Source organism: Camellia sinensis, chromosome 13 (assembly GCF_055761805.1).
Source record: "Camellia sinensis isolate YWXY chromosome 13, ASM5576180v1, whole genome shotgun sequence".
In the NCBI taxonomy this organism is placed as follows: Eukaryota; Viridiplantae; Streptophyta; class Magnoliopsida; order Ericales; family Theaceae; genus Camellia; species Camellia sinensis.
The window spans coordinates 11,334,964-11,407,052 of record NC_138973.1 but is presented as its reverse complement, the minus strand read 5'-3'; the positions used below and the strand labels follow the sequence as shown (position 1 = coordinate 11,407,052).

At 39.9% G+C, this 72,089-nt stretch overlaps 3 protein-coding genes and 1 long non-coding RNA gene across 4 annotated transcripts; 1 reads left to right on the top strand and 3 right to left on the bottom strand.

The window, feature by feature from the left end:
- Window positions 1-37,322: 37,322 nt before the first annotated feature.
- Window positions 37,323-37,838, top strand: LOC114263783 (uncharacterized). The gene has a single exon (XM_082900276.1). It carries the CDS (start codon window positions 37,323-37,325, stop codon window positions 37,836-37,838), a length of 516 nt encoding a protein of 171 aa, XP_082756402.1.
- Window positions 37,839-38,383: 545 nt separating this feature from the next.
- LOC145806519 (uncharacterized) lies at window positions 38,384-39,332 on the bottom strand. The gene is made up of 3 exons (XR_014349833.1): window positions 39,236-39,332; window positions 39,004-39,129; window positions 38,384-38,918 (listed from the first exon to the last, which is right to left on the bottom strand). It is a non-coding gene; the product is annotated as an uncharacterized LOC145806519 (long non-coding RNA).
- An 11-nt stretch (window positions 39,333-39,343) lies between these two features.
- Window positions 39,344-41,489, bottom strand: LOC145805210 (uncharacterized). The gene is made up of 4 exons (XM_082900275.1): window positions 40,582-41,489; window positions 40,360-40,450; window positions 40,153-40,248; window positions 39,344-39,453 (listed from the first exon to the last, which is right to left on the bottom strand). Exons 1-4 carry the CDS (start codon window positions 41,487-41,489, stop codon window positions 39,412-39,414), a joined length of 1,137 nt encoding a protein of 378 aa, XP_082756401.1. The 3' UTR covers window positions 39,344-39,411.
- A 21,538-nt stretch (window positions 41,490-63,027) lies between these two features.
- LOC114305382 (uncharacterized) lies at window positions 63,028-63,626 on the bottom strand. The gene is made up of 2 exons (XM_082900274.1): window positions 63,336-63,626; window positions 63,028-63,195 (listed from the first exon to the last, which is right to left on the bottom strand). Exons 1-2 carry the CDS (start codon window positions 63,624-63,626, stop codon window positions 63,028-63,030), a joined length of 459 nt encoding a protein of 152 aa, XP_082756400.1.
- Window positions 63,627-72,089: the final 8,463 nt, after the last annotated feature.

The window sequence follows — 72,089 nt, the reverse complement described above, 5'->3', positions numbered from 1 at the left end:
GCCCGCCAACAATAACTCTGATCTCTTCAATAGGGGGCGGGGTTAACTTGTGCCCGGGGTTGTTGTGGAGGGCGATCATGACCTTGGTTAGGTTGTGCGGGTTGTCGAGGAGGGGTGCGGCAGCAGTTGTTTCTGATGGGTTCAGTCCTTTGCCTCTGCTGAGGACGGGTTTCCGTGAACCGACTGAGACGTCCTTGACGTATCAAGCCCTCAACCTGGTCTTTGAGGTTAACACACTCCTCTGTATTATGGCCGTGGTCCTGATGAAAACGACAGTATTTGGACTGGTCTCGTCGATTGGAAGGAGACCGTAACGGTTGGGGCCATTTTAGGGGATAATCTCGTTGAATCTGGTTCAAGACTTGTTCCATGGGGGAGTTGAGGGGGGTGTATCATTCGAACCGGCCGGGCGGTCGGGTTGACACCGACCGGTCGGCTCGGGGTGGTCGGTCGGTATATTGAGGTGTTTGGTGAGTGTACTGGGTGTTTCTGGTTTCTGAGTCATTTCTCTTCTCTCTAGGGGTTGGGTTTTTGACCGTAGGATCTTGTCGGGCGCTAGAGAATCTTCGGCGTTCATGTATTTTTGGGCTTTGGAAAGTAGGGTTGCCATGGAGGTCGGGGGGTTTTTGGAGAGGGAGAAAAGGAAATCAGATGATCGTAGACCGGCCATGAAAACCGTGAGAATGACCTTGTCATCATTTTCTGCCACCTGCAAGGCCTCGGTGTTGAAGCGGGTGACGAAGCTGCGCAGCGACTCTCCCTCCATCTGACGGATGTTAAGGAGTTGAGTTGTCAAACGCCGTTGATGCTAGGCACCAATGAAGTGGCTGAGGAAGGAGTCACTCAGGTGCTGAAATGTAGAGACAGAGTCCGTCGGTAGCTGACTAAACCATAGTCGGGTTGACCCCTTAAGTGTCACAGGGAAAGCCCGACACATGATTTCATCAGGGAATGCATGGAGAATCATGAGGGTCTTGTAGGTCTCCAAGTGATCGACTGGGTCCGTTGTACCGTCGAAAGAGTCAATTGAGAGCATTTTAAACTTAGGAGGTAGAGGTTTGTCCTTGATGGAGGCAACGAATGGTGAGTTGGCTGTGGTAGATGGTTTATGCTGTATGTTCTGCATGACTCCTTAGAGCTGGAGCTTCATGGCTCGGAGTTCCATGTCTCAGAGTGGAACGTGGTCACCACCGGAATGCAGCAGGGGTTGGACACTACTGGCCTCTCCCTTGGGTGTGGGTGCCTGGACCGATGGAGGTGGGACCCGGGGTGGCTGGTTTATATCTGGGGGAGGGGGTCGCAAGCCTTCCAAGTTAGGTGGATGGGGCTTCTGGATAGTATGGCTCGGGGCTCGTTCTTGGTTGGGTGGGATATCTGGAGGTGGTAGAGGGGGCACAGGAAGGTTTCTTTGGAGTAGAGCATTAATCAGGGCTTGGTTTTGCTCGGCCAGGTGGTTAATGCTGTTGGTGAGCTCGGTAAAATACTGCGGTGGGTTGTTTGGATTGGGAGGGTCAGCTTGGTGGTCGGCAACATTGTGGTGAGAAGCCATGGATCTAGTCGTGACCACCCACCTTGGTGGGTGGCAGGAAAGGGTTATTGGGGAAGGGTTTCCGGCGACAATGAGCACAATTGGCGCGCGGAGGAAAAAATTGTTCCCACAGACGGCGCCAATTGATAATATAGCGTGTTCCAGATGGAATGGGTCAGACTGATCCACGCTTTCCAAACTGGAGCCTAAGGTACCAAGCCCACGGAGAGACCTGCACAAGAGTTCAACGGGGAACTAGGAGTCCCCCAGCGAACCCTCTGACGAGTAAGTTAGAAAGAGAGATGGAGTGTAGAGATAGATTAGTGATAGAAAGCTTAACATTCTTCTTGTCTTCGACGTCTGCTTATATCCTCTGGTAATCATTTTGTTGTCCCTTCGACCTGTCATCTTGGCCGAAAGTCTATGCTCTAACTTGCCTTGTTCATGGTGAGGCCGTTCTGTCTCAACGGGGAGAGGTTATCGCAATAAATGCTATAAAGGGACTTCATTAATGGCTGATGTGTAGTGCAATAACTTTGCAGGATCTTTGTCTGCTTATGTGGCTTGTCCTTCTCTTGCCACGTGTTTAGATGTCATTGGTCCTTAATGCCATGTTGAGCTCCAGCACGTTGGGCTTTAGTATTTGAACTATGTATTGGGCTCTAAGTGGGGGGCTATATCCTTTGTGGGCTTACCCGTGTCAACATCTATCAATTATCATCCAAATCCATTATCAATAATATTCATTTCATTATCAATTGTCTAAAAACTTTAACTTGTAACATCATATTCCAAATATCATATAAATCCACACCAATCAAGTATAATCCATCTAAATTAAATATTATACACAAAAACATTGAATTTCCAAAATAGAGGGTTGTAGAAAAATAAATGTCTTCCATATACAGAACAAATGCTTTTTGTGCACAAAAAATAAATATCCACAATAGCCCACACAAAAGCAATCTGTAAAAAATAAATAAATAAAATAACCATTAGCACTTTTTCAATAAAATTGACATTTCAAATTGTAACAATTATAAAAAGAAAACTAAATATAATCCATCCTCATTATTGAAGTCGTCAGTATCATGATCATCAAAATTGTGATCGCTCTGCTCATTATCAATCTGCAAGCACGTAGAGCAAACTTCAACAAGCAAACACCCAAAGATATAGGTGTTACATAAAACAAGCAACTTTAGCCTGAAGATTTGGAGTTGTCAGGCGACGGTGACCAACAAGGAGGTGAATCGATGCTCCGGTTGTCGACGAACGCGAGGAGGAGCGACGGTGAGAGATAGAGGGGAGAGGAGTAGCAGAGAGGGAAAGGGAGAGGGACGCCAAAGAGAGAGAGAGAGAGAGAGAGAGAGAGGCGTGCCGGTTTTGTTTAGGGTTTGGTTTGGAAACAAAATATATATATATATATGGTACAATTGGCGACCAAAACTCTTTTAGTCGCTAATTAATTTTACAAATCCCTCCAAAATTTAAAATGTCTCCCTCCAAATATTTTAGTTCTTTGGTGACTAAAAAATTTATTAGTCGCTGAAAATAAATTTTTGGCGACCACCAAAATTTTGGTTGCCAAAAATAAAAAGTAAATTTTTATTTTTCATTTGGCGACTAAATGGTTTTAGTAGCCAAAACTCAATATACGGCGACTAAAATTCTTTTTTGTCACTGAAAATAAACTTTTGGCGACCAAAGGTAAAAAATAATATTTTATTTTTCATTCGGCGACTAAATGGTTTTAGTAGCCAAAACTCAATATACAGCAACTAAATTTCTTTTTTATCGCCAATTCTGGCATTTTTTGGCAACTAATTTTTTTTAGTCGCCAATAACCAATATACTCCAACTAAAAAAATTAGTAGCTAAATATTTTATTTTTGTCGCCTAAAAAAATTTTTGATCGCCAATTCCATAACTTTTAGTGATTAAATGTTTTTTAATTGTCAATTTTGATCGCCGAAGGTGCATTTTGTTGTAGTGAAAGGATGTATTTATTTTCAATTGAGTCGCATAGGTTGTTGCCAGCAATACAAATTTGGAGAGAGTACTTTTATTTTGTTGATATGTTATCACTTCAATGAGAAACCATAGACGAAAAATATTATCTATGCATAATTTTTCACCAAAATGATATGATAATGATATAACTTTGTAATTAAATTCTATTTAATGGAAGTATTGTTTTAAAATAATAAATCTTAACATAGCCATATCATTATGTATATATAAGCATCAGGTAGAGTGTTTAGTGCTTAGAATCAAAAAATGATTTAAATAAAGTAACAAATATTTTTGATTATTTACAAGTTTGGAGAGGGATGGTAAACTTTTGTATTTAGATTATTTACATTAACTAGTGGAAACCCGTGTTATGCACAAGGTGTGAAAATTTTAATGAAATATGTTTATATAATATAATATAATAAGTTAGATTTTTGTATGTAAATTATGAAGAAAAAAAATTGAAACCTATAATTTAAGTTTCATAGTTTTATCACAATTATGTATCAATTTTTAATTTGTCACAATTTCAATCATGTAACTTTCAATCTCCTTGCTAGAATTGTAAATTTGGGCGAGTTAAAACCAATCAACTCAAATCAAGCCCGTAAATTTTTAAAGATTGGACAACATAATTTTTAATCCGGTGAGAACCTATGTAAAATTTAAAAATTTGAATAAACTTAAATAGACTTGGGCAGAAACACCAAATAACCTAAGCAATCGAAACAAAATTGTATATATAAATATATAAAGTTATTTGCTAATTTATTTTTTAATGATAAATAAGATTAATTAAAATGTTAATATTAATGAACAAAAGCAAATATTTTTTAGAAAGGGATCATCGAATAAGTTGATATTAAAAAAAATTACATTTTATAATGACATAAAATAATTTAAATATGATTCTTCAAAATTTATTTTTAATTTAAAAATTACAATAAAATATTTTAATATAATAAAATTAAATTTCCTACAAAATAAAAGTATCTGAATAAATATATATATATATATAAAGGTAAGAAGAAAATTTAGAATAGTATTCTCATTTGATTTGAAAATAATTCTAGGTGATCAACAAATTATCACCTATAATCCTCATTTTTTTTAAATAAAAAAATATATTTCATGAACCATCACTTTTATTGGAAAAATAACATTTATTTCTATTTGTTTTAGAAAAAGTCACTTTTTAGCAATTTGAGCCAATTTTTTTTTAATTTTTAATTTTAGTTTTTTTAATTGACAATTGAGATTAAAAAAAAAATTTAACATGATCCACCATATTTTACAAGTGCTAAAAAAGCTTAGATAAACAATAAGGAAAATGTTTGAAACCTATAAAAAGAAAAAGAAAAATATCCACAATTGTACTCACAATAATGGCGGCGTTTGAGAAGCTTTAAGGTAGGCTATTTTAGCCTCAAGTTTGAAAAAAGCCTTTTAGCCTCTACTGTAACTGACCTATTGATTTACATTATAAAAATAAAATTAAAAAAAATGTAGCTCGGCAGCCTACAAACAGTGGCACTAACAGCCTACCACTGTACTTGGCAGGTTGTCCCATCGGTAGTAAATTACACTCTTGCCCCTTTACATCAATTTTGAAAAAAGTGAGATTAGGGACAATTTGTCATTTCAACCTCAAATATCATTTTAAACACATTTTTCAATACGACAACTTGAATAAAAATTCATCACATCTTCCCAAACACAAAAACTAAAATAGCCTAATAAAATAGCCAATTCCCAAACACCCACAATGTGATATTATATGTGTTAACTCTTACTTTACTATATACTCAATGACATGGGGCCCAACTCCCTTGCCACATCATTGTAGGTGAAAGTGTGGGTTTGTAGCATTGCTAGAACAACAAATTACCACGTCTAACTCTCATTTTTTTTTATTATATAAAAAAATAAGTTTCACCAACTATAACTTTTAATATAAAAAAAAATTAATAGAATCCATTATGTTTGGCAATTGTTAAAAATATCATTCATTTGTTGAATCCATGGCTCGTATAGTAATCTTTTTATTTGCAACGAAGGTATTGTCGTCGCCGATAACCTGTATTTGCGACGGGGGAAGGTTGTAGTAGCAAAAAAAAAAAAACTCATTTTTTTGCCAAAAACCTCTATGTCCATTTTGCTATGCAATGAAAGCTAGGAAGAAAGAGAAATAGAAAATGAGAGAGAAACAAGAGATGATCAGCGAGAGAAAGAGAGAGAGAAAAAGAGAAGAACGAGAGAGATATAAAAAAAAGAGAAGAGAGATAAGCAAGAGAGACAGAGAGAGATGAGAGAGAGATAGAGAAGAAAGATAAACGAGAGACACAGAGAGAAAGAGACAAAGAGAGAGATACCCATTTCATTTTTTTACTTTTTCCTCTTTTAACAACAATGGGCTCAGAGAAAGAGATAAGTGTGATTGAGAGAAATGAACGATTGAGAGAGAAGAGAGATGAGTGAGAGAGAGAGAGAGAAAGAGAGATAGAAAGAAGAAAAAAAGAGAGAAACAAGATGAGCGAGAGATAGACAGAGAGAGAAAGACAGCAAAAAGAGATGAACAAGAGATATAGAGAGAGGAGGAGAGAGAAGAAAGATTAGTAAGAGAGATAGAGAGCAAATAGAGATGAGAGAGCCAGAGAGAAGAGTGATGAGTGAAAGAGAGAGACACAGAGAGAGGAAAAAAAAGAGAGAAACAAGATGAGAGAGAGAGAGAGAGCAAAAAGAGATGAACAAGAGATAGAGAAAGAGAGACATAGAGAGAGAGGGAGAGATGAGAGATAAAGAGAGAGAAAAGAGAGATGAGCAAGAGACAGAGACAGAGAGAGGCCCATTTTATTTTTTGACTTTTTTCTCGTTCGACAAGTAATTAAGAGAAATGAGAGATGAGTGATTGAAAGAAGAGAGAGAGAGAGAGAAAAAAAAAGAGATCAACAAATCGAGAGGGAGATCGGTAAATCGAGAAGAGGGGGGAAGAGAGTGAGCAACGTGAGCACAGTATGGGGGAGAGAGAGAAGAGAAACATACAGACAGAAAAATAAAGAGTGATGAGTAAGAGAGAGAAAGAGAAAAGAGATGAGCGAGAGCGAGAGAGAGAGAGAGAGATAGATAGAGAGAGACAGAGAGACAAGAAGATGAAAAAATGGGTGAAACACTACAAAATTTTCAGTTTTTTGCGATGGCAAAATGCCGTTGCTAATACTTCTAATGTCATCTCATTAAAACAGTCTTGTTTTTTCTTTTTTTTTACTGCAGTTCATGCTGTCGCAAAAAACAACTTTATTTGTGACAGCATAGGTTACCGTCGCAAAAAATGCACACTATTTGCGACGGCAATTGTTACCGTCGTGAAAAGTTGTTTTTTTGTGACAAGAAGGGGTATCGTCGCTAAAAATCCATTTATTGGCGACGGCAAGTGGTGCCGTCACAAAAAAATCACTTTTTGCAACGGTAAGTGATACCGTCGCAAATGCTTCCGTGTTATAAAGCCCATTTTCTTGTAGTGACTATTGGTTTGTAATATGTGATAGCGTTCTTAATTCTCAGCTTTTGTTATTGTTGCAATTTTCTATTTTTACTGAATTATGTTGAATTTATTATTACCTTGTTAGGTAAAAAAAATTGAAGTTTTGTGTTTCATTGTGTTTTGAGTTGAAGTTTTCAATGGGTTTGATCCTTGATTATGTTTGTCTCAATGGAACAATTTTGAAGATTAAATTTGCCTTGGTCAATATGTGTTATCTGTAATCACTAATGATGTTGAGAATGCAATGATGGTGGAGTACATTTTCCATTTCTTGTTCAGGAGTTAAATATATCTCACTTCCAACATGCCTGAAAAATAGTGGCCAGTTGAAACAATGTGGCCTTGAAGTTCATTTGTGAGTTTGGGGTTGCTCATGTTTTCTGCTACCAAACGCAACAAATTCATCGCAACACCTCTTTAACTAAAATTATGAACGATAAAGTTTTTAAGAAAACAATTAGGACTTGAGTTCTTATTGGTGTTGCCTATTGAAAATGCAGGAGCCCTGATTGGTGATGCACTGTGTGTTTGTGTGTGTGAAACAAGCCCAATGACTTGTCGTCTGATCTGATGTCTTTTATGTGGGAATTGACCGGAAAGGGTTTGTTATAAGTTGCTAGCTGGTTGTTGCATGACAACCATGGATGGTTATATAATTAGGGCAAGTTACAAGTTTTGTTTATATCTATATATATGTTCAATTTTGGGCTGTTGTCATTTCAATTTCCACATTTTGTTTGGAAAATTGTGGAAAATGACTTTTGAGTTGTGGACACACATATTTCATGTTGCTTTTGTCTTTTCATAACAAAATGGTAGCAGAAAGTTTAGATTGAAACAAATCAAAAGATTAATAATATAAAATTTAGCAATTTTTGATTGGAGAGAGGAAGTAACAATGGTTCATAGTTGATGGTGGTATGTGTAGTTTGCACTTATAATTACATCCATACTATTTAAAAAAAGGGCAAATTACCTACACCTCCGTTGAGATTTAACAAAATTACAGATTTCTCTTGAGATTTCAAAAATTACATCCCGTCTTGTCGCAATTAACGTTGTTAACGGATATCATAAATTGACTAAAATGTCTTTTTGACAAATAAGGGCAAATTACCTATACCCCCTTGAGGTTTAGCTAAATTACAGATTTTCCCTTAAGGTTTAGCTAAATTGCAGATTTCCTCCTAAGGTTTAACTAAATTATCATTTTTAAATAAGTTATGAAATGCAAAATTAAAATGGAAAAACATTTGTCACACTACAAAACATTAAGGTTTTAGAGACCAAAATCTAGGGACAAAATTATTTTTAGGGGACCAAATATTTTTGTTGCGAAAAGTGTCATTATATTTTTAGCAACGAAAATTGAACATTAGTGATTAATTATTATCTTTTTGGTATCAAATTTTTTGTCTCAAAAAATAAACCATTTTGAGACCAATTTGAGACCAAATTATTTTCTCCCTAAAAGTCTACTTATTATTGACAATTTCAAAATTTTATCGCTAAAAGCCTTATTTTTGACTTTTTAGGGCGACGTTTTAGTGACTATTCTCACGACGATAGAAATTAGTCCATAAATGTCTTTTACAACAAAATTTTCACTTTTAGAGATCAAAAAAATTAGTCTCTAAAACTCGTGTCAGATGGTGAAAATATCATAAAATTAACAAATAATTAAATAAGTTAAAAATATAAGAAATGACTTGTCAAAAATTCGTAGAATATGTTTGGTTTGATTTTTAGAAATTTATTTTTTAAAAAATTAAAAATTAATTTAGTTAAGAAATAAAAAATAAAAAATAAAAAAGAATAATTATTTTTATATAATTTTATCTTTTGAGTGGTTAGAAATAATTTTTACAAATTAAATATATTTTTTCATATTTATTTTTATTAAATTATTTTTTATTTTTTATTTTTATTTTTTTGAAATTTTTTTCCAAACAACAAATCAAACATGATTTCAATTTTTTTTTTCCCCATCTAACGTAATTCTTTTGTAAATTTTGTTGATTTATCAAAGGGATTTCAGCAGGGGCAATATCGTCCATCAATTTATTTTTTGGTGATGTGAGCTAACCATTCTTAATGTTTAGTTAACGGTAGGGGTTAAATTGTTATGCGAATATAAACCTCGGGGGGTGGGGTGTAATTTTTGAAACCTTGGAGGAATTTGTAATTTAGTAAAATCTCAAGGGAGGTGTAGGTAATTTGCCTTTCAAAAAAAAAAAAAGTGAATATTTGAAGTTTCTTGCTAGTAGGGACTTGAAGACCTAAATACAAGCATTGTTACAACCAGCGTTTTAAAAGGCACACTTAGGCACGACCCTCACTAAGGCACACATGAGACCCTTCAGACAGTTTGAGGTGAGGCGCAGTAGAAAAGGCACTTGAGGCGTGCGCCTTAAGCTTGGATACGAGGCGCATGTCTCATGCGCTTCATTTAAATTTTGCTCTATCCTTATTCTTTGTGTGTGTAACCATATAAAATTACTGCCCCTTTAATATAAAATGTAAACACATGCTTTGAGCATCAATTTTTATATGAAAAAAAGCTCTAGGCATTAAGCAAAAGCTCTGGGATTGCAAGATGGGTATATTGGCTTTGGGATTCCTTTCAATGTAGTAAATTACAACAGTTTTGGGCCAATGATTGAAGGTATCATGCAATTTGATCCCGATTTAAAATTAAAACTACTAAGATATTACATGATGTGAGTTCTTTATCTAGAAATGGTTGAAGCCATTTGGCAATTTGGTCCCGATTTAAAATTCAAATCACTAAGGTATTACATAATGTGAGTTCTTTATCTAAAAAAAAAAAATCATGTTAATAAATTGATAAAGAAAGATTAATAGTATAGGGCAAAGTAAGATTGAATGTTATTTTTAAGAAATTTTTGAAACGTTGAATATTATCTTTCATGATTTTTGGAATATTGAATGTTGTTCTAATTTTTTTTTTTTTGAAATTTTAAGAATATTTGTTTTATGTTAAAAATTTTGCCTATATTAATATTTTGGTTATCTTCAACAACTTGTGCCCCACTTTGGTGAGGGGCGCGCCTTGCCTTGCGCCTCACGCTTAAGCTCCAAGAGACATTAGTGCCTCAATGCGCTTAAAACTTTTTAAAACACTAGTCACGACATCTGATTGCTTGAGAAAAAAATTATGGCTTGAGAGCTTGTATTGATAGTGATTATGTACTTGGTGTTGCAGTCATTGGACATGCTCTAGATTGTCTAATTTAATAGGAGCCATTGTGTGAATGATTACTTTCTTTGTTTCCATTTCTTGTTCATGTTTGTGGATTATAAATTAGAAAATGCCAATATTGACTTGTCTATCTGGAAGAATCTCAATCAACACAACACTAACGGGAAGTGGAAATAGCAAAATGATTTTGTTTTGCAGAGTGAAGCCTCTGCATATTTGTGTGCATATATATAAATATATTTGAGGGTTTTAAGAGCAGTGTCCTCTCTTCCTCCTCAATTATATGTGCACAAATCAGAGAAATTTCAACTTATAGAAATTTTTTAACACAAAGAAAATTAGAGAAATTGAATTTGTCTGTGTTTTGAAATTTTTTTGGATCGAAATTTCTCTAAAACAATATTGAGGGATCCCAACTACTATGAAAATATTATATGTCTTGTACGGGAAAGAAATATACTTTCTCGTATAATCCTGTTGACCAAGTCTGCGCTCCTCCGTACGACGTCGCCTTATCTCTTGAAAACACAAACGTGAGCTAGCCGGCGGGTGTGTGCCGGAAACCTTTCCGATGCCTAAGTCAGCAAACTTGACAAATAGACAAAGCTCTGTGAATTCAAAAAACAAAGTTGTGTATTACCTCCTCCAAGGTGATGTTTGTGATCTTTTTATAAGTTTCGTGTGGCACAATCCTAGTAGGACTTCTACTTCTCCATGCAGAGTCCTCCTAGGATTCATACTCCTGAAAGATAATGCTTATCCTTCAACACCCCCCTCACTGCTTAAACCAAGTGAAATGGTTTTTACCATGGCCGAACTACCACATGATCGAAATAACACTGGCTATGTTGAGCCGCAGAGTAGGCCGAACTATCCTTAGTTCGGTTCTTTCTTTTCTACTCCCTATCTCGGTTCTTTCATGTACAAACCATGGTATGTTTAGACCGAGCTACCGAGTAGCAAGGTTTTGACCGTTCTAACCACAATACGGCATGACCGGACTAACTTTGAGACCGGCCTAACTCCAAGTTGCTTCCGGACCGGAGTAACTTTACAATTCTTGGGCCGGAGTAACTTTATCTCTCTTGGGCTGGAGTAACTTTATCTCTCTTGGGCCGGAGCAACTTTTCGGCCTTTTTACCCAGTTCTTCGTACTTTGGGCCATAAAGTCAGTCTCATAGCTTGGCCCTATTTTCACCAAAATTACCCTCTCAATTGCCCCTTAATTCCATCTGCACAGCATGATTGGGATTACCTGTCTACCAGCCGAGCTGAAGTTTTCAAGCCTTTCCAGCCGAGCTAAAAAAAAAACCCTTTAGCCTCTCCAGCCGAGCTAAAAACTCTTTAGCCTTCCGGCCGAGCTTATTTCACTCCGGGCTCTACTTGTCTGGTCAAAACGTCTCTTCAATCACAGCGACTGTAACGCTTCCCTTTCCAATGACACGTGGCAGGCTCTGATAGGCTGGGGGCAGCTGTCACGCCGCCCTCGTACTACGAAAAATTTGAACAGTTCCCGCTTTTTCTCTTTTGTTCCTTCTTTTACACAAAACACCTTCTATATTTTGGATTAACCACTTCTACTATTACATCTCTTCTCTCTCCACCCTGTGTTCTTGCTGTTCTTCTGTTGCACTTGAAGAGACTGTGACTTTGCTGCCATTTTTCCATCTTTAGTGTTTTTTCGTCTTCGTTTGGTAAGCAACTGGAATCCATCTATCTTTCTTTGCTTTTATTTACTTCCATGTAGTTTGTTTCGTGTGTTTTTGCAAAACATATTCTTTCCATTTGCTTTGCCCTGTACTTTACTGGAAAAGCTTTACAGAACTTATGCGTGTATGCAATATCCTGTAGAAGACTAGTCTTTGATCCAAAATCATGATGCAACCGAACTAGGATACTGTTATGCTATATCTGTAGATCAATTCAGACAATAACCGAACTAGAACTCGTAGAAATAACAGTAGTTTCAACAAGTTACCAACTCCTGATTCACTTTAGCCGAGATAAACTCACCGAACGAAGTTTGAACTTAGTAAACTAGGAACCTCGGCCTTCAACCGAGCTAAGCCTTTGGGGCTAAGCCAGCTTCCTTAGTTTCTAAACCAAACTCAGAAAGCTGCCCCTAGAGGCTCAACCGAAGTAACAAAGCCCATAGTTCAAACCGAGATAACCAACCTTATACAAAAACCGATCTTGCGAACCCTATGCTCAATCCGAGCTACCAAGCATTTTGCTGAACCGAGATAGAACCTGTCCACAAAGCCGAAGTATGGCTCTTTTTCCTTGCTTTTAATTTGTAGCACGGTCCAATGATATGTGCTTAACCCCTTTGTTTTCTACTTTGCAGACTTAGGTTGCCCAGGCACTCCTCCGTGCGCTCAACCGAGCTACTGAGCACAACTTTTGCACCGATCTAATTTATTCACAATTTATACAATAAATGGGGAAGTATAGGTATCTAGTAGACACTCCGGGCAGCCTAGCTGAATTCAGAAAAGACTACAATATACTTGATGACGTCCAACTGATTTTAGCCGAAAAGGATGTCATTCCTTGGGACAATGAAGGCTTTGTTCCTTTCACCCTTTTGTCCATAATCGAGACCGGACTACGATTTCCAGTTCAACCTTTAATTTGCGAGTTTCTTAGACAAACCAGACTATGCCCAACCCAACTATCCACCAATTCCTACCGCATCATAATGGGAATAGCTGAACTGAACCACCAAGCCGGACTCAACCTTGGCCTCGCCGAAATCTTCCACCAATACTCCATTGGTTCAAAAGAAGATGGGTGGGTATATTATTTAAGAATACGCCGTCGCCGAGAGAAGATAATAAAACATACACCGGATAAAGACTTAAACGACGACGACTTTTTCTGGGTGTCTGGGAATTTTGAGGATCATTAAGCCCAAATTCCTGGCCGACGTATAAACTAGAAAAAAGGAGAGCCCGGTATACTTACTTCGGTTTTCTTGCTTGATTTATTATATTTCGATTTTTCAATCTTTCAGCCGAACTAACAGTTGTCTTCTTTCGCAGATTCTGCCCATCTCCATTCATTATACAGCTACCCAAACCTAGCTACTTTGCGCGCCGCACTACGGTATCCAGAACGTAGTTGGGCCAAATTGCTAAAGTTCGAGCCGACCTACAGATACAATGGTCGCCGAAAAGCCAGAGTGACTGATTTTCTTCTTGAAGACGCACCAGAGCCGGACCCAACCTCACCACAAATCAGACTAATTCCACTAACTGTCGAAGAAGAAATGGCTAAAAGAAACAGGGTCAGGGCCCTCTTGACCGAGACCAACAGGGCCGAAATACCACCATCAAGTCAAACCCAAGAAGCGGTGGTGGCCCTTCCTACGCAACAACCGTCCTCATCCCACCGAACCAAGTGCGCCCAGACTACCGAAACTGAACAACGCTTGGTTGATGAAGACGAAACTGCTCTTCCAACGAGCCCGCCACCGAGCCCCCAACCGGAGCCTTCTGACCGAACTACTACTAGCTGGGTACCAAAACTTACCTTCAACAACCGAGATATCCAAGACTCTGACTCGGTTGTTGCTGAGAAGGATCACCAGTTGGCCTTCAACCTGGCCAAGAGTGTGTGCCTCCCCAAAGATATGGAGCACCACCAAAAGCAATTGAACACCGAACTGAAGGCCATCCGGTCTTTAACAAAATCCATGATCTTGGAAAGTAGCTATGTCCGTTTTTCTGTCTAATTTTTCCAACTTTCACTTCAGCTCAAGGGAAGTCTATGTTTTGTCAGGCCATTCAGAAAAACAACATCACTCACAGAAAAGTGTTAGAGCTCAGGAAAATAACCAGGCAAGCCGTGGCAGAAGCCGAAGCGAAGACGGCCGAGCTAGAGGAGGCCAGAAAGCAAATGGCAGAGCTACGAGCTGAGAACGGCCGACTGGCCAGACTGGTTAGTTCGGCCGAAGCAGAGAAGCAGAAGGCAGCCATTGTGCTAAAGGATAAGTATCTGCCCGAGCTAGTGAAGCTTGAAAAGAAGAAAGATACCGAGATAACCCAGCTGAAGGAGAGCGCAAAAGGAGCCGAAAAGCAAGGCTTTAAGAAGGCAGAGGATGCTTATATCAAGCAGTGCGAAGCCGCCAAGGAATTATTCTTTAAGTGCGGCTGGAGGGCAGCTGTTGAGAAGCTTGGTCATGATCCACAGACCGAGGTTTTCAACCCTCCAGCCTACTTCATACCGAACTCCCTAGTGGAGTATGCTGATGCCATTCAGCAGCAATTTCTTGAAGGCTCAGACTCTGACGAAGACTTTGCCTCTGAGGATACTCCGGTTGTCAATGCGGATCATTCAGTTCGGCTGGAGCCCACGGTGGAAGACCTGACTATTGAACTACCAGGTGAAACCGTGGTTCTGACCGAAACCACCCTTGTGACCGAGAGAGAGCTCCCGCCTGAAACCGGTCTTCGTGTTGATGCCGATGCTGCGTTTGATGCCGAAATTGAAGACCTTTTCTCTTGATTTTGTACTTTTTCTTTTTTTTTGTTACTTCTTTACTCTTGTAACCGGGCTACGGCCCCTCCTTTGTGTTTGTTTTCTGATGAATGAAAAATTTTCATTGACTCTTACTTCGGTTGATGTGTATGTTAACACTTCCAACTTTTATCTCGGTTTTTGCTGCTCAAACTAGCTATGCTTACCAGCCAACCACTCCTTAGCCGACATAATTACTTCGGCTGAGGAGTACTCAGAGTTGGTTTAATCCAGCCAACCACTCTTCAGCCATACCCTTACTTCGGCTGAAGAGTACAAAGAGTTGGTGTAATCCAGCCAACCACTCTTCAGCCATGCCCATACTTCGGCTGAAGAGTACAAAGAGTTGGTTTAATCTAGCCAACCAATCTTCAGCCATGCCCATACTTCGGCTGAAGAGTACAAAGAGTTGGTTTAATCCAGCCAACCACACTTCAGCCATACCCTTACTTCGGCTGAAGAGTACAAAGAGTTGGGTCAATCCAGCCAACCACTCTTCAGCCATACCCATACTTCGGTTGAAGAGAACAAAGAGTTGGTTTAATCCAGCCAACCACGCTTCAGCCATACCCATACTTCGGCTGAAGAGTCCAAAGAGTTGGTTTAATCCAGCAAACCTCTAAGTTAGTTTTTCTAGCCAACTTAGAATAATGTTTGGTTATTCTGACCAAACGTCCTGCAGCCTGGATCCTTATCTTGGGCTTAGGAAGGGTGTTGGTTTAATCCAGCCAACCTCTAAGTTAGTTTTTTCAGCCAACTTAGAATAATGTTTGGTTATTCCGACCAAACGTCCTGCAGTCTGGATCCTTATCCTGGGCTTAGGAAGGGTGTTGGTTTAATCCAGCCAACCTCTAAGTTAGTTTTTCCAGCCAACTTAGAACAAAAATGTTTGCAATATTCCTAACTTCACTAAAGCTAACTTTTACAGAGAACAACTCATGCTGAAAAGAATCGATTGTTTTATTGAAGAAAGAAAAAATTACATATGTTTGAAAGAGAAAAGCTAAAAGTAAAATAACTTGAGATTGGACGTGTTCCATGGCCTAGGGATTGCTTTGCCGTCCTTGTCTTCTAGGTGGTATGCCCCTTTGCCTGCTAACCCAACCACTTTGTAAGGACCTTCCCAGTTTGGCCCTAACTTGCCATCTTCTGGTATCAAGGTGTTTCCCATCACTTTGTGCAGTACCCAATCTCCGATCTTGAATTGTCTTGGATGCACTGTTTTGTTGTATTTTCTGATCAACTCTCGTTGGTATGAGGCAATGTGAACCAGTGCTCTTTCTCTTCTTTCTTCCGTAAGGTCGAGTTCCAATGCTATGGCTTCTCCATTCAAGTCTGGATCAAAATTTTCGCTTCGAATTGTGGGGAGGCCAACTTCCAGTGGGATTACTGCTTCCATTCCGTAGGCTAAGGAGAATGGTGTCTTTCCTGTTGATCGTTGCAGTGTGGTGCGGTAAGCCCATAAAACATGAGGAAGTTCGTCCGCCCACTTGCCTTTTGCCTTCTCTAACCTTTTCTTCAATCCATCCAAGACGATTTTATTTGATACTTCTGCTTGGCCATTTGCTTGAGGATATGCCGGTGTAGAATTGTAGAACTCTATCTTATACTCTTCACAAAAGCCTCTGAAGATTCTGCCGTCGAACTGAGTGCCATTGTCTGAGATTAGGGCTTTTGGTATGCCAAACCGAGTGATGATATTCTGCCAAACGAACTTCTTCACATCTTTTTCTTTGATTGATGCCAATGCTTCTGCTTCCACCCACTTTGTGAAGTAGTCTGTTGCTACGAGAAAGAACTTCCTGTTGCCGGGTGCTGTTGGAAGTGGTCCTACTATGTCCAAGCCCCACATTGCGAAAGGCCATGGGCTGGTTAATGGTAGGAGTTCTCTTGCTGGTTGATGTATTTGGTGTGCGAATTTTTGGCATTTCTCACACTTCTTCACATATTTCTCTGAGTCTGCCTGCATGTATGGCCACCAGTATCCTTGTGAAATGGCCCTGTAAGCTAGCGATCTTCCTCCTTGATAGCTTCCGCACACCCCTTCGTGTATCTCGTACAAGAATGCTTCCACTTTGCTGGGGTGGACACACTTTAGATAGGGTCCTAAGAACGAATTTTTGTATAATGCAAAAGATGGGGAGAGCCAAAATCGCTGTGATTTTGCTCTAATTTTGTTGGCTTCTTTCTTTTCTTCCGGTAGGACGCCATCTTTTAAGAATAGTATGATGGGATCCATCCATGACGGGCCTAGTTCTGCGCAGCATACTTCTTCTGCTTCTGGGTCTTCGATGCTTGGTCTTGGTAAGTAGTCGATGAGTAATGGATGAGGGATGGATGTATCTGCCATTGAGGCAAAGCCTGCTAGTTCGTCTGCTCTGCTGTTTTCCTCCCTGCCGATTTGCTCTATCCTTACTACTTCAAACTTCTTGATCTCTGTTCTGACCAATTCTTGGTACTTGGCCATTCTACCATCCTTTGCTTCACAGTCGCCAAAAATTTGATTTACCACCAGCTGTGAGTCGCTGTAAACCATTAATTCGGTAGCCTTCATGTAGTATGCTGATTTGAGTCCTGCGAGAAGCGCTTCGTACTCCGCTTCATTATTTGATGCTGAGAAGCCAAGGTTGATTGCTTGCTCTACAACCAGGCCGTCTGGTGAGATGAGGACTATGTCGAGTCCTGCACCATGCCGGTTGGATGCTCCATCCACAAAGAGCTTCCACATCTCACTAACGAACAACTTCCAGCAAGTGGAGGGGTCAGATGATGTCATGGGGTCAAAAATGTTGTTGGTGCTTTCTTCAAGGTCCATGCTTGCTGTCTGCCCCTCGCTATCTGATTGTACCAAGTCTTTTTTTGTTGGAGAGCCTTGGTTTGGTGTAGCTTCTGCCTTGCTGTCTTTAGTCTGGTCTGCCTTGGAGTCTGACTGAGTACCTTCTACTAGGGGTTGCGCTATTCCGGCGTCAACTTCCATCCCTAATTCGGTGGTGTTAGTTAGGTCGACTGGGCAGATATGATGACTTCCAGGAGTAAATTCTACGACGAAGTCTGCCAAAGATTAGGCTTTTATTGCGGTCCTGGGTTGGAACTTAATGTCGAATTGTCCCAACTCTACTGCCCACTTCAAAATTCGCCCAGAAAAGTTCGCCCTCTCAAACAAAGCTTTTAGTGGGAAAGCTGTGAGGACGACTATGGTGTGGGCGTGAAACTAGTGTGCCAATTTCCTGGAGGCCATCATCAAGGCTAATGCCAGTTTTTCCAGTGGCAAATACCTTGTTTCGGTTCCCAGCAATGTCTTGCTGACATAATAGATGGGCAAGTGTTGGATTCCTTCTGCACGAACCAACACTGCGCTAACTGCGTGCTGAGAGACTGCCAGGTACAAGAAGAGTTCTTCACCAGGTACTGGGGTAACAAGCAGTGGTAGGGAAGACATATATTCCTTCAAGCTTTCCAGAGCTTGGTCGCATTCTTCATCCCACTCAAACTTGGCCTTTAAGGCATGAAAAAATGGTCGTAGTCTGTCTGACGACCGGCTGATAAATCGGTTGAGTGCAGCCGCCATGCCGGTGAGATGCTGTACTTCTTTTACTGAGTTTGGTCTCTCCAAATCTTGGATTGCTTTGATCTGAGAGGGGTCTGCTTCTATACCTCGGTTGGTCACAAGGAAGCCTAGGAATTTGCCAGATCCTACTTCGAATGCACATTTGGACGCATTGAGGCGCAATTTGTGCTTCTTTAGGATCTCAAATATCTCGCCTAGGTCCTTAAGATGGTCATTCTCATCCTTGCTCTTGACCACCATGTCGTCGATGTAAGCCTCCATTGTTCTGCCTAACGATGGTTTAAACATTTTGGTGACCATCCGTTGGAATGTTGCCCCTGCGTTCTTCAGGCCAAAGGGCATGACCTTGTAACAGTATAGTCCTCTTGGAGTTGTAAAAGATGTGACCTCCTGATCTGGTTCATGCATGGCGATTTGTTGGTAGCCTCTGTATGTATCCAGAAAGCTAAGTCGGTTGTGCCCCGCCGTTAGGTCCACCAGTTGGTCTATCCGTGGTAGAGGAAAGCTGTTTTTTGGGCATGCCTTGTTGACTGTTTTGTAGTCAATGCAGACACATCATTTGCCATTCTTCTTTGGCACTACGACCGTGTTGGAGATCCATTTCGGGTAGTGCACCTCTCTAATTGCTCCTGCCTCCAGCAGGTTACCTACTTCTTCCGCCACTATTTCGGCATGGTGGAGTGATGATCTGCGTGTTCGTTGGATGATTGGTCTGGCGGATGGGTGGATATTAAGTTAGTGACTGATGAAGTTTGGATTAATGCCTAGCATGTCGTAGGGTGTCCAGGCGAACACTTCGATGTTAGAGGTCAAGAATTCCAAGACCTCTAATCTCTCAGTGCTGGACAACGACGAACCGAGCAAGAAGAACTTATCCAGGTTCTTTTCATCTATTTTTACCTCCACCAAGTCCTCCACTGCTTTTTGATCAGCCTCTTTGCCGACATCTGCGAATAATTCATTGCTTTCAGGTTCTTCCACCGAATGAACGTATCATTTGGCAGCGTGACTACCATTCACCGTGGCGAAACATTGCTTTGACATGATCTGATCTCCATAGACTTATTCAATTATACCGGTGTCGTTGGGGAACCGCATTACTTGGTGGTAGGATGACGCCACCGAACGCATGGCATGCAGCCATGTTCTACCCAAGATGATGTTGTAAGTGGAGGGGACTTTCAATACCCAGAACTCCACTTGTTTCGTCACGCTTCCTACTTTAACTGGAAGAATTATCTTACCGACGGGCCATTCTGGCATGGAGTTGAATCTAATTAGGGGAGATACAGCAAGCGCCAAGTCTTTGTCTTGTAGCTTCAGTTGTTTAAATGTTTCGTAGTACATGATTTCACATGAACTACCCTGGTCAATCAGAATCCGCTTGACGTCAAAATCCTTGACTCGGAGAGTGACGACCAGGGCATCATTGTGTGGGCAATATATCCGTTCTAAGTCTTTATCTGAAAAAGACATGACGTTTGTTGCCTCTGTCTTCCCTTTCTTTGTGGCAGGTTGGGCACTTAGCACTTCTCTTAAATGTTCAGCCTTTTTGATTGATCCCCTGAGCTCGTATACACGCTCAGGTTCAAAGACTCCATGTATCACATTGATAACGCCTTGAGGTGGGGCGTCGACTGGCATCCCGTTGGGGTTATTGTGATCCTGGGGGGCTGGTTGCGTCCCTCCTTCAATGTACTTGTCCAAGTGGCCTGCTGCCACCAACTCTTCCAGGTGTTGTCTCAATGGTGTGCAATTCTCAGTGCGGTGTCCTTTTTCTTTATGGAAGGTGCACCGTGATCTTTCGTCATAGTCCTTCTGCGCTTCCCCTAATTTGGCTAGCCACTTGACGAAAGGCTCATCTCTTATTTCGCTCAGAATCCGATATATCGGTTTTTTGAACACCGTGGTTATGGCAGTGCGAATTCTCAACCATCTTTTATCCGGGTCTTCTCCGTTATCTCGTCTGCCACGTCCGTTTCTATTACTTCGATCTACTGTGTTGACCTTTGCTGAGGTCTTCTTTTTTGGTACTGTGGTCGCACCAGATTTTGCTTTGGCACGTGCGCCATCCTCTTCTACCCGGATGTGCTGATGCACTCTTTCCATTAGGGCTTCCATGGTGAGGGGTGGCGTCATGGTGATCGAGTCCCTTAGTCTGTTCCCGACTGGAAGGCCTCTTTTATATTGTGCAATGGCGAGATTGGTGGGGCAGTCCCCAATCTGATTGAATGTCTCCCAGTAACGACTATTGTAGGATCTTAGGGTCTCTTTATCGCCCATGTCAATGGAGAGTAGCTGGTCGATCTCCACCGGGGTTTTAGTGTTTGTTCGGAACCTTGTTACGAACACCTCTGCCAATTGTGCCCAGGAGGCTATGCTGCCCTCTAGAAGTTTCTCGAACCAAGTCAAGCCTAGGTCGCCAAGGCTTGACGGGAAGAATATACACATTAAGGCCTCGTTTCGCCTGTACACAGCCATGACCTGGCGAAAGTGGCTCAAGTGTGAGTAGGGATCCGTCTTTCCTTCATATGTAGTGAATTTCGGTTGAAGGAAGCCTGATGGTAGGGGCGCGTTTTCAATCGCCGGAACAAACGGCGAAGTCTGCAACCTCGCTAATGCTTTGTCCGTTGGTTCGTAGGCAGGGCGTGGTATTGGCATTCCAACCTCGACGCTTCCATGCGTCCGAGGAGCCAACCGCTGTAAGGTAGAAACTCTGTGTGGATCCCATGTCTTGGCATCCTCCTTGCATCGTGCTTTTTCTTCGAGCACGGTTCTTAAGTCGGATGATCTAGGTAACTCCGTCTGTCTAGATCTGGTTTGGTGCATATGTGAGGGCCAATACGTGCTTCCTTCAGTGTATGATCTTTCAGACCTCGTCCTCTCAGACCTGGAGTGACGGGTTCTGGAAGACCATGATTGAGTATCGCCTGTCCTGAGGCTTCTACTCTCTCCTTGTGAGGGTGTAGTATTTCTACTACGATTTTTTGAGTGGCGAGGGGGCGTCTTGTTTTTGCGCCCCTCTCCTGTCGCCACTTCTTTATTCTTCATCTGGCGCTTCAACGCCTCCATGTCGGCCGCCATCTTCCTTATCAATTCGTCTTGTTCCTTCACGCGGTCTTCCAGAGTTTGATCAATCCTCCATCTTTGCCTGTCAGGACTTTGCGAGCGAGATTGACGGGGGCTGTGAGTTCGTCTTCCCCTAGTATCTCTCCTGGGCTTATGCCGTTGGGGCTCCAAATCTATCATGGGAGGGATAGAAGGCAATCCTTCACGCCTTGCTCCCCCCTCTGGAGTTTGTCCGTCGATGGCGGAATGTGGCAAGTCTTCAATGTGCGCCATTGTTTGTAAAGAGGAGAAGCTTTTAGTCAAGAGGTTTTGTTCTGTCTGGCTTTCCCACAGACGGCGCCAATTGTACGGGAAAGAAATATACTTTCTCGTATAATCCTGTTGACCAAGTCTGCGCTCCTCCGTACAACGTCGCCTTATCTCCTGAAAACACAAACGTGAGCTAGCCGGCGGGTGTGTGCCGGAAACCTCTCCGATGCCTAAGTCAGCAAACTTGACAAATAGACAAAGCTCTGTGAATTCAAAAAACAAAGTTGTGTATTACCTCCTCCAAGGTGATGTTTGTGAGCTTTTTATAAGTTTCGTGTGGCACAATCCTAGTAGGACTTCTACTTCTCCATGCAGAGTCCTCTCAGGATTCATACTCCTGAAAGATAATGCTTATCCTTCAACACCCCCCTCACTGCTTAAACTAAGTGAGATGGTTTTTACCATGGCCGAACTACCACATGACCGAAATAACACTAGCTATGCTGAGCCGCAGAGTAGGCCGAACTATCCTTAGTTCGGTTCTTTCTTTTCTACTCCCTATCTCGGTTCTTTCATGTACAAACCATGGTATGTTTAGACCGAGCTACCGAGTAGCAAGGTTTTGACCGTTCTAACCACAATACGGCATGACCGGACTAACTTTGAGACCGGCCTAACTCCAAGTTGCTTTCGGACCGGAGTAACTTTACAATTCTTGGGCCGGAGTAACTTTATCTCTCTTGGGCCGGAGTAACTTTTCGGTCTTTTTACCCAGTCCTTCGTACTTTGGGCCATAAAGTCAATCTCATAGCTCGGCCCTATTTTCACAAAAATTACCCTCTCAATTGCCCCTTAATTCCATCTGCACAACATGATTGGGATTACCTGTCTACCAGCCGAGCTGAAGTTTTCAAGCCTTTCCAGCCGAGCTAAAAAAAAAACCCTTTAGCCTCTCCAGCCGAGCTAAAAACTCTTTAGCCTTCCCTTTCCAATGACACATGGCAGGCTCTGATAGGCTGGGGGCAGCTGTCACGCCGCCCTCGTACTACGAAAAATTTGAACAGTTCCCGTTTTTTCTCTTTCGTTCCTTCTTTTACACAAAACACCTTCTATATTTTGGATTAACCACTTCTACTATTACATCTCTTCTCTCTCCACCCTGTGTTCTTGCTGTTCTTCTGTTGCACTTGAAGAGACTGTGACTTTGCTGCCATTTTTCCATCTTTAGTGTTTCTTCGTCTTCGTTTGGTAAGCAACTGGAATCCATCTATCTTTCTTTGCTTTTATTTACTTCCATGTAGTTTGTTTCGTGTGTTTTTGCAAAACATATTCTTTCCATTTGCTTTGCCCTGTACTTTACTGGAAAAACTTTACAGAACTCATGCGTGTATGCAATATCCTGTAGAAGACTAGTCTTTGATCCAAAATCATGATGCAACCGAACTAGGATACTGTTTATGCTATATATGTAGATCAATTCAGACAATAACCGAACTAGAACCCATAGAAATAACAATAGTTTCAGCAAGTTACCAACTCCTGATTCACTTTAGCCGAGATAAACTCACCGAACGAAGTTTGAACTTAGTAAACTAGGAACCTCGGCCTTCAACCGAGCTAAGCCTTTGGGGCTAAGCCAGCTTCCTTAGTTTCTAAACCAAACTCAGAAAGCTGCCCCTAGAGGCTCAACCGAAGTAACAAAACCCATAGTTCAAACCGAGATAACCAACCTTATACAAAAACCGATCTTGCGAACCCTATGCTCAATCCGAGCTACCAAGCATTTTGCTGAACCGAGATAGAACCTGTTCACAAAGCTGAAGTAGGGCTCTTTTACCTTGCTTTTAATTTGTAGCACGGTCCAATGATATGTGCTTAACCCCTTTGTTTTCTACTTTGCAGACTTAGGTTGCCCAGGCACTCCTCCGTGCGCTCAACCGAGCTACTGAGCACAACTTTTGCACCGATCTAATTTATTCATAATTTATACAATAAATGGGGAAGTATAGGTATCTAGTAGACACTCCGGGCAGCCTAGCCAAATTCAGAAAAGACTACAATATTCCTGATGACGTCCACCTGATTTTAGCCGAAAAAGATGTCATTCCTTGGGACAATGAAGGCTTTGTTCCTTTCATCCTTTTGTCCATAATCGAGACCGAACTACTCAATGAAGGCTGTGTGCATATATATAAATATATTTGAGGAGTTTAAGAGCAGTGTCCTCTCTTCCTCCTTAATTATATGTGCACAAATCAGAGAAATTTCAACTTATAGAAATTTTTTAACACAAAGAAAATCAGAGAAATTGAATTTGTCTGTGTTTTGAAATTTTTTTGGATCAAAATTTCTCTAAAACAATATTGAGGGATCCCAACTACTATGAAAATATTATATGTCTTTTGTCCTATAAAGTCTTAATTAGGGACCTTAAAAAAAATTTCCTAAAATGTATGACAAGTTTTTAAAAATATATAGAAGTACTTACAATGGGCAAAAATATATCTCTATTTTTTTTTCTTCATATTTTAACATTTTTCTCATTTAACAAGATAGTTTATTAAACTATTATTAGTATACTCTTTCAAATAGTATTATTTCAATGTTAATAAAGATTAGAGGTTTCAAGTCTTAACCGGACGTGAAAGTCATGAAACTAAATAATAATAAAAAAGATCTTTATAGGGTGATTAGGGCCTACCTCTCCTCTAATGTTAGGTTAGATCATATAAAATGCAATTTATAATTAATATATATATATACAACTTCATGATTCGAAATGGGTAGCTTTGTATGGACAATTATTGTCTTAGTGTCTGCATCAATCTTCTAAATTATGAATATTTTGGGAGATGCACTTGTCCTAACAATGAGGTACCCAAAAAAGTTTGAGCCACATAATCCAAAAGTGGACCCCAAAAAAATTCACTAGTTTTGCTTTCCAAAATCTGATGTAACTATGACACATTTTAAAATTTATAGAAATAAAATAGAAAGAAAAAGGACAAAAAAAAAAAAAAAAAGAATTCATGGGCTAATCCGGTAGTTAAGTACAAACAATGTTTCAAAGCGATGTAATAGATTGTTTTATTTGTTTTAAATTTTGTTTAGGGGATGCTAGAGTTCAAACTCGTCGACCATAAAAAAATAGATACGACACAAAATGTTAAAAAAAAAACAACAAAATTTGATGTCATTTTTTAAACAAAAAATTAACTTTTGATGTTATTTTTTTGACACACAATAAATTTAGTATTATTGCACTTCTCTTTAATAAAACTAATTTATAAGTTCGAAAATCATATAGATGGATCATGGGACTCCACCCACATTTATCAATAAATGCCACTATATTAAGATAGCTAAATTTCTATACAAATAATTAGATTATAAAACATAATATTAAGAAAAAAATGATATATAAGTCTATTTTTTAGATCCAGTGATGTGTCACGGACTGGGCACTTATCATCTTCCTGAGAAACAGGCTCCCCGAGTGGTACTGCATACCCCATGCATTATGCCAAAGGTCTAACCCAAGTGATACGATAATGATCTACCCTGCTTGCCTTACCGCTCACAAACTAATGTGTTTGTAAGGTGCTTAGTGTAAAACTTGCATCTCCAATGAGTTGGTACGTGACATGCTACCACCGCCAATCCTTGACACCCTCGTTAGGGGGGAATTGCCCCGCCTGCCTTCATGCTTGTCCATTCCTCTATCCATAGGAACCCGCCTCGCATGGACACCACCCTTGGTGCAGATCCCACAACGAAGGTGCTTGGTGTAAGTCCAACGTATAATCTCCATCACAGACTCACAGTGCCCCTAGGCTGGCTTTGATACCACTTGTCACGGACTGAGCGTTTGTTATCCTCCCGAAAAGTTAACTCTACGAGTGGTACTGCGTATTTTCTTGACACATCATTGGATCTAAAAAGTAAGTCTAACTTTTAAGTTTGAATAGCAATGCACTATTAAGAATGAAGGTAGAATGTCAAATAAATGTGAAATGGTGAAAGTAATGACAAACACAAGGAGTACAGTGAAAAATGTACTAAATGTAAATTAGAATTGTGTTTTTTTTTTTTACAATTTTCACTTACATTCCACTAATTGTAATTATTTATCTAACATTTCTCTCAAAACAAATATAAATTTGGATAACCAAAATCATGTGTAGGAATGGGAATGTGATCATGTGACTCATTCATGCAGGAATGGGAATGTGATCATCAGACTCATTCACTTTTGTTTAAGAGTAAGAAAAAGCTGTCAGAATGAGACCCATTCACTTTATTTATAAATCAAAAAAATAAAATTATATGCAATTTTTTTAATAAATAGAGTGGGACAAAAAATATTCATATTCCTCCCCTCTTACATAAGTCCATTAATTTTCATTCATTTTGTATGTATAACTAGTATAATACGAATTATCCTGCCTTTCAGAAATTCTAATTAGACGGTGTACTTTTTTAATTTTATTAATTACTTTATTGTGGCAACCCCCATCTCTGATTAGCGTTAATTCATGATTAAGCATGATAAGTAATTGATTAAGATGAAATCCTAAATTGATTACATAAGTATGTTATTTTAATTGCATTCTTATCTGTTCGATATAGGAAGATCTGTTCGTGTTTTGATTTTTTTTAATTTGCGAATTGAAAGCCTTATCGACGACCGACTCAGAAATTGATTTGATTTTTATGCTAATTAGGAATTATAGAATTTCATGGTAGGTTTAATTAAAATGCAATTTGGAATGATTAAATTAGAATAAATAATGTTAAATTAATTGAATCTAGGTTATTTACACTTTTGCCATTGAGTGGGCTCCCTCTAGATCATTGCTTTGTTCCTATTTCATATATGTTTGACACCCTTGGCCTCCATCTTCTTGCACAAACCATGAGAGAGAGAGAGAGAGAGAGTTGGAAGAAAAGTGAATTCAACAAGAGAATTGCTTGAATTTAGAAGTAATTGAAGATGATTTGGAAGATTAGGCTTCCACACTTGAAAATTCAAGACCTAAGGTAAGAATTCACCCTCTTAATTGTGAAATTAAGTTGTTTCATGCATGGTTCATGGATAAATTGGAGACTAAAGTCAAGAAATAGCCTAAAGAGTAGAATTGAGAATCAATTCATGCATGCATGTCCAGATCATGGAATTTTGAAGTTGTTTTCATGAAATTCTTACATGCATGCCCATATTATGGTTGTACTCTAGAATTCATCATGTTTTTGAATTCAATCTTGCATTTGATCATGCTTTGGAGTTTTGGAGTTCATGAGAACTCATCCATGACATGTTCTTGTAAGGTTCATAAAGTTTTAATTGAAATTTGGTTCAATTGGCACACTTTTGGGCTTGAATTTTATGAAATGATCTCTAAAACATGTTGTATTGTGAGTTTCTAAATGTTTTACAGAAATTTGGCCCAAAAGGATAAGTTTTGGCATGTTTGTGCATGGTTTGAAGCTTGGGAGAAAATCTAGAAAACCCAGAATTTGGCTACCTCGCTCGAGCGACTACCTTTGGTTTTAGACTTTCGTTCGAGCAACGGAATGCTGGCTCGAGCGTAAATTGCAAGCTCTCAGGTTTCTGCGTGTGTAAATGCACGCTCGAGCGACAAGACCTACACTCGAGTGAGGAGCTATGTCTCAAGCTCGAGCGAGCATCGAGCGAAGATTTTCAGCAACCAATACTTTTCACATATTGCAGATCGCTTGAGCGAAGGAGTCCACGCTCGAGCGACCACACACATTTGTCATGCCCGCTCGAGCGAAGAAAGCCACGCTCGAGCGAGACCCCTATTTCAGCAAATTTTGGCTAAGTGTTTCAAATACATTTTTGCATCCTCATTCCATCCTAGGCATTCCTAGGTCATGATTAAGACTCCATAATGAGGTTAAAGACTAGAAACACACACTAAGAGCAATGAATTAAGTTATGTTCAGTCCGAGTGTGGGAATTCAACGTATGTATCTATCATGTTATGTAGGTCAAGTGCCTCGAGATAAGTGAATTGCCCACTTTGTTACCTAATTGGAGCTACCAATTACCTATGAGTAATAACTCTATAAAGTTATGTTTAACTTTAATTATTTTTTGATGATATGAGATGATGAATTTCTGAAATGCTATGTTTGTATGAATGAATGATTGTCCAATTTTTTTTGAAACATAATTGTGGTATCCTTAGCAGAGGCCCTCGCCCAGGGGATATAATATTGGGGCTTATGGTCATGAGGCCCTCGCCTGGGGGAAAGAATACCGCGGCCCAGGCCCTCGCCCGGAGGAAAGAATACCGTGGCCGATGTATGAGATATGTTCCCGGTACCGGAGGTTCCTTTATGGAACTTGATATGCTTGACCAAAAAGACATGATTAAGTAAATGGACATACCACATATGATTGAATAAGGACAAGACTATGATTCTATTTCACTCTCTGCTTATGATCCTGAATTGTTATGAGACAAGTTATGGACATCATTCATTAAAGCCTTTACTTTGTTATTATTCACTGGGCTGTCGCTCACTGTTTATATTATGTATGTAGGTGAGTAAGCTCACGACCAAGCCCATAATTGACGGCCTAAGTTTTAGTTTTGTCAGCCAACCATTGTGCCTCCCGAGGAGGTTCCGTTGAAGTCAAGTTTCATGGCTGTTTTTTTGTAATCACGATAAGTTATGTTTATACTATGTTGTGTTTGGCCAAGATGTCTGGCAATGTATGTTGGGAAGTGATGTGTGAAGTTTATATCACTGTTATAAAAAGTTTTAAGTTAACCATTCCACGTATGTCTGCACAGCTCTATAGATTATGTTTGTCTTAATTATTTTCTTCCGCAGCCCCTGCTATGTATTATTATGCCAAGAGGCCTTTGGTAATCCAAGAATTACTGGCCGGTTATGATACTAAACCTATGGGGGCGGGTTTAGGTCGTGACATTTATGTAATATATAGAAAATAAAATAAAAATAAAAAATAAATATGTAACCAATAGAATTATAAAACTATATCACATAAAATATAGAACAAATTTATATTATAATTTTTCCACCAGCCCCATTGCAGCCCCAAATGCCAAAAGTTATCATTTTCATCAATAGCTACATTTAATGTGGCATAAAATGACAAAATTAACTTGAGTATGATTTGATTACACATTGGTTTCAAAACCAAAATCAAAGCAAATATTCTCTCAATAGTATCAATGTAACTTTCTAAAATTACGATCAAAACTAGCAAAACTTGGCTTCATGATTCAAATGTAATTTTATTGTTTTTATTGAAAGATCAAAAAATCTATTAGTATACTCTTTTAACAAATTGATACTGTATATATAGAATCAATCTGACCCGTTTGACACATTGGTTTCAAAACCAAAATCAAAGCAAATATTCTCTCAATATTATCAATGTAACTTTCTAAAATTACCATCAAAACTAGCTAATCTTGGCTTCATGATTCAAATATAATTTTATTATTTTTATTGAAAGATCAAAAAATTTATTACAATACTCTTTTAACAAATTGATACAATATATATAGAATCAATCTGACCCATTTTAGTAGGGTGTGTAGAAGACAAAATTGGCCCTCATCCATCATGTTTTACAGGATCTTATTGGTTGAAACACCGCATATGTTAGGATAATTTATTAATAATAAATAATTTTGCTAAATAATAGAAAGAAAATAGAGACAAAAGAACTAAGAATTGAAAGCTAATGAACTAGGTCAACAGAGCATATGCATCCATGATTCTTAATGGATACATATAATGTTGTTTTTGATTTCTAGTTGTATTATGCATTAATAAAATAAATAAAAGATGTCTTTAAGGCTTTAGTGTTTTTTTAGGATTGTTTTGGAAAGATGGTTAAAAGTTAATTTTTTGATTTTTTTTTACTATTTTATGTGAAAAGTAATGTGACCTAAAATAAATTAAAAATTGACTTCTAACTTTTTTGATGTGTTGCTAAAACATCCCCTAAAAGCATTTATAAAATGAGAAACCCAAAAGGCAAAAAAAGGAGGGGGGCCTAAAAGGCTTCAAAACTAAAAAAGAGGAAAGAAAAAGATTTCATAAAACAAACAAATTAAATCAAATGGGCTTTAATTTTTGGTTCAGTTCCATGCTGGCTCACGCGTGGCCCCTTTTAACTCCCACTGCCCACTTCTTCATTGGCTGCTTTTTTTATATTTTATTATATATATATATATATATATTTAATGCTACCCTAACAAGGAAAGGTGATGTTGTGACAATCTATTTGAATATTTAAGACAATTCTCTATTTTACATATGTCTTTTTTAATTATTAGTCAATCACTTTTTTTTACATATAAAGGGATCATAAAACTAGAGTAAGTCTATGAACCCCACTTTAACTACCCCACATGGGAATGTGTGGTTGAGATTGAATTTGTGTAGTGTGGGAGTCCATGTGTAGAATAAATTTGAACCATGAGATGATAATTCTAGATAATTTCTAGGTAGTTAAGTCTGAATTTGTTATATTACTATTACAATAAGTCTAAAAAATGAACTTCTATATATTTTTCTCTTATTCTATATTACTTTTAGTGTATCATCTATCTCCACCCTTGCAACGGAGATAGATATTAGTAGTGAAACTCATTATATCAATGATAGAATGACATATAAGAAGAATTAAGTATGCTCCATCTCAGCTCTCTCTCTAGACTTTTCTTCTCCTAGGGTTTTCAGAGGCTGTAATAGTTGGTGGTGGATGAGGGTGTTCTGGTGGCCTCTGTCCTCCTCTACCCTCCCCCTACCCCTCTTTTTCTCTTTTCTTTTGTTGCTTTGCTATCTGATAACTTGGAAGCTTTGGCTTTCCACCCTCTCTTTCTTTGTGAGGTGTTTCTTTCTCCCCTTCATTTTAACTCCGACAGTGGCCTTCATAGATCCGTCGTCACGCCTCTTTTCTGCCTCCCGCCGGCGTCGCCTCCTCATCTACCTTATGTTTTCATCCATCATCACCTTTTTCCTCAGATCTACAGGATGTTTCCCCAGATCCCATTTTTCTCTGCCGAAATCTCAGCCCCTCTTTCCTATCGCCTACACCACCGCAGGATTCGCCGCCGCTGCTGCCAATAATTTGTTTGGTTGTGGGTTTGTTCGTGTTTTTTTTGGTTTCTTTTATGTTTTGTTCTACTGTTTGTTTGGTTATTTAGAGTCCATCAGTGTGGGATTGTTAAGCTTACCCTCTCTGTGGTTGGGATCTATAATTTATCTCGAACATTCTCTATTGTCGAACTTTTATGATCAGCTATGTTTCGCAGTACGAGCACGAGCACAAAATGTGCGCCTAAATATTTTCATAGTTTTCTCTCCTTCGTGCTTCTCGCTCTATTTTCACTTGTTTGGTGTAAGTTTTGAGTTGGATGGACTCTTGTAAGTGGCGTTTGGCTTTCTTGAATGAAATTTTCTTCGAATAAAAAAAAAGAAAAAAAAAATGACGTATGAGATGATACATTGCAATAGATAGTATAAAGGGCAAATTACAAATACACTCCCTAAGGTTTTATTAAAATATGAATTGCCTCCTGTGATTCTAGAAATTACACTCCACCCCCTGAGATTTCTAATTTTATATCAAATTGCTCATTTTATTAATAAATCATCAAGTCAATTAACTATTTTTAATGATGTTAGAAATATGTTTTAATTAATAATTTAGGTAATTTTATTATTGTATAGAAGAGCAACTATGAATTTCAATTTTTAATTAATTCTATTAAATAAAAAATTCTAACAATGGATATTTGTAATTGTTCAAACCACAGGGAACAATTTGTACTTGAAGCAAACCTCTGGGGATGTATTTGTAATTTACCCTAGTATAAAAAGTGATGAATGTGACATTATTATTCTCCCAATAATAGAGATCTCCATTGACATCCTTCAATTGCAAATTGCTTAATGCTAGTAATATTATTAAGAATTTTGATAAATAATATCAATGATAGAACGACATATGAGATGATACATAACAATAGATAATACAAAAAAAGTCATAAATGTAACGTTATTATTATTCCTGTTACAATATCTCAGAGAGACAGAGAGAGAGAATATTATGTTATGTGTATATTAAATATTGGGTTGAATAATTTTGTAATAATATATACAAGACTCCTTTGTATAGGAAGAGAGAAACCTAAGTATGGTAATGAATAATATGGTATGTATGATAGGCATAATATATAATTACTATATTTAACAATCCTAATAAAAGGGATCTCCATTGACTCCCTTCAATTGCAAATTGCTTAATGCTAGTAATGATATTAAGGTCTCATTTGGAAACAAATTTTTTTAGTAACTTTTTTAGTTTTTTGGTTAAAATATAATTAGTATGTTTGGAATGATTTTTTAGTTTCTTTACGACAGAATGTGCAAAAAGTAAAGAAAAAATGAAATCTTTAATTTTTTGGTATAGGTTGTTGGCTTTTTGATTTTTTTAGTGACTTTTTTACTTTTAAGCTAAAACAATAAGTTGCCAAACAAGGCCTAAGAATGTTGATAAATTATATCAATGACATATGAGATGATACATAACAACGGATAGTATAAAAAAGTGATGAATGTAACGTTATTATTATCCCAATAACATAGATTTCCATTGACATCCTTCAATTACAAATTGCTTAATGTTGGTAATGATTATGTTGATAAATTATATCAATGACATATGAGATGATACATAACAATAGATAATATAAAAAAGTGATGAATGCAACGTTATTTTTATCCCAATAATAGAGATCTCTATTGACAACCTTCAATTTCAAATTGCTTCATGTTAGTAATAAGATTAAGAACGTTGATAAATATATCAATAAGTATATCAATTAGGCTGATTTTTGAATTTGGAGTACTTTATAAATCAAGAAAAAGTTACATAGTTAAATATAATATTTCGTTTGGTTTAATTTGCTTCATATAAAATATTTTAGAATTGAAATAAACCATACTGATAAAAGATTGGTTAAAAATTGAAATTCTGATTGTTCTTGGACAATCCACTTGGTTCGACCAATTTTTCTTACACCACTATTTATTTTTGTATTCTACTTAAAGGGCATGTTTATTTATGTATATTAATAATGATTATGCAAAAATATTTATTTTATTTTACAATTAATTATACTAAGATCCTTAATTATTAACAAATATTACTTTACTTATTCATTTATGAACTATACATATTAACCATCTCAACTATGAAAATCATTCAAATACCTCTCTTTTTGAGATAGTATGGAAAGGGTTTACAAGAGTAAAAGTGTTACATTTTTATAATTGAAAAAATAAAAATATATAAATTCATTGATAAAAAAAAATAAAATGATATTCACTCATAGATGAATGTTTGCTATGATAATTACATACATGAACTTGTAACAATTCTTTTAAGATGTCCTATATGTTTGTCATTGTCGTTGATTGAATAAATCAGAATATATTGGGCTTGTTTGGTTTGTATCTCAAGATATAATTTTTGAGAAATTTTTTTAAAATTTTGTTTGGTTCAAATTTTTTGAATTTTTTTTTCCAAAATCACTCTCTCTCTTACACATCAATCAACTACTTTTTCTCTCTCCTCTCTCAGTTTCAATCATTTTTTCTCTCATACACATCTACTCAACTACAACAAAATATCAAATTATCTCAAACTCCCAAACTCCAAAACTATTTTCAAAATATACAATCAAACAAATCAAAAAACATTCTAAACTCTCTCTTCAAATCACAAACCAAACACACCCATTGATTTCAGCATGGAGATTTGGGAAATAGATAACAAACAAAAGTTTTAAAAATAAATAAAAATAAAAAAGCACAATGCATAAAGCCAGCTTGGGCCTGAGAAGTGAGATTTTAGCTTAATTTAGGTTAAAATTTAAAAAAAGATAAAATAGGTTAAAATAAGAGATTTTTATTGATAAATCCATTCTAGAGTTGTTATAACCCATTAGGTCCACTAAAGTATATTATAACCTAATTAGTCCCATAAACTTTTCTGGATATTCCATAAAGTCCATTTTTCTAATTTAATATAATTTCTTGGACTATTTTGCCCCTGTATATATATATGTACAGTGTTAATACGTAATAGGTGTCTGTTTCTTCGTTCATGCAGTTTGGCAGTTTCTATTTTACGCTTTTCATCATCAATCCAATTCCGAGAGTTACGTTTATGTTTTGCATGCTCGTTGCAAGGATTGGTTGTGCCAGGGTTTCATCCTTGCTGTTGGAGTCTGGTTCTGTGGTTTGCGAGTGAAGACGACGAAGAGGAGGGTGTTCGGTTGTTACATTTGCCGGATTATAACTAGTTCAAATCAGTTTTTTTTAACTTTCTGTACGATTTTAGGATTGCATGATCAAGGTTAGTATCAATTTGGTTATGAATACATGTTCAGTTTATGGTTTCATTCGTATAATGGATCAGATGCTCTGTTTTTGGATTTATATGGATTGAATGCTCTGTTTTTTCAATTATATGCATTTTACGTGGTTATGTGGAGGGGAGTTCATTCGTATTATGTGAAGATTGTGTAGTTCTCATTTGACTTCGATGCATGCGTAATGAGGCTCTGTGTGGATGATTTGATTATCAGTATATATATCAATGTCAATCTGCACATTTTGTGAATGTGGAATATGTGAAGAATGTGGATGTTCTCATTTTAAATTGATGTTTGCTTAATGAGGCTCTGTGAAGATTGTTAATAATTATGTGAAGATTGTTAATGTTCTCATTTTACTTTGATGCTTGCTTAATGTTAACATCTTGTTAATATCAATGTGAATGTTTACATCATCATAAACTGATGTGAATGTTCACATCATTATACACTGATGTGAATGTTTACATCATCATACACTGATGTGAATGTTCACATTATTATATTATGTGAAGATTGTTGATGTTGTCATTAGACTTTGATGTTTGCTTAATGTTGACATCTTGTTAATAGTAATGTGAATGTTCACATCTTCATATTGTGAATTATGGATTTAGTAGTTGAAATGTACACGTAGTCATCTAGTTTTTGCACAATGTGAATTTTCATATCGATTTTCATTACTGTTCATTGTTGTGTTTTTGTGTTTTTACAGGAGATGGATACCTTTATGCTATTGGTGTGTACATATGGTTGTAGTACAACTGTAATAAATGTTGCCCGCGCAATGTGTTATTCTCGTTTGGTGGAGTGTTTGTGTGAGAAATGGGATGAGTTGTCTGCTGGTTCTATTTCATTGTTCTGTAAACTACCTGGGATTAATAAGTGTCATTTGGACAATGAGAAAGAATTTCAGAACATGGTAATGCTTGCTAAATCAATGGGGGTACAACATGTAGAAGTTGTGGTTGAGTTGAAGGGTGATATTGGTCAGTCAAGTAGTTTGGGATTGCTGCGTGTGGGGGTTGAGGATGAAATTGATGCACTACGGAGATTTTGCCACCATAAGGAGAAGGTGTTGTTGTCAGCCCCTTGGGCAAATGGTATTACGCATGTAGGACAACGGTTTGTTGGAGGTGCACAAGAATTTTGTGACGTTTTATGTAAGTATGCCATCCAATGTGGGTTTAAGTTCACATACGTGAAGAACGAGACAACAAGAGTTACTGCTGTGTGTGCGATGCGGGAGGAGATGGGGTGTTTGTGGGCTATACATTGTAGAGCACAACGAGCAAATGATATTTTCTACATCAAGAGGTTTAGTGATGTGCATACTTGTGGTACGGATGTTCGAACATCGAAGAATTCGCGAGTTAGTTCGGATTTGGTGTCGAGTACCATATCTGAAATTGTGAGGGACAAGCCGTTGACTCGGCCGTGTAAAGTGGTGACTATTTTGAAGAGGGATTATGGGCTAGATGTGAGTTACCATGTCGTATGGTTGGGTGTGGAGAAAGCAAAGGCTGGTATCCATGGAGATCACTCGTTATCGTTTGACCAGTTGCGGTGGTATTCGGATGCTGTGATGCGGTACAATCCGGGGAGTTATGTCAATATTGACTATGATGCGAGTAGTCAACAGTTTTGTCGCTTCTTTGTGTCATTCGCTGCGTGTATTTCTGGGTTCAATGATTGTCGGCCTTTATTATTCCTGGATGGAACATTCCTCAAAGGAAAGTACAAAGGTCAGCTACTTGCGGCAACGGCGAAAGACGGGAACAATGGTTAGAAGTTTTTTTTACCTGTCTATTCATGTCAATATTCGCTCTGAGCAGCATAGTCTGGATGAAAGAGTGATTGCTAAATTATAAGTAATGTGAACATTCACATCAGTGACATTAGTATGCACTGATGTGAATGTTCACACCTTTGTATGCTAATGACAGAAATGTTAACATCAGACTGATGTGAATGTTCACATCAGACTTATTACAGACTTATGTGAATGTTGACATCAGTGTATACTAATTTTAGTTGATCTATTAATGAACAGTATTGTGAATGTTAACATTTTCAGTGACTCAACAAGCAACAATGAATTATTAATGGTCATTAATGTGAAAGTTCACATCGTTGATGTTTACGAACCTGAATCCAAAAACAGCAATAGTAAAGAGGGCAATGTACATATGAACATTCACATGACCTGTTTCGTTTATACTATTTTTCTATTCACTTTGGAATATTGTGAACAGTTGTGTATTGGTGTTGTGTTGTAGGTCTGTTTCCTGTTGCATTTGCAATTGTTGATTCGGAGACCACGGCTAATTGGTCGTGGTTCTTGCATGAACTTGGGAAGGTTGTTGATGGGAAGCGCCATATTACTTTTATTTCGGATCGTAATCTTGGTCTGTTAGAAGCTATGCCAAAGGTGTTCCCATCGGCTCATCACGGTTATTGCTTACAACACTTGAAGAGCAATTTAAGAGACCGGATGAAAGGAATTGATAATGGATTCAGGGATCACCTAGTAAGGAGTTTGGGTGACTGTGCCTACGAGCCAACTGTGGTAGGGTTCCATGAAAAGCTTGCAAAATTAAAAGAGGAGGGTAAACAACGAGCTCATAATTTTTTCAAGGACTTAGCACCTGAGCACTGAGCAAATTCATACTTCAGGTAATAATAGATTCCTAAGGTGTTCCATTTTTGAAGTTTAGAATGGTAGTGATGTGAATTTTCAGTTTATAATGGTGACAATCTTCGAATTGTGTTTCATCTTCAATGTAAATGATGTGAATGTTCACATCTGCTAATGACGACTGATGTCATGTTCACATCTGTTAATTTGTCAAATAGTCATGCAATGTATTACAGATTTGAATGTTGACACGTGTCATATTTTGTTGTTGTTGTTAACATTCACATCTGTCTATCATTTAAGTTGACAACGTAATAACCATGTAATGTGAACATTCACATTATTAAAACCTGGTAGTAGATGTGAACATTCACATTATTATACCCTGATGTGAATGTTCACATCAGTGTATACTAATGGCAGTACTGTGAACGTTCACATCTGTCAACATTAATGGTCAGGCCTGTTAAATTCCGTATTGTACAATGTTTGTGATATAGTGTGCAGGGGCATGCGTTATGGGGAGATGACATCCAATGCGGCGGAGTCATTTAATAACTGGATTAAAGAAGCACGTAATCTTCCTATCACTCAAATGGTGGACAAAATTCGTACTCAGTTGATGCGGCAAATGTCTGCACGGCGTGACCAAGCAAACAAATGGAATGAGATTATTTGTCCGACATTCGAAACAAGGCTTATGGATTCGTTCAATGACAGCAAGTCTTGGCAAGTTAGCAAAGCCAACGAGGATGTGTTTGAAGTTCATTCGATACCATCGGTTACAGTTGATGTTGCGAGGCGTACATGCTCATGCTTCAAATGGCAAATCAACGGATTCTCGTGTGACCATGCTGTTATTGCCATTCAGAAGAGCCGCTACAATCTCAATGATTGTGTAGAACATTACTTTCATGTAGAGACATATCGTGCAGCCTATTCGGGAGCCATATTCCCTATACCATCGGTGGAGAAGCCGCCTTTTGATCCCACGGACTTTACTATATACCCGCCTACCGTGAAATGACCACCCGGAAGGCCGAAGAAGAATAGGATCCCATCAAGGGGTGAGAAACTGAAGCAAATAAGGTGCGGGAGATGTGATAAGTTGGGGAGCCATAATCGAAAATCATGCACGGCGCCGATATAAGATGTACCTTTTTTCATTTCAACATTGTATTTTACATTGGATTCTTATATTCATTTTTGAAATAAGATTGTGTTGTGTTGGGAAACATTGGGTTGCAATAAGATTACGTTGCGTTGGCAAACATAATAATGCATTAGTGTTTGATTTGTGTTTTATTTTTACTTTTTTAAGGTACCAATTTGACATTTATGTTGGTTGTGTTTTGGATGAATGCATGCTGTTAACATTCACATTATGTGAATGTTCACATTGTTCAACTTTCAAACATTTCTGTGGTGGGAATGTTCACATTGTTGTTACTGTTAACAGCAATGTTTACATCAATGTAACCATTCACATCATCAACTCATAAGATGTGAATATTCATGACATCATTGTTGCCATTCGCATAATCAGAAGTTTTGATGTGAATATTCACATCATCAAATTGTTAGATGTGAATATTGACTTGTGTTAAGAAATATCATAATCACACCTGTCATATTGTGTTACATGAACACTTTAAGCAATATTCACATCCATGTAGTATGGTTTAAAATAGAAGAAAGTGTACGATCATTCTGTGATGTGAACATTGACATCATGTCATGTGTATCCAAAAAAAAAAAAAAAGAAAATACAATCTCAATGTGCATGACCAACGCAAAATAGGCCTGAAAATGCATATACATATATTGACTGAAAAGTATCTGTACAAGCAGTGATATAGACTTCATTTACAATTAAGCTAGTGAAACTAAATTGTCTTAAATGTGGATAACAGATTTGGGTAACAGTGATAGGTGGACACCCCCCACCTGTAGGTTTTCACATTGCACTGTCTTTCTGTGGTTCAGGAAAAGGTGTACTAATGAGTCTCTTATTTGACACCATTCAAAGCGATCTAGGCTGGCAACAATGTCTTCACGATATACATGCGCCCTCATGATGTAACAAACTGCAGGCCCACAATCCACCCTGAAAATGCAAACTTCTTGTTAGATTTTGAAATTTAGGTGGGTAAAGGTTATGGAACATGTGTAGAAATCGATTTTAGGCTTACGAATTTGATGCTTGCTGAGGACAGATGTCCACTGATATGATTGTTTTCGAAGTATTTTGGCTTGATAAATTGGTCCATAATGGTGATGACGGTCCAATGTTGTGCACCAAAGCTGTGATGTAGTCCCTCTGCCAACAATGAAATTTCATATTAGGCACCAACCAACATAGGGCATACGTCCAAGTTCAAATATTACACATCACGACAAGTATTGTTTTTGTCAGCCACTTACCAGTATTTGTGCTTTGTCAATATGTGGGTCATGTATGCCTTCTCTTGGGCGCAGTGAGTTATAATGCCTCCATACATTCTCTTTCACGTCGTACACAACAATTGTCTAGTGAAAGTTGTCGTGTATTGGGAAGATTAAGAATCTCTGGCCTTGATACTCCTTGATGTGTACATCAATTAGTTTATTCCTCTTGTGGGGGGGTACTGTTCAATGATTTTCTGCACACAAAGGGCATACAATGATGTACCAAGTATTTATATCGATGTTTGGTGTTAATGATTTGAATGTTCATCTACTAATGGGGAGTTATGTTACTGATGTGAATGTTCACATTTCCTAATGGTTAGTGAAACTACTGATGTGAATGTTCACATATGTTAATGTCAGTGATATTACTGGTGTGAATGTTCCCATTTGCTAATGGTGGGTGATGTTACTGATGTGAATGTTCACATCTGTTAGTGTGAGTAATGCTACTGATGTGAATGTTCACATCTGTTAATGTCAGTGCTATTACTGATGTGAATGTTCCCATTTGCTAATGGTGGGTGATGTTACTGATGTGAATGTTCACATCTGTTAATGTGAGTAAATACTGCTGATGTGAATGTTCTCATCTGTTAATGTGAGTAATACTGCTGATGTGAATGTTCACATCTGTTACTATGAGTTATATTACTGATGTGAATGTTCACATGTGTGTATCATTTAAGTTTATCAACATAATAAGCATATAATATTCAATGCGAATGATATGAATGTTCACATCTGTCAATGTGAATCTTCTCAAAGGTCATTTTATGTTTTTGTTAACATTCACATCTGCCTATTATTTAAATTAACAATGTAAGCATGTAATGCTGAGAATAACATCCACATGTATTGAAACATAATCAAAATTAAAGTCTAGTGGTTACCAAACATGTGCTTGTAAAGATGAATGATGAATCTTCCAAACTTGGGTTGACTAGCCCTTGTAGTTCAAGTAGAATTTCACCATAAGCATCTATCACCTGCAGAACCGGAGGGGTGGCAGTACATTATTTACAGTGTCTTTACTCTATGTGTATGTGTGTGTGTGTGTGTGTGTGTGTGTGTTTTGTACACATTTACAGTTGCCATACGTTGTTGGTTATTGATTCTTCCTTGATGAGGTGTATGATGTCATCAAAATACACATGTTTAGTCTTTGAGTCCCCTCGCCACACTAGCAACCTGTGCATTGTGATTACAGAAAATGTTAATGTCAACATTGCACATTTATGAAATGGTCTAATTCATTAAGTATGTATGTGAACTGAACATGATGGAAAAAAAAACAGTTGGGGATATGTAAGATCACTTACTCATCACCGCCGTTCTTGTGCAAATTTTGGACTTTTTGCTTGTTGAGTTTGTTCATGTTAGCCCAGACCTTTAGTTTGTTGTTCAAGGTTAACTTCTTGGACTTTGTTGGCTGCTTTTTTGGTGGTTGCTTGTCTAAATCTTGTGCAATTTGGACTGCATGTGATTTCTGTTGGGCTCCCTCTTTCCCTTTCTTCTGACCAGGCAGGTTGGGGTATTCAAACTCGTCCAACCTGTGTTCTTTCCTTACCTTCTGCTTTATGCGCTTTACCCTTGATGGGGGGCTGATAATGTGTTCCAATGCTGCAGTGGGATTGTTGTTAAGGCTGTCATGAGCCTTTTGTGCTTCAACTTGAGTGATGATGTGTACGGACTGATCATCAAAAAGGTCTTGAAGTATTGTTTTTTCACATTCCAAGTTGATGACCGACTTTGTCAGCCGCTGAATTTCTGTATCTTTCCACTCCATGCAAGTATTCATGTCCTTGTCCACATTGGATAAGCCCGATTGGTCAAATAGTTTGGCTTCAAGGGTAGCAATCACCCTTGCCCTCAACTCCCATGATTCTTCCAACTGTTTGTATTTCGCTTCCCATTGCCGTACAAGAGCCCAAGCTTTTTGGTTTTCTTTCATGAGTACTTCCACAATGTCGGGCTCAGTTGGTTGTGCTATGATGATTCCTTTCTCAGCATTGGGGGTGCTACAGCTGGGGTTGATATAATGTCCAATATCATTCAGGTCCACTGCATCGACAGAAAATGCATCCCTGTCATCACTGCGTTGACTGTCTTTGCTTTGATCCTCATTGCTTTCATCTTTCTTTGCTACTGCACTTGACAAAATCTCAGGTTTTGGCTCCACATTCAATTTTGTATGACGATACATCTTCACTTCAGTTGGTGATGCCATTAGCTCGCCGCCATATACCTACGTTTCGAGACAGTATGTTAGTTAGATAGTTCCTCGTCTCACTATGTGAATAAGCACAATATATTTGGTTGTACTTCTACCTCATTTAAACCTAGCTTAGCCAGAGTTATGGACTTCATGTTGCTATGTAAGGCTGTGAGGTCCCATTTTACGCATCGTGGAATGGCATTGGGGTTGCGGGGTTGTAAGATTGTTGTATGCTCACACAGCCAATACTGAAACAAATAACAAATATCAGTAATTTGAATGTGGATATGAATTAACATTGATGTGAATGTTTACACCACTGGTGCAGTAATGTGAATGTTCACAGTGCACCACTAGGCCAGTAATGTGAATGTTTACATCACTTAAAACTGATGTGAATGTTCACATCCGTTGATGTGAATGTTCACATCTGCTAATGTGGAGTAATGTTACTGATGTGAATGTTCACATTTCCTAATGTTGAGTGATACTACTGATGTGAGTGTTCACAACTGTTAATGTGAGTGATATTACTGACCTGAATGTTCCCAACTGTTAGTGTCAGTGCTATTACTGATGTGAATGTTCACATTTGCTAATGGTGGGGGATGATACTGATGTGAATGTTCACATCTGTTCATGTCAGTGTTATTACTATGTGAATGCTCACATTTTGCTAATGGTGAGTGATGTTACTGATGTGAATATTCACATCTGGTAATGTGAGTGGTACAACTGATGTGAATGTTCACATCTGTTAATGTGAATGTTTACACCAGCATCTACTAATGTGTGTTTGTACATTACTGAAACAATAATGCGAATGTTTTCATCAATGTTGTCAACTTCCACACCAAAGCTGAGAAATGTGAACATTCACATCAGAGTGTTCAGAGCCCGTATATGTTCATATTAAACATAGAATAAGTTGTATGAGATTTGATTTACCATTAACAACATCACACATCCGGTGACTCGTCCTGGTTTTCCACAGTTTTGGCCCAATGAACCATCAAGGTTGCCCGGATGCTCTCAGCCCAATCATACTCGATCATCTTGTGTAATGGGTCCATGTATGAGTAGAAAACCCATCCAATTGTTTCTCCGGATGTAGAAAAGAATAGCTTGACGCATGCATACATGCAAACTAATCTTGCGACCTCCTCATTGTCATATTTTTTTGTGCCCTTCAATGCTTCCCTCAGAATTTCTCGTATTTTGGCAGCACTTAACCGACTAACATCCTTGCACATTCGGTGTATGATGCCGGTTGTTGGTTTTGCACCATAAGAGAGGTCCATCGACTTGGTGCCGCAGTCCACCCCAAAAATCAGTGATACGTCGCTTCTAAAAATCTGGATGTTCTTATCCCCAATGTAAAACATTCCACTAGATTGCTTGAATGTTTGTACTATACGCACAATGACATCATCATATTTCATGCAGTGGTTGAGGTCGATTTCGTTACTGATCAAGCTATCAAATAATGGCCAGAACGGTGTTTTTCTAAGGCACTTCAATTGGCCACTTGTAAATTTCGTATCCTTTAACAGTTTGACCAATCCAGTTATATTTGACCGGTAGTTCACTTTTTTCATGTTCACTTCTTCAGGAACAGCTGTTTGATCAGGCTTGGTTTTGAAACGGGATTCCCCTCGCTTTCGCTTGCCATCAACTTTATGGGGAAGACCTGTGTGTTCAAATGAGCACATGTAATTGGTTGAAACACAGAGGATGGAACCCGAAGCACCAAACAACATTCAACAACCAGCATTGACAGTAATTGGAACATTCACATCATTATACAGTGATGTGAATGTTCACATCAGTGTTTATTACTGTAAGTTTACACAGTAATCAATACTAATGTGAATGTTCACATCATCCATGTTGGAAAAATAAATTCGGAAAACGACCACAGTTATTGCGCAATGTGAATGTTTACATGGGTGATCACATTATGTTATAATTTGCTAAAAATCAAAGGGGGGAACCAACAGTGCCAAACTACACCCAATAACACAAACAACTTGGTGTAGACACCCCATTTTTGACCGACCTTAAGACTCAGACATCACCAGTTGAGCACCCAGTGATATTACATGTTGTGCTTCCTCAGAAGTTTCAGAGTCGCGGCCGTGAGCCCTGCCTCCGGACTTCTGAACCCTTTTCTGTGCCTTGTCTTGGTTTGCGAACCAGACTCGGTTTTCTCCGTTTCTTTTTCTGAGGGGAGGGAGAGGTCCCGTAGGCCATCTCTCAATGTCCGTGGGCTACATTTGGTGGCCGTAGGCCATTTTTCCCATTTCGGAGTCCGGTTCTCGGTTTTCGGAGCCGTCAGGCCGTGTGCCTCGGTTCGGGACCGCTTAACCATCTCCTATTGCTCTAATTTTTGGCATACTTCCTATTTGCTCCCTTTTGAGGGACACTGGGGGCTGAGAAACCCACTTCGAGGTCGAATACCATTTTCGGTGCTTAACAGCCCATTTTCGGGACCCCAAACTGCGTGTTTTGGCCCCGGAACGTTCGTTTTGCAACGGTTTTCGCTCATTTTTGGCAGGTACCTCTGTTTTATCACTGGGAAGGTCACTGAAGGGTGGGAGGCCAGCAATTGTTGCAACAACCAGTTATTTCTCTTCCGGAGCCTCCCGGCGCCCGTTTTTCACACTTCCGGGCTAATGTTGAATACCTTAGAGCTAGTGTTGCCAACTTTCAACCACATATCTGTGATCTACACATCTGGGAGGCCACTAAAAGTTGGTGGCCGGCCATTAAGGTCATCTGACCCTTTTGACCCCTTTCTTCCGGGCTAATGTTGAACCCCTTGGACCTTTTTTCTTGAACTTTGAACCACATATCTGTGATCTACACATCTGGGAGGCCACTAAAAGTTCATGGCCGGCCAATAAGTCAACTTGACCCTTTTGACCCCCTCTTTCCGAGCCATTGTTGAACCCCTTGGGCCCACTTTCTTGGAATTTCAATTACATGGTTGTGTTGTACACACATAGGGCTACCTCCCCAATATCTGGCCGGCCAGAAAAGCTCCTTGACCCTTTTGACCCCTAGCCGGCCGGCTAGGGGGTATGGCCGGCCGGCCACCTCCAGCCAAAGTGAGAGGCCGGCCGTGTTCTTCTCACTGTACCCTTTCCAGCTGTGGGGCAATATCCCCCAGATATTTTCTGTATCCGGGGGATATTTTGGGAGAGAGTTATGCTCTCCAATTCACCCCCCTTTTACACCCCTTTCTTGACCTTATAGCCAGCTGAGGGTCTTCTTCTTGAGGGGGAGAAAAATTCCTCTCCAAGCACAAACCCTAAACTCCATTGTCATCCTTCTCAATTCTCCAAAAAACCCTAACTTCTTAACCTTCATTCCTTCTACACCACCAAGCTCTACCACCATCATCTCATTTCCAGCAGCAAGGGAGGATTCTTGAAGGCTAAAGAAGCTGCAAATCAACCCAAGAAGCAACAAAATCTCGAATCTTCAAGGGTAAGTTACACTTTTACCCTTTTGACCCTTTATCTTGTTCCATTTCTAAGCCCCTCTTGCTTTTTGTTTCAAGCTCCGGCCCTAACTGAAAAGGGCCATTTTTTGAGCTCATCTTCACTTCTCATTAAGGGCTCAACCCTGTTTGAGCCCTCCATAATACACTTGCTTCATTGACCATCTTGTATGTCATAGTTTTGCATGCTATTTTTGACCCATGAGCAATTTATTTTCGAGCATGTTGTAAACTGATATAGGGATTATTTTGAGCCCCTCTTCAACATTGGAGAAGGGCTCAACATTGTTTGGTGTCTCCATATATCACTTGTAGTACAATCCCCTATTTGGCCCCATTTTTGCATAAGTTGATAGCCCTCTTGGTTTCTGTTTCTTGGACCTTGGTCCGAACTGAAAGTGGCCTTGTTTTGGCCTATACTTCATGTTTCATTCACACTTTTTTTCTGTTTGGTGATTATTTTATATACTTCATGTTATAGCACCTTTTGGGCCTTGTTTTGCATCCCATTTTTAGCATATTTGTATACTGATTTTGAGGCTGCCATATACTGTAAATGTTCATATTTTTGGTCCATCTTCAGTGTTGTAGAAGGAAATTTTTCAGTTTGGGTTTAGCTTATACCACTTGCTTCATTACCCCTATCTTGGCCCCTATTCTTGTATGCTATTTTTGCCATACCTATATTTGCTGTTTGGCCATGTTTATAACTGGAAACGTGCTTATCTTGGGGCTGTCTAGCTTCTTCCTTTGCATTGCATGTCCATGTTGTGCATATTTAGCATGGCTATAGGCCATTTCGGGTGCCTAATGTTGCATTTCGGGACATTTCCTTGCATTTCATATCATTTCGCTTCATTTCGGGACTGTTTTCCCCATATTTTGTTGCTGAAATTCCATTAGCATGCTTGCATATCATTTCTGCCATGTTTCATCGCATTCTAGCATCGCCTCGGTTTGCGTGCCCGTGTGCACGCATTTCGAGGCACTCCATTTTTTATCCGACGACATCCGATGTGAGTGTGGCTGAGGCTCACTCATGTTGGTATAAGCCCATTTTTCATTTCCATGTCATTTTAGCATCGCCTCGATTTGCGTGCCCGTGTGCACGCATTTCGAGGCACTCCATTTTTTTATCCGACGGCATCCGATGTGAGTGTGGTTGAGGCTCACTCATGTTGGTATAAGCCCATTTGTCATTTCCATGTCATTTTAGCATCGCCTCGGTTTGCGTGCCCGTGTGCACGCATTTCGAGGCACTCCATTTTTTTATCCGACGGCATCCGATGTGAGTGTGGCTGAGGCTCACTCATGTTGGTATAAGCCCATTTGTCATTTCCATGTCATTTTAGCATCGCCTCGGTTTGCGTGCCCGTGTGCACGCATTTCGAGGCACTCTATTTTTTATCCGACGGCATCCGATGTGAGTGTGGCTGAGGCTCACTCATGTTGGTATAAGCCCATTTCTCATTTCCATGTCATTTTAGCATCGCCTCGGTTTGCGTGCCCGTGTGTACGCATTTCAAGGCACTCCATTTTTTATCCGACGGCATCCGATGTGAGTGTGGCTGAGGCTCACTCATGTTGGTATAAGCCCATTTCTCATTTCCATGTCATTTTAGCATCGCCTCGGTTTGCGTGCCCGTGTGTACGCATTTCAAGGCACTCCATTTTTTATCCGACGGCATCCGATGTGAGTGTGGCTGAGGCTCACTCATGTTGGTATAAGCCCATTTGTCATTTCCATGTCATTTTAGCATCGCCTCGGTTTGCGTGCCCGTGTGCACGCATTTCGAGGCACTCCATTTTTTTATCCGACGGCATCCGATGTGAGTGTGGCTGAGGCTCACTCATGTTGGTATAAGCCCATTTGTCATTTCCATGTCATTTTAGCATCGCCTTGGTTTGCGTGCCCGTGTGCACGCATTTCGAGGCACTCCATTTTTTTATCCGACGGCATCCGATGTGAGTGTGGCTGAGGCTCACTCATGTTGGTATAAGCCCATTTGTCATTTCCATGTCATTTTAGCATCGCCTCGGTTTGCGTGCCCGTGTGCACGCATTTCGAAGCACTCTATTTTTTATCCGACGGCATCTGATGTGAGTGTGGCTGAGGCTCACTTATGTCGGTATAAGCCCATTTGTCATTTCCATGTCATTTGCATTGTATCTGTCATCGCCTCGGTTTGCGTGCCCGTGTGCACGTACTTCGAGGCATCTCATTTTCATCATTCTGTCATCGCCTCGGTTTGCGTGCCCGTATGCACGTACTTCGAGGCATCTCATTTTCATTGCATTCCGTCATTTTCTTGGTTTGCGTGCCCGAGTGCACGTATTTCGAGGCCTATCATTCCATAGCATTGTGTATGTTAGGATTGTATATTAGTTGCATTTCATGCATATCATGCATATTGCATCATGTCCGGAATAGGAGTTAGCCCGGGCACGGGAAACGAGGTACATTTCGTACTCCGAGTGACGGAATGTGTCTCAATTCCCCAGTCACCGACACTCCGGATTATCCATGATGGAGTTAGGTTTTAGCTGTAGTTTCATGTGCATTCATCCTATATTGAGTGGTGCATTTCGACTCTTCGGCCATCATGCCTCGGTATGCGTGATTGGTGGCACGAGGATCGAAACATGCATATATCTGTGCAAATACATTGCTGTGCCCCTTTCCTGCTCTCTGTCGCAGCAAAATCAGGAATCAGCAATTTTTCGGGATTCGGCACGCATTTCGAGGATAACTGCTAAACAGAGGCTAATTGGGGCATTCCGGTGGATTTCCGCGCAAGACGATCCGGACATGCATCATCCATCAGAAGCAAGACAATCCCTGGCTTGCACGCCAGTTTTATCTGCTTTCTTAGTTAATTCATTAATTAATTAGAAATCTGTAATATTCTTTTATTCGGGACTGTAATATTTGGACTGTACATTTATTCGGACCCTCTGTGCGAGGGCACAACTGTAATAAGTGTGCGTGGGTGTGTTGTATGTCTTCCAACCCCTCGTCTTTCTCCCTTTTATTTATCCGCTTATGATGGTTAGATTAGGGCATATTTAAATTAGCATACAGTATGACAGCATGTTTGCATCATTCATCTGTATTGCATGCACCGGGCTCGGCGTATCATACTAACTGCATTGTATTTTCAATTCCAAGTTGAATACATGATAGTTGTAGCATTCCATATGCCATGCTTAGAATAGCCGAGCCTGCTATAGTTGCATTTTGCATGTGTTGCATTAGGCATTTCTGTATACTTAGGATTCATGCATGATTTCTAATATAGTTTCTATTTTGGCTTGGAGTACTCGGTGAGTTTTATGCTTTAGCATCCTTGCATGCGTGTGAGTGAATGCCATGATAGCATGCTTACCATGAGGCTATGTGCTTATCTGATATATCTGCCTGAATGCCTGTGGGTGAAGGTTGGGTTATCTAAATTGGAATGAATCATCAAAATGTTTCAAGCCTACCTACGGGTACCAAACCATTTTCAAAAACAAACATGAAATGTTTTGTTCCGATTCGGGCGACCCGGTCTATACTTATATGCTGTGCGCATCACATAATAACCTAGGCTAATAACCGGAATAAGAACTCACAATGTTTTCAAAAATTGATATCATGGTTAGTAGAGGCCGGTCTATGACCGGGCGAGCGGGGGTGCTCACGAAGTGACCTTCCCCAATCGTACCCAAGTTCCCGAGCCGAGGCAACTTTGGTGATGACGGACACGTGGCCTTTTGGCACCGAGTCAGGGTTTCCTAAATTTCCCAAAATAAAATATTTAGGTGGCGACTCTGTATCTGGCAAAGCAGTCCATGTTTGGCACTTCTTTCAAAAATCTGTTTTCTCAAAACGATTTGCCGGATTTGGACTCTTTGGTTCAGACTTAGAACCGTGACTACTGCGAAAGTCGAGTCCGAGCTGTAGCGAAGTCCCCCCGCGGGCTTGTTACAGTTTCTGGCGACTCTGCTGGGGATTTAGAGAACTTGACTCGAACTCATGATATCTGTTTTTGACTACACTTGTGTGTTTCTTTGCATTGCATTTGCATTGGTGCGCCTAGGACACCATGTTTGCCATCTGCTATTCCTGAACGGTTTGCCGGAGGCTTGTCTTGTCAAGGCATGACCATAAGGCTGACCGGTTGTGGGCTCTGCCAGTATGGGAACACAAACCCCGGTTTCGCCGGGGCACCCTCTTTGACCATTCGACCTAGTGCATATTCGAATCTATAGTGACCATTCCAAACTAGGACAGGTTGCTTACCCGTTTATAGGTTGTTTGAAGCCGCTGCGTGCGTAGTGAAACCCTAGCTCCTGACAAAATAGGACAGGGAAACCCTACCCCAACATAGGGGTGTTTTGGCTCTCACTTGTCTGCTATGTGCTTTAGAGTGCGTCTCTACTGGAATGCATGTGTCAGTTTGCAAGTCTGGGCATCAGGCCTGCGAGCATTACCATCAGTATCTGAGAATCAGTTTTACCTGAGGGTATCAGTTTGCAAGGGCGAAAATTTGGGCAGAATTCAGTGGAGGGCACACTCATTCAACTATGCTTGTATCCGTTCAGATGGAATCAGGCTGAGATGCTGTCTGTTTTCTCTTTTACTAGGTAGTCTGGGAACCATAGCTTCTGACGGCTCCGATATCCCCCGAGGTTCATCGAACTTGTGCTGATAGACTTTGCTAGGTCAGAGATTCAGTTCAAGGGCAATCAGTGTTCCTCCACCAGAGGCAAGGGATAGATACCAATCAGTCAGATGGAACGGAAGAACACATCAGGGATAGAGGCCATGATGCGCCAGATGCAAGAAAGTATGAAACTCATGCAGCAGGACGCTGCCCGTCAGGAGGAGTTTTCCAAATAGCAGGCCGCAATCATGACCCAACAGGCCGAACTGATTACTAGACTGCAACAGCAGAATGAGGCATCTGCTTCACAACAAATTCCTCCACCGGCAGGGGCTCCATTACCTGAGCAGATACCTGCTGTTCGGAACGCTCCTCCAAACATCCAGAATACTGTGCCGACTATCCAGAACCAGCAAGAGGACACAAGTCTTCCAACGGGGCCAGCTCCGCCCCCGCTTCCACCACAACTGTCCAAGGTCCATACACCCAATCACCCGGACTCTCCATTCGAGGTCGAGGTTGATAATACAGCTCTGAAATTGAGCAAACTGGAGAAGCTCTTCAAAAAATCCCAAGGGGCCAAGGCTATGCCGGATATTGGAGATGGATATACCGAGGAGGCTGTAACACTCCCTGATAGGTTCAAAATGCCACAAATCGACCGCTTTGACGGGACCGGCGACCCCATGGTCCATATTCGACTGTTTGCAGACGTCTTGCGGCCAATGGGCCTAACACGACCACAGAAGCTCTCACTATTCGGCCGAACCCTGTCGGGTGTGGCCTCCCATTGGTACGCAAGATTACAAGATGAAGTGAAGAAGAATTGGGATGAGATGGCTGAGGCCTTTGTCACACAATATTCATACAACACTCAAATCGAGATCACAACTCGTGATCTCGAAACGACAAGGCAAGAGCCCAAGGAATCTTTCTCGGACTTTGTGATCCGGTGGAGGGCGAAGGCCTCGATGATGACTCTAAGGCCTACTGATAAGGATCAAATTCGGATGATTGTGCGCAATCTCCAGCCTAAGCTAATGCAGAGAATGATTGTAATCCCCTTTCCCACTTTCTCAGATTTACACGATATGGGGGTACAAATCGAAGATGCAATGAGGCAGGGTCTGTTTGACCAGGATAAGGAGCAGCCCAGGAGGGCGTTTTCCCGCAGTTCGAATGCGACCACCAGTGGTGATGCAGCTGCAAGATCTTCTGATGTGGGCATGGTTGCTACCACCGTATCAAAAACAGCTACCCCATTCACCGGTGCGTCTGGAAGTAGCTCACAAGCGGCCAAATATCCACCCCAAGCTAAGAAGGTTTTCACCCCACTTTATATGCCTTTGTCAAAGGCTCTTGGGGTTTTGATCAAGAAAGGGCATCTGAAGCCCCTGGAGCCGCAACCATTACCAAAGAACCTCCCTCTCTCGCACAATCCAGCCGACTACTGTGCCTTCCATCAGCGAGCCGGCCATGACACTGACATGTGCTTTCGTCTCCGCCACGAAATACAAGATCTGATCGACAACGGGATCATCCCCGCGCCAAGTCCTGCAAAGTCTATCGGCACTTGATCAGTGAACTTGTGGGGGATAATGTGATACGATCGAGGGATGAACCACCTGCAGGCGGCACTCAGATTACTCCGGATGTGGCGTATGGCACGCACTGTTTTGAACATTTTGCAAATACTAGTTTTTGTGCTTTCTGACTTGGGTATTGAGTCAGTCTTGTCGTTTTGTTTTGGGTCTGTCTTGTTGTATCGAGTCAGTCCTGTTGTATAGAAGTCGGGTGATTCCGGGGGATGTTACCTCGGGCGTCACCATTTTGTTTTATACTTGTCTTTTCGTTTTGTTTTGAGTCTGTTTCTGCCAGGGAGCCAGTAACACCAGCAGATTTGATTGAAACAGCAGTGTTTTTTCATGCTTTGTGCTTGCTCTTGCTTTGTGCCAATTGTGCCAGAAAGATTTAAATGAAACAGCAGTAATTTTTGCACTTCTGTGTTCGCTGCTGCCGTGTGCTAGGTGTGATGGAATCTGAATGAAATGGCAGTGCATTCCACCTGCTCTCTTGTGCCCTAGAATCATTGCATCGACCTAAGTTTTTCAAAACTCTTTTTGAACATTGCAGTAAAAACGAAGAGGAAGGAATTCCTTGGGATTTGCAAAACTTTGATCATTTGAGAGAAAGAGAGGCATGCTAAGCCCTTAATGAATGAAATCATGCTTGTTAGCGTGAGTACTGAGAAGGACCCTGGCTTGATCCAGACTGGTTTCACACCACCTTCAGCGCGAGCGATTTGTCGCTTTCTTAAAAACTTTCAAAAACAAAATGTTTTGCGCGGTCTTGCGAAGATCTGTGTGGAATCGCTCTTGAGATTGTGCAGCCTAGGATCGCTCTCAGCCTCGAGACTCAACCCCTTCGCTTCCAAACCTTGAACTTGAAATCAGAAGGTTCGACGGTCAACTACGATGTGAGGCCTGTGTGGCTAGATTTGAAGCAGCCCTCGAACAAGAGGCCAGGAAAGTCAGATCAAAAGATCAGAAGATCAGAAGAAGCTTGCAAAGCTAGAACAGAAGTACCCCTCGAACTAGGGGCAAAGATATCAGACATGCTCGAAGAGCTGAAGATGAGTCCTCTTGCAAAGCAGCAGCCATTCTCCTGGATTCAGATGACTCTAGGATCTCAAAACCATTTGGCATGGACTTGTTATACTTTTACCCTTGAGAGGCTCGCTGGGCCGAAAACCCGGAAGGGCGACCCAGGCAAAAGTCAGAGCAAGAGGAAAAAAATACAAAAAAGAAGAAGCAAAAAAAATGCAAAAAGAAAAAAAGAGAACAAAAAAGAAAGATGTAAAGAAAAGAACGAAAAAATCAAAAAAGGAAAAAGAAATGAAAAGAATTGAAAAGAAAAGAAGAACAAAGCTCGCAAGGTCGAAAACCCGCAACGGGCGCCTTGGCAAAAGTTAGAGCCTAAAAAGGAGAGGTTAATACCCGAGTGTACCTTAACCCCGAACTACGTAAGGCTTGATTCCCATCTTTGGGATACGTAGGCAACTTCATTCTGAAGTCCAGCCGTAAAACACTTCAAACTCAATCATGTCTATGTAATGGTTCTGATAATCTTTGCCTTCTCTATATCTGAGAGTCTGGTTGCGTTCGTCGCTCTAAGGACTGACTACAACACACTACGGTGTCATTCAGACAAGGGGCAACTTTCCGTTGCCATTCAATGCACCGCGGTGTCATTCAAACAAGGGGCAACTTTCCGTTGCCATTCAATGCGCTGCGGTGCTATCCAAACAAGGGGCAACTTTCCGTTGCCATTCAGAACGCCGCAGTGTCATTTCAAACAAGGGGCAACATTCCGTTGCCATGCAGTGTCCTTCAGACAAGGGGCAATTTCCCATTGCCATGGATCCGAGGTTGCGCATCTCAAGAGTAGGTCCCATGCTCGTTGAGCAGTGGTCGTTTGCGAAAATAGTTTTTGAGAATTTTTACTGAGGTTGACTAATCTTCTCGAAAAGTATTCCATTTTCAAAACTGGACCATTTCTTGGACCCAAAAAAGGAAAACTCTCAGTGCTCACTGCCTAACTTGCATGATTTTAAATCAGAAAATTGAACAAATATGTTAATCTAACTCTCATTTTGGTCAAAATTTTTTTTTTTTTTTTTTTTAGGAGAAAACTAAAACTAAAATGGTCAAGATGATGAACTACTGGCACAGTTGAGTTAGGCTTCCTGCCTTTTCCCCACTGCCAACATACTTGCCAGAAAGGCCACTCTACCCGCCAAAAAAGGGGATAACCGAAGTTAACAACAAATGGCTGAAAGTTCTCTCATCCTCCAAGCAGCGAGGTATCAAGCCGAGTGTGAAGCACGAATTGGAATGGATCGAGATGCTCCATTCCCTCATCCGGCGCATCGACAGATGTCACCGAAGGAAATAGCCGCGAGCTGATTATGTTGGGCATGAGCCCGCAATTTCCTGTTCATCCATCAACCACCCAGGGGAGGGATGAAAAATGAGAGATTGAAGAATAGAGAGATGTGTGATGAGAGAAAAAGTGAGAAAAGGGCTTTTTCAGAAAAACAGAGCTTGAGGGCCGAGTGATGTGAGGATTACAAATGAGAGAGGGTGGGGAACACTACCCGGTGAAACAGGCTCCCTGTGCACGTCTGAGTGTCGTGTCTTTTTGTTTTATCTCGATTCTTGTTTTGAGTCGTTTCGAGTGTTACTCGATGTGTCTAGGTTGTGTGCCTTTTATTTCCTTGTTGCGTCGTTTTGCTGCGTTCAGTCATAGGCTCAATACTTGGTCGAAAGCTCATCTCTGAATTTCAAAAACAAAATCGTTTTGTGCTCCGAGTGCCATGCCATTCTCCACATTTGTACAAAACAAAATTTGTTCTTTCATAAAATCGCAGGGTTCAACCCGGGTCATGTCGGAACAATAGAACTAGGACCTATTTGAAGCTATATGGGTTCCAGACTACAAAGCAAAAGCAAAAGAGGAAATGTCAGGTATCTGAGTTTGTTTTAACTTCAGTAAGTTCCGAGACTACATCCCGTGTGTGCCTCTTCAAGTCTTGCCAAGGCTCCGAAGTATGAGTGTGCCTCTACCTCAAGCTCAAGATCAAGTCTGCTTCAAGCCAAAATGGTAATCAGAAGTGCTCTCCCTGAGTACCATTCCCCGCCAGAGGCATCTTGGCCGTGTTCGCAATGAGTTCCTAGGAGACCAACTGCGACGGTGGAAACTAGAGTTCGAATGGCCGATGCCTAGAACGTAAAGGTTCGGGATTTCCGAGACCAAAGTCTGGTTTAAATACCCAGAGGCATGCCCTCGGCTTGAAATCTGTATGGCAGCCCCATAGATTGAGATAGCATGTGAATGCGCCTCGATTCTGGATACTGAATCAACCTAGCCTGTCACCCCGTTGGAGAATAGGGAAAGTTGTGAACATGGCCAGGAAGGAAAGGTAGTAACTGCGGTTTGGAAGTACAATCAAGAAAGTGCAAGGAGAACCCACTCTTTTCAGTTCAAAATGTTTCTGCGGAATTTTCAACTCATATCTTCGATGTGTGGCTCATCGTCAGTCGGCATGCACGAGGTGTATCCTTTTTGGAATATATCGTGACCCCTCCGAGAGGTAAATCGGAGGTTGCGTTTGGAATTTGGTCTACTTAAGGCTTGTATTCCCTTATTCGGTTTTTTTGTTTCAAACGGGTGTTGTTACGCGCGTTCCACTGGCATTGTTGTGCTCATTCGTTGCATTGTTATGCACATCTATCTAGCATTGTTATGCTCATTCATTGCATTGTTATGCACATCTATCTAGCATTGTTATGCTCATTCCTTGTATTGTTATGCGCATCTATCTAGCATTGTTATGATCATTCGTTGCATTGTTATGCACATCTATCTAGCATTGTTATGCTCATTGCTTGCATTGTTATGCACATCTTCTAGCATTGTTATGCTCATTACTTGCATTGTGATGTACACTTCACCTGCATCGTTATGCACCTTTTCACTTACAATTCTTATCTTTCCTCTCTTGCATGTGATATGCTGAGAGGTTTTCTCTTGCGTGTGATACGCTGAGAAATTTATCTTTTCTCTCTTGCATGTGATATGCTGAGCAGTTTTCTCTTGCGTGTGATACGCTGAGAAATTTATCTTTTCTCTCTTGCATGTGATATGCTGACCAGTTTTCTCTTGCGTGTGATACGCTGAGAAATTTATCTTTTCTCTCTTGCATGTGATATGCTGAGCAGTTTTCTCTTGCGTGTGATACGCTGAGAAATTTATCTTTTCTCTCTTGCATGTGATATGCTGAGCAGTTTTCTCTTGCGTGTGATACGCTGAGAAATTTATCTTTTCTCTCTTGCATGTGATATGCTGAGAGGTTTTCTCTTGCGTGTGATACGCTGAGAAACTTATCTTTTCTCTCTTGCATGTGATATGCTGAGATGTTTTCTCTTGCGTGTGATACGCTGAGAAATTTATCTTTTCTCTCTTGCATGTGATATGCTGAGAGGTTTTCTCTTGTGTGTGATACGCTGAGAAATCTCTCTTTTCTCTCTTGCATGTGATATGCTGAGAGGTTTTCTCTTGCGTGTGATACGCTGAGGAATTTGCCTTTCTTCTCTTGCGTGTGATACGCTGAGAAGTTTACCTTTCCTCTCTTGCGTGTGATACGCTGAAAGGTTTACCTTCTTCCTCTCCTATGTGTGATACGCAGAGAGATGTTGTGTGTAAGGCTCCGGGTAGTCTCGGTAGTCGCTTTTAGCCTTCTCCGCGTGAGACGCAGTGAGAATTGCATAATTTTCTTACATCCTTTCTACATGAAATGTAATTAGATTGGTATTCACTTGCTTAAAACTGTTGCATGGTATGCTTCATTACAGCTTGCTGCATTTGCATAATCATTGGGTTATGTTCGGCTTCTTGCCTTATCATTTGTATTTTGCCCCTGCCTGCGGGCACATCTCTGTTTATCTTGTATGTTTGTCTGAGTCTTCGGCCTTGTCAAAAATGGGTCGTCTCTAGGCTTTGACATTCACTCCCGTCACTTGTGACTTCCGAGTTCTGTCAAAGAGGGGCAACTGTAGACACCCCATTTTTGACCGACCTTAAGACTCAGACATCACCAGTTGAGCACCCGGTGATATTACATGTTGTGCTTCCTCAGAAGTTTCAGAGTCGCGGCCGTGAGCCCTGCCTCCGGACTTCCGAACCCTTTTCTGTGCCTTGTCTTGGTTTGCGAACCAGACTCGGTTTTCTCCGTTTCTTTTTCTGAGGGGAGGGAGAGGTCCCGTAGGCCATCTCTCAATGTCCGTGGGCTACATTTGGTGGCCGTAGGCCATTTTTCCCATTTCGGAGTCCGGTTCCCGGTTTTCGGAGCCGTCAGGCCGTGTGCCTCGGTTCGGGACCGCTTAACCATCTCCTATTGCTCTGATTTTTGGCATACTTCCTATTTGCTCCCTTTTGAGGGACACTGGGGGCTGAGAAACCCACTTCGAGGTCGAATACCATTTTCGGTGCTTAACAGCCCATTTTCGGGACCCCGAACTGCGTGTTTTGGCCCCGGAACGTTCGTTTTGCAACGGTTTTCGCTCATTTTTGGCAGGTACCTCTGTTTTATCACTGGGAAGGTCACTGAAGGGTGGGAGGCCAGCAATTGTTGCAACAACCAGTTATTTCTCTTCCGGAGCCTCCCGGCGCCCGTTTTTCACACTTCCGGGCTAATGTTGAATACCTTAGAGCTAGTGTTGCCAACTTTCAACCACATATCTGTGATCTACACATCTGGGAGGCCACTAAAAGTTGGTGGCCGGCCATTAAGGTCATCTGACCCTTTTGACCCCTTTCTTCCGGGCTAATGTTGAACCCCTTGGACCTTTTTTCTTGAACTTTGAACCACATATCTGTGATCTACACATCTGGGAGGCCACTAAAAGTTCATGGCCGGCCAATAAGTCAACTTGACCCTTTTGACCCCCTCTTTCCGAGCCATTGTTGAACCCCTTGGGCCCACTTTCTTGGAATTTCAATTACATGGTTGTGTTGTACACACATAGGGCTACCTCCCCAATATCTGGCCGGCCAGAAAAGCTCCTTGACCCTTTTGACCCCTAGCCGGCCGGCTAGGGGGTATGGCCGGCCGGCCACCTCCAGCCAAAGTGAGAGGCCGGCCGTGTTCTTCTCACTGTACCCTTACCAGCTGTGGGGCAATATCCCCCAGATATTTTCTGTATCCGGGGGATATTTTGGGAGAGAGTTATGCTCTCCAATTCACCCCCCTTTTACACCCCTTTCTTGACCTTATAGCCAGCTGAGGGTCTTCTTCTTGAGGGGGAGAAAAATTCCTCTCCAAGCACAAACCCTAAACTCCATTGTCATCCTTCTCAATTCTCCAAAAAACCCTAACTTCTTAACCTTCATTCCTTCTACACCACCAAGCTCTACCACCATCATCTCATTTCCAGCAGCAAGGGAGGATTCTTGAAGGCTAAAGAAGCTGCAAATCAACCCAAGAAGCAACAAAATCTCGAATCTTCAAGGGTAAGTTACACTTTTACCCTTTTGACCCTTTATCTTGTTCCATTTCTAAGCCCCTCTTGCTTTTTGTTTCAAGCTCCGGCCCTAACTGAAAAGGGCCATTTTTTGAGCTCATCTTCACTTCTCATTAAGGGCTCAACCCTGTTTGAGCCCTCCATAATACACTTGCTTCATTGACCATCTTGTATGTCATAGTTTTGCATGCTATTTTTGACCCATGAGCAATTTATTTTCGAGCATGTTGTAAACTGATATAGGGCTTATTTTGAGCCCCTCTTCAACATTGGAGAAGGGCTCAACATTGTTTGGTGTCTCCATATATCACTTGTAGTTCAATCCCCTATTTGGCCCCATTTTTGCATAAGTTGATAGCCCTCTTGGTTTCTGTTTTTTGGACCTTGGTCCGAACTGAAAGTGGCCTTGTTTTGGCCTATACTTCATGTTTCATTCACACTTTTTTTCTGTTTGGTGATTATTTTATATACTTCATGTTATAGCACCTTTTGGGCCTTGTTTTGCATCCCATTTTTAGCATATTTTTATACTGATTTTGAGGCTGCCATATACTGTAAATGTTCATATTTTTGGTCCATCTTCAGTGTTGTAGAAGGAAATTTTTCAGTTTGGGTTTAGCTTATACCACTTGCTTCATTACCCCTATCTTGGCCCCTATTCTTGTATGCTATTTTTGCTATACCTATATTTGCTGTTTGGCCATGTTTATAACTGGAAAGGTGCTTATCTTGGGGCTGTCTAGCTTCTGCCTTTGCATTGCATGTCCATGTTGTGCATATTTAGCATGGCTATAGGCCATTTCGGGTGCCTAATGTTGCATTTCGGGACATTTCCTTGCATTTCATATCATTTCGCTTCATTTCGGGACTGTTTTCCCCATATTTTGTTGCTGAAATTCCATTAGCATGCTTGCATATCATTTCTGCCATGTTTCATCGCATTCTAGCATCGCCTCGGTTTGCGTGCCCGTGTGCACGCATTTCGAGGCACTCCATTTTTTATCCGACGACATCCGATGTGAGTGTGGCTGAGGCTCACTCATGTTGGTATAAGCCCATTTGTCATTTCCATGTCATTTTAGCATCGCCTCGGTTTGCGTGCCCGTGTGCACGCATTTCGAGGCACTCCATTTTTTTATCCGACGGCATCCGATGTGAGTGTGGCTGAGGCTCACTCATGTTGGTATAAGCCCATTTGTCATTTCCATGTCATTTTAGCATCGCCTCGGTTTGCGTGCCCGTGTGCACGCATTTCGAGGCACTCCATTTTTTTATCCGACGGCATCCGATGTGAGTGTGGCTGAGGCTCACTCATGTTGGTATAAGCCCATTTGTCATTTCCATGTCATTTTAGCATCGCCTCGGTTTGCGTGCCCGTGTGCACGCATTTCGAGGCACTCCATTTTTTATCCGACGACATCTGATGTGAGTGTGGCTGAGGCTCACTTATGTCGGTATAAGCCCATTTGTCATTTCCATGTCATTTGCATTGTATCTGTCATCGCCTCGGTTTGCGTGCCCGTGTGCACGTACTTCGAGGCATCTCATTTTCATCATTCTGTCATCGCCTCGGTTTGCGTGCCCGTGTACACGTACTTCGAGGCATCTCATTTTCATTGCATTCCGTCATTTTCTCGGTTTGCGTGCCCGAGTGCACGTATTTCGAGGCCTATCATTCCATAGCATTGTGTATGTTAGGATTATATATTAGTTGCATTTCATGCATATCATGCATATTGCATCATGTCCGGAATAGGAGTTAGCCCGGGCACGGGAAACGAGGTACATTTCGTACTCCGAGTGACGGAATGTGTCTCAATTCCCCAGTCACCGACACTCCGGATTATCCATGATGGAGTTAGGTTTTAGCTGTAGTTTCATGTGCATTCATCCTATATTGAGTGGTGCATTTCGACTCTTCGGCCATCATGCCTCGGTATGCGTGATTGGTGGCACGAGGATCGAAACATGCATATATCTGTGCAAATACATTGCTGTGCCCCTTTCCTGCTCTCTGTCGCAGCAAAATCAGGAATCAGCAATTTTTCGGGATTCGGCACGCATTTCGAGGATAACTGCTAAACAGAGGCTAATTGGGGCATTCCGGTGGATTTCCGCGCAAGACGATCCGGACATGCATCATCCATCAGAAGCAAGAAAATCCCTGGCTTGCACGCCAGTTTTATCTGCTTTCTTAGTTAATTCATTAATTAATTAGAAATCTGTAATATTCTTTTATTCGGGACTGTAATATTTGGACTGTACATTTATTCGGACCCTCTGTGCGAGGGCACAACTGTAATAAGTGTGCGTGGGTGTGTTGTATGTCTTCCAACCCCTCGTCTTTCTCCCTTTTATTTATCCGCTTATGATGGTTAGATTAGGGCATATTTAAATTAGCATACAGTATGACAGCATGTTTGCATCATTCATCTGTATTGCATGCACCGGGCTCGGCGTATCATACTAACTGCATTGTATTTTCAATTCCAAGTTGAATACATGATAGTTGCAGCATTCCATATGCCATGCTTCGAATAGCCGAGCCTGCTATAGTTGCATTTTGCATGTGTTGCATTAGGCATTTCTGTATACTTAGGATTCATGCATGATTTCTAATATAGTTTCTATTTTGGCTTGGAGTACTCGGTGAGTTTTATGCTTTAGCATCCTTGCATGCGTGTGAGTGAATGCCATGATAGCATGCTTACCATGAGGCTATGTGCTTATCTGATATATCTGCCTGAATGCCTGTGGGTGAAGGTTGGGTTATCTAAATTGGAATGAATCATCAAAATGTTTCAAGCCTACCTACGGGTAGCAAACCATTTTCAAAAACAAACATGAAATGTTTTGTTCCGATTCGGGCGACCCGGTCTATACTTATATGCTGTGAGCATCACATAGTAACCTAGGCTAATAACCGGAATAAGAACTCACAATGTTTTCAAAAATTGATATCATGGTTAGTAGAGGCCGGTCTATGACCGGGCGAGCGGGGGTGCTCACGAAGTGACCTTCCCCAATCGTACCCAAGTTCCCGAGCCGAGGCAACTTTGGTGATGACGGACACGTGGCCTTTTGGCACCGAGTCAGGGTTTCCTAAATTTCCCAAAATAAAATATTTAGGTGGCGACTCTGTATCTGGCAAAGCAGTCCATGTTTGGCACTTCTTTCAAAAATCTGTTTTCTCAAAACGATTTGCTGGATTTGGACTCTTTGGTTCAGACTTAGAACCGTGACTACTGCGAAAGTCGAGTCCGAGCTGTAGCGAGGTCCCCCCGCGGGCTTGTTACACTTGGGCATTGATGTCACAATGTGAATGTTTACATCATACTCCATCACAGTATTGAGTGAAGTTTGGGGGTTCTGACATTAATGTGAACATTCACATGATGTGAATGTTCACATCAGTGTGCACTACTCTAAATTTACCCAGTAATCAATAGTAATGTGAATGTTCACATCATCCATGTTTGAGAAATAAATTTCGAACACGACAACATTTACTGGCCAATGTGAATGCTTACATGGGTGATCACATTATGTTATAATTTTCTAAAAATCAAAGGGGGAACCAACAGCGCCAAACTACACCCAATAACACAAACAACTTGGGCATTGATGTCACAATGTCAATGTTTAGATCATACTTCAGCACAGTGTTGAGTGAAGTTTGGGTGTTCTGACATTAATGTGTTTACATCAGTGTGTACTACTCTAAATTTACCCAGTAATCAATAGTAATGTGAATGTTCACATCATTCATGTGTGCAAAAACAAATCCCGAAAACTACAACAGTTAGAGGCCAATGTGAATGTTTACATATATTTTTACAAAATTAATTCCGAAAACATCTATGTTTGATGACATTATGATTGAGAAGCAGAAGGAGGAATGGTATTCCTTACTTTTGTTCGTCATGGTTGGTGGGTATGGATCACACTCAGTGGATAAAATAAACTCAATGGGGCGACAAGAATCTTCGAACGACGAAGCACCCTCCTTCCGATGTGAAGCTTCGCAGTGGTGAGACGAAGAGGAATCTAGGGTTACTGGAGGCAATATCAGTATCGTTTCGTCGATTGAGTTTTTGTTTTGGAAATTTTGTGGATTGAATATTTCGAATAGGAATGGGTTTTTGCAGAATCGGTTTCACGCGGGAGAGGCGGAGAGGGTTATTTCGTCCTTTAACAATTAATGGACCTAATGGAATATTCAGAAACAGTTTGGGTTTTATGGAACAAAACAGTTATAAATAGGACTTATCAAAAAATGGCCCTTAAAATAATTAATAAGACAAAATGTCACATCAAATTTATAATTATTTTATTTTTTCTCTCACAAATATCACATCCAACTACAAAAAAATCCGATCATCTTCCCAAATATAAAAATGTTAGCCTACTAAAATAACCTACTAAAATAGAAACTTCTCAAACACCCATTGAGAACAACACTGATTTCTTCCTTCCCACTTTAAAAAAAGCACTTCCTTCTTTTTATTTTATTTTTAATTTTTGGGTGAGTGTATTTTATTTTTAATTTTTGGTGAGTGGGTACATACACTCGATTAATAAATAAATTGCACTTTATCCCTTTACAAACAAGTATTATATATATATATTTTTTAATTTTTAATTTTTTTCAATCTCAACTATCTATTAACATTCTATAATGAAAAAAAGAAAAAGAAATAACACATGAATTTTACACGTATATATCTTTCCTCTCACATATTTTTCATAAGATACGAAAAACATGTATATATCTCCTACATATATGTATATATGTAACATAAATTAGCTCCTAATTGAGCATTTTAATCATAAAATTAGTAACTCACATGTTACTTTTCTGTTCTGTTAATAGAATGTCAACAATAGGAGTTGGATTGAAATTAAAAAAAAAAATTAATAACTAAAATAATAATTACCCATAAGTGAGGAATAAAGTGTAATTTGTCTAATATTTAACTTTATCCAGCTTTCTAAGTTAGTATTATTCCATATTTTCTCTCATTCATAGAGAGAGAAAGAAACAAAAATAAAAATAAAAACAAAACAAAACAAAAAAGAAGAGAGAAGAGAGAAAGAGGAGTTTTCAGTATGACTTCAGTTATTTTTGGTGCTCTCTCTCTCTCTCTCTCTCCCCAAAGTAAACTCTTATAATTTTTTTTTTCAAATTCTATAGTCGTATATTCCATTCTATTTGTACTCTCATTTGAGAAGAGAGAATAAGTTGAATTGGTAGATGAAGCTGATGAAGACGATGATAACGATAATGAAGTGGTGAAGTTGAATTCTATCTGTAATCACTGGTGGAGAGCGAAGTAAGAAATTGGTTCCTTCTTCTCTTCCGATTTAAGTTCCCTAAGTGGTATAGCAGCTAGAAATCTCTTCATGAACTCTCTGCAACACTCTTTGCCACCGCAAATTTCGTCCTCACTTGCCTGATCGGAACTGACCCCTTCTTTCTTTACCTTCCCGCGCATCAAAGCCGAGTCATCAAACCTCAAAATGTATGCTTGGTTGCAACCCTCAAAAAGTCACCGAATGTGTCGATGATGTAGTAAGCGTTGACGTCGACCTTCAACACAAAGAAATGATCATTCCAACTTACTATGTAAATCCTAGGCATGTCATTGTCACCCTCTGCGTTCTTCTTGATCTCATCCCATATCTGATCAAACGACATGACTCCTTTCAATGTCTCGAACTTTTCCAGGCCGAAGAATCCGATAAAGGACTTCTCATGCAAGACCGATATTGGGCAGAGTCTAGCTTGCAGGACGGTCTCGATGTCAAAAAGCTTGTCGGGGAATTGGTTTATCAAGTCCTGATTGTCACAGAGCTTTCTCCATTCAGAGGAGCCTTCGACTATGAGCCTGTCGAATTGGGCCCTCGTTGGCATGTTGTCTTGGTTGGATTGAAGCCAATTGGCAATGACTGCAGCCAGTACTGTACATGCGCTTTCTCGCTGCGTTGGTCGAAGGAAGCAAAGAAGACGTTGGCTTTGAGCTTTGCTTGGCCATCTCTGTTGACTAGATCCTTTTCTTCCCAATGACCAGTGGTGCTAGGTTCCCTTTGCTTACGAGCAGGTTCATTGACATCTAATTTCTGCAAAAAAATAGTTATCAAGAAAGGTTAGATTATAATTTTCAACCTCACTAATAGCAAAATATGTATTGATATTGACAGTACAGTTATATATTAGTTGGTATCAGACAATATCAGTAAATATATCGAAAGTTTAAAATCCTGATACATATCAGTCCGTATGTTATGTATGGGGCACTATTTAAAATCCTGCAAAAGACCCCCCAACCCATGTTGGAATAGTAGCCCAAATACAAGCTTATACGAACTTTAGGGTGTTGTCTTTAGGAGAAAGAAAAATGTACTTAGAAATGGATTACTTATGCATATTTATTTATCATGTGTAATTAAAAAAAAAATAGATTTATTGATAAATATTATTCATTTTCTTAACCCAAGCAATAATCAACTTTTTTATTTTAACTAAGAATGCAATTTATGTAGTCTATTTCGCTGGCAACTCTTTCATATAGAACCATATTCAGAGTTCGTAGCAATTAAGTCACATAGGAAGATGAAATAAACAAACTGCCAAACAAGATTTAGGATGGTATGCTTTTGATTTTTGGTTAATAGAATAATCAAAAAGAAAATAAAGCTAAACAGAAGATAAATTGCTTCATTTTTCTTTGGCTGATCAAAAAGTATTTTAGAAATTCCAACCAAACAGTGCCAAAATATTTTTTTCAACATTAGCACACCAACGAGAAGAATATGCAGGAAGTAAAACTTGTGAATGAACTTACAAAGGCTTCTTTTTGGTATTCTGTGTTTAGCAATTTCTCCAGAAAAGAACCTTTTTCTTGATAAATTCAACCTGTCTTCTCTGCATCTCTCTATAATGATATAATGACGAAGAATCTTGAAATAACTGTGATCGGTTTGCAGTGTCAGGTGCTCTGTTTCCAGCATCAACTGCTAAATCGTTCCCAACAATAGTTCCCTTTGTCTCATTCATAGGAGTTTTAGCACTAACCACATTTGCACCATCTTGTGATTGAGAAGCTCCTGGTACAGGGAGAGTTACGACCGGAAGATTCAGCTCCTGACAAATGACCTCTTGAACCTTCAGGTCCTTGTCATCAACAATAGCTTGCCACCTTCCATAGCCATGCCTTCACATCCAACCATATTAGTTATGAACTTATGACTGTCAATATCTATCATATATAAACTATGAGCCTTATCTTACGACTAATCCTATCAAAGTTTGGGCTTGTTTGGTGCAGCTTATTGAGCTTCTTATAGATTTTTTATTTTGGAGTTTTGTGCCAGAATGTTTGGTGTTTGGCACTCACATAAAACATTGGGGGTGTGATATACTATGAAAATGCAACTTGCCCTATAGTTCTGGAAAAATAGTGCACATGACACACAGACATTTACTCATAAACACACAAGTACTTCCATAGATGCATAAATTCATATATAAAAAATGTATTTCTTGTCACGTCTTTGTATTTAGTCAAAATCCACTTTTGGAATTATCCGAGTTCACAAGCCTTGAGCCTATCCAATGACCATTTTATTTCCAATATCAAAAAGGCAACCAAAAAATACTTGTAAGAGAAACATACATAAAATCAGAAGCTCATGGTTAACAATAACATTAGTAAAAATAAACATATAAATGATAACCAATACAATCAATTGCCATAGAGTGTTATCAGTAAGAGTCCATCATATCAAAGACGTGGAAGTCAGCATCTATGGCATGCTTTTAGGACATTAACTGAAACATAAACTTTAAAACTTATTGACAAGTATAGCTAGTACTGTATTGCCTACATCATCACTTCTATTCAATACATACTTTGAAATGAATTTATTTATTTTTTCTCAAGTAACTCACACAGTGTATCTAGAAAATGTTTTGCACCAAATTACCATAACACAGAATCTAAAACCGTGGCTGGCAATCAAATTAAACAAATCAAAAAATAATTGTCACCAACACAAAAAATTCCCATCAAACTATAACTAACAGCTATGTACTTTAATACTTCTCTCATATCTTTCCCTTCTTTATAAAGGATGCATCTTCCTTTCTATCTCCATTTCATTCAATTTACCTCTTTTTAGAACAGAAAAGAGAAATAAACATAAAAAAGAAACATACTTTAATACAACAGGGAGTAGTAATAGATTGTGATGCTCTTTCCAAAACCTTCCACTCTTCAATCCTAGGAAATGAGATACTATGTCATCTGGAAAAAAGGGAGTGCCTGGCTTTTCCGATGCAGCCTTCATCTATCATTGTACAAAAAGGTTTATAGTTAAAATTTTAAATAAAATTACCATGACAGTTTTAAGATTCAATATATGATATTTCTAGATCTTCATCGAAGCAACATTTACATATAAGGACTGCTTGATAGATGTTGAGGGGGCATACCATGATACTACCAACGGAAAAGATTATAATTTTTTAGATTTCTGTGGAATGAATTAGCATTTCAAAATTAAGGTTCTACGCATTTTTCAATCCATGCCAATGTGCATACATGGATTGCTTCAACTAAGAGTTCAGCTTGTTGTAATTCTTTTTTAAATGAAAAACACCAATGTTTAAGACTCATGTCACGCATCCTAGACCTATATGTTAGGAATTTAAAAATGGAAAAACCAGGCTTTCATTATTTAAACACTATTTGAAATAAAGAGGGATATGAGAACAACAGTCCACACAAATCATAGCTTTAAAATGATTCCCAAGTTGACCACTCTTAAAAATCTAAAGCTACAAAAGTACTAACTGCAACAACCCTCGTCACTGTTTACCGAATAACCACTGATTACCGTTAAACTGAAACTGATTATGATTGATAATTGAACTGATTGAAATACTGAACTGACTGACTGAAATATGGAATTGAATTGACTAAGTATATCTGTTTAACTATATGTCTCTGTTGACTGTTTAACTATCTGTTCAGTTTTTATGTTTAAACTGCAAATTGAAGGCCTTATCGGTGGCCGAACCGGAAACCGATTAGTGTTTTATGATCATCGTCATCTATGTGATTTTATGGTGTAGTTACCTGAAAACTGATTAGGTACGATTAAATTAGATTAAAATGAGCTAAATTGCATAGTTGGCCTTATTTACCATTTTGCCACATTAGTGGCCCATACCATGATCAACATTTGAGCCTTAGTATACACCTAGGCACACTTTTGCTCAGCTCATTCCTTGCCTTTGCCGACTAGAGAGAGGGAGATAAGGGAGAGAGTTGGATTTCATCTCACTTTAGCTTGTGAATTGCTTGGAATTGAAGAAGAAATTGCATATTTGAGCTTCCCTTCCTTGAATTGGAGCCTTAAGGTAGAAATTCATCTTCTCATTCTTGTGTTTGAATTGTTTCTTGCATGGTTTAGACCTAGGTTGGAGACTAGAGCCAACTTATGGCTCAAATTGTTGTGTTGAAGCTTAATTGTTGCATGCATGTATATATATTGAAGTTTTGAGGTGGTAGTTCACATTCCTCACATGCATGTCCATGTTTTAAGAGTAGTCCATGATTTCATCATGTTTTTAGAAAGAATTGGCTCCTTAGAGCATCAAATTGAAGCTTTGAAATGATTTAAATTCATGCATGTTTGTATGTTCTTCATATTTATGGAAATTGGTTTGAATTGGATTCATTTGAAACACCCTTGGGCTTTAATTTTACAAATTGAGCTTTGAACCATGTTAAAATATGAGTTTTGATGTGTTTTCTGGAAAATTGGCCCAAGAGGATCGAAATTTATGGTTTAAAACTTGGTTTTGAGCTTGAGGTTCAAATCTGGAATTTCCAGAATTTGGACTCACACTCGAGCGTGGAAATCGTGCTCCCAGCATTTTGTTCTGTTTTGAAGTCCTCTCGAGCGGAACAATTGACGCTCGAGCGGGGCTTTATGTCTCATGCTCGAGCGGGTGTCGAGCGCCCAATCGAGCGTGATTTTCACCTATCCAGCACTTTTGACTGTTTTACAGAACGCTCGAGCGAGTAAGTCTACACTCGAGCGGAAACCTTCGTCTGTATGTCCGCTCGAACGGAGTAACCTACGCTCGAGCGTGACCCCTATTTTCTGAAAAGTCTGAAAATGTTTTTCAAGTGAATCTTTGCATCTTCATCTCATTTTAGGCATTCTTAGGCCTAGTTTAAGGCATCTTATTGAGGATATAGATGTAGAACACACCGAGGCAATTAGGGATTAAGTTATTATTTTCCCAACTGTGTAGCTTAGTGTGTGTTCGATCTGTAACTGTGTAGGGTTGGTGATTGGGGACGCGCTCTAGCTTTACTGTAGCCCAGAACTCTGTGAGTAACAATTGTGTAAAGATATGTTCAAAATGATTATCTCCTGAACAATTGAACTGTACTGCTTTCTGAACTGTTACTGTTAATTGAATGAATGTATGTCCTATATTCTGAACTGTATTATGGCATCCTTAGCAACTACTGTTTACTGTTACTGTTACAGAGATCTCTGTCGGTTCCCTCATTGGAACCACTACTGTTATTGACTGATGGCCATCATTTACTGCTCGGTCTTTTAAGACCTACTATTTACTGTACTGTTATGCTAATGGATGTATCGCATATGACTGCACTGACTGAACGACTGAAATACCAATTTAATAAACTATTTTCATTACTGTAAGGACATTCATTCTTAACCCCTTTACGCATTGTGTTATTCACTGGGCTTTAGCTCACTGCTTATATATATATGTAGGTGTCCAGGCACCAGACCGCAGCTAGGAGCGTCGGGGTAACTCCAGTTTTGTCAAGCCAACCGCTGTGCCTCACTGCGAGGTTCCGAGCCTGTCGAGCTACGGCTTAGGGGTGTCTTTAATTTCCCCGTCTGTCTCTGTATCTGTTCTGTTCGACTGTATAGACTGTCACTCTACTGTTTGATAGGGATTAGGTCCCTAAACTGAATGATCGTATATGTACATACAGTTTTGTCTGACTGTATATATTTGAATGAAAAGTCTTTTGCATTCAGATTATCACAGCTCATTGGACATTGTTTATTTACTGTATTGGCTTCCGCCAGCCCCTGTACTCTGTATTACTGTATTACTGTTAAACAGGCCTTCGGTAATCTCGAATTACTGGCCGGTTACGGTGCTAAACCCATAGGGGCGGGTTTAGGTCGTGACAGAGTGGTATCAGAGTGATACTTACCACGAGTTATACCGCACACACGTGTCCAAATGAGCTATAGGGTGTCCTAGAAAAGTAAATAGGGCATCACATGAGCATGATAAGTGTGTGGCTATGATATGACTGAATATATGCTAATGTGTTAATCTGTTTAAATGAATGACTGCCTATGTTGATAATTGTTATAACTGCCTATAGTGAAATGGATAATGCGAGAACTGCAAATGAATCTGAAACCTCATCCTCTGAGGCAAGAATGACAAGACTGGAGAGAATTATGGAACTAATAACTGAAAGGTTAGGGCAACAACAGAACCAACAGCCCCCACCTCCTCCAGTACAGCCAGAACTACTTGTTAGTGATGACATAATTGCTCTCACCCGGAAGTTCAGCAAAATGAAACCGCCATCGTTTCAGGGAGGCCTTGAACCGTTAAAGGCTGAAGCTTAGGTGCTTGAGACAGAAAAATTGTTTGAAGTCTTTCCGTGCTCTGAAGCACATAAAGTACTGCTAGCCACCTTTACACTACAAAAAGAGGCCAGAAGGTGGTGGATGTTAGTCCGCGACACCAACATCGTTATGACTTCGGCTCAATTCAAATGAGCCTTCTTCGAAAAGTATTTCCCTCAGTGTGTCAGGGATAGAAAAGTAACTGAGTTTAAACAACTGAAACAGGGCACAATGTCTGTTGCCAAATATGAAACAAAATTTACTGAACTTGCCCGTTATGCACCACATATGGTTGACACTGACTACAAGAAGGCCAGAAAGTTTGAAGGCGGCCTTAATGTTGCAATACTCGACAGAATAAATGTCCTGAAATTACCGAATTATGTAAATGTTCTTGACCGAGCCTTGATGGCTGAATCGAATATCGAAGCACTGAAAACTGAAACACCAGCATCTGAATGACGTGGTAAAAGGCAAGGTTTTAAATTCAAGAAGGGCAAGCATAACCCATTGAACAAGAAACAGAATACGGGGTCAACAACTAGCCCTAGCCAAGGAAATGGTTTCATACCACCCTGTTCTGAGTGTGGCAAGAAGCACAAAGGGGTCTGTTATAAAATATCTGGAGCCTGCTACAGGTGTGGCAAGGTGGGCCACATGGTTAAAGATTGCCCCTCTGCTCCGCAAGCCAATAGTAAAGCTGCACCAAGCGTGGCAGCATCAACTGTTGGACTAAAATTGAACCCCAAGGCTACCGGGAAAGAGCCCATGAGGCAGGGCCGAGTGTTCACCCTAGTACCGGGAGACGTGCAGAATACCGAGACCGTTGTGTCAGGTATTCTCTATTTGTACTCAAAATGCTTATGTACTGATTGATTCGGGGTCTACGCATTTATATGTGTCGCATGCTTTTTCGCGAAAACTGAACAGACCATTAGAACCCATGAATTATCTATTAGCTGTATCATCACCCATTGGGGAATCTATGACCTGTGCATATATGTACCCTGCTTGTGAAATTATTGTTGGAGATGCACATTTATTTATTGACTTACTGCCTCTAAACATTGATCATTTTGATGTAATACTGGGAATGGACTGGTTAACGAAACACTATGCCACCATAAACTGTGTAACGAAACAAGTAGTTTTCCGTCCACCGGGTTTACCCGAATTTGTGTTTAATGGGGTTGGAGTAGTACCTCCTCCGTATTTGATTTCATCTGTGAAAGCTGTTAAATTGATTAGAAAGGGGTGTAAGGGATATCTGTGTTCTGTATTGACTGTATCTACTAATGCTAATGCTAATGTGAACAGTATTCCTATAGTCAGAGAATTCCCAGATGTATTTCCAGATAATCTGCCAGGGGATTTGATTGACAGGGAGATCGAATTTACCGTTGATGTGATTCCGGGAACGCAGCCAGTATCTAAAGCTCCTTACTGAATGGCTCCAACTGAACTGAAAGAATTGAAAGTGCAACTGCAAGAACTGTTAGACAAAAAGTTCATCAGGCCCAGTACTTCACCATGGGGCGCTCCTGTTTTATTTGTAAAGAAGAAAGACGGCTCACTGAGACTGTGTATTGACTACCGTGAACTGAACAAGGTAACTGTGAAAAATAAATACCCATTGCCACGTATTGATGACTTATTTGATCAGCTACAGGGTGCTCAAGTGTTCTCTAAGATCGACCTCAGATCAGGATACCATCAGTTGAAAGTTAAACCAGAGGACATTGACAAAACTGCTTTTCGAACGAGGTATGGACATTACGAAGTTTTAGTTATGCCTTTCGGAGTTACCAATGCACCTGCTGCATTTATGGACCTCATGAACAGAATCTTTAAACCATACCTTGATGACTTCATTGTAGTATTCATTGATGACATACTGATTTACTCCAAAAGTCTAGAAGAACATGAACAACATCTGAGACTTGCCCTACAGACCCTAAGGGAACAGAAACTGTATGCTAAACTGTCTAAATGTGAATTTTGGCTTGATCATGTTATGTTTTTGGGGCATGTTGTTAGCAAAGATGGAATTTCCGTTGATCTACAGAAAATTAAAGCTGTAGTAAACTGGCCTAGACCAACAAATGTGACAAAAGTTCGAAACTTTTTGGGACTAGCCGGGTATTACAGAAGATTTGTCAAAGATTTCTCCAAAATTGCCTTACCGTTGACTCAGTTAACTCAGAAGGGGATATCGTTTGACTGGACTGACCAAAGGGAATCTACTTTCCAAGAATTGAAAACTCGACTTGTGACTGCACCGGTTCTTACCCTACCTTCAGGTATGGATGGTTATACTGTATTTAGTGATGCTTCTCATAAGGGTTTGGGATGTGTTTTAATGCAGAATGGGAGAGTTATTGCTTATGCTTCCCGACAACTGAGACCGCATGAAAAGAACTACCCGACCCATGATCTGGAACTTGCTGCAGTAGTATTTGCACTGAAAATCTGGCGTCACTATCTGTGTGGGGCGACATGTGAAGTATATATCGACCACAAGAGTCTGAAATATTTCTTCACACAGAAATAATTGAACATGAGACAGCGGAGATGGCTAGAACTGATTAAATACTATGACCTACAGATTTTGTACCATTCGGGAAAAGCCAACACCGTTGCCGATGCACTAAGCCGGAAATCGATTGGA

Coding starts and splice junctions, on each gene's coding strand:
- LOC114305382 (XM_082900274.1), bottom strand. CDS start 63,626: ATGCCAACGAGGGCCCAATTCGACAGGCTCATAGTCGAAGGCTCCTCT. Junction 63,196..63,335: donor ACATGCCTAGGATTTACATA/GTAAGTTGGAAT, acceptor ATGCGCGGGAAG/GTAAAGAAAGAAGGGGTCAG.
- LOC114263783 (XM_082900276.1), top strand. CDS start 37,323: ATGCGTTATGGGGAGATGACATCCAATGCGGCGGAGTCATTTAATAAC.
- LOC145805210 (XM_082900275.1), bottom strand. CDS start 41,489: ATGGCATCACCAACTGAAGTGAAGATGTATCGTCATACAAAATTGAAT. Junction 40,249..40,359: donor AAGAATCAATAACCAACAAC/GTATGGCAACTG, acceptor CCGGTTCTGCAG/GTGATAGATGCTTATGGTGA. Junction 39,454..40,152: donor TCTTTACAAGCACATGTTTG/GTAACCACTAGA, acceptor CTTTGTGTGCAG/AAAATCATTGAACAGTACCC.